This window comes from Lampris incognitus, chromosome 1 (genome assembly GCF_029633865.1).
Source record: "Lampris incognitus isolate fLamInc1 chromosome 1, fLamInc1.hap2, whole genome shotgun sequence".
NCBI lineage: Eukaryota > Metazoa > Chordata > Actinopteri > Lampriformes > Lampridae > Lampris > Lampris incognitus.
In genome coordinates, this window is record NC_079211.1 from 151,150,103 (window position 1) to 151,222,191 (window position 72,089).

Here is a 72,089-nt window from a genome sequence, read left to right on the forward strand (position 1 = left end):
CCCAACATCGTAAGTACGTTTCCGTCTTACCCGTAGTGCTATTTATCCATCTAGATCATTTTGCTGTGAGTTGCAGAGTTGTGGAGATATGGGCCGTAGAGATGTCTGCCTTCTCTCCAGTACGATGGAAGTGGATGGCACTCGGCTTGTGCTGCTCAAAGTACCAGAAAAATACGTTTGAAAAACTCAACAGCAACGTCTCTTTCCAGAAACCATGACCCGGTTACTCGAGATAACCCACACACCTTGTTGTGAGCTTCACAGAAGGTTGAATCAGTTAATCTGGACACATCATTTACTGAGAGAAGCTTTTCATCATCATCTAAGTCAGTGCATTTACATGCACAGTTAAGTGGAGCTATGATTACAGCTCCATTAGGCCATGTAACTGGACTACTGTCGCTGTCCCAGTATACAACAACCAGGGGAGACTCGATGTATTGACAGAAGTATGTCCGACCCTGGTAAGGTAGGTGGCAATATGCCCCCTTTCAGCTGGTTGCTATTGGACTATTAGACCGCCGCGGGAACTATGGCTCATGCACAGAACGCCTAGGCCAGTTTGGGGCCGATTGAAAATGGGCCGTACCCATTAACTAGAGTTACAATGGGCATGTGTACTATTCACAGAGGGTTGGGGAATAGTTGCAATCACAACATTGTAAGATGGTGACAGATGTACTATTAGCACCCCCCCCCCCGGTTCAGGGATGGTCATTCCCTCTTCACATAGATGGCCTCTTTGACTCCCCATTCAAACCAGCGTTCCTCCCTATCAAGTATGGTCACATCCTCGTCCCTGAAAGAGTGGCCACTGGTCTGGAGATGGTGTAGACTGTGGAGTCCTTGTCTGTAGATGGTGTAGACTGTGGAGTCCTGGCCTGTAGATGGTGTAGACTGTGGAGTCCTGGTCTGTAGATGGTGTAGACTGTGGAGTCCTGGCCTGTAGATGGTGTAGACTGTGGAGTCCTTGTCTGTAGATGGTGTAGACTGTGGAGTCCTGGCCTGTAGATGGTGTAGACTGTGGAGTCCTGGTCTGTAGATGGTGTAGACTGTGGAGTGTTGGCCTGTAGATGGTGTAGACTGTGGAGTCCTGGCCTGTAGATGGGTGTAGACTGTGGAGTCCTTGTCTGTAGATGGTGTAGACTGTGGAGTCCTGGCCTGTAGATGGTGTAGACTGTGGAGTCCTGGTCTGTAGATGGTGTAGACTGTGGAGTCCTGGTCTGACGTGTTAGCTCTCCTGTGTCCTCTTGGCCAGAGTCTGTTTGGTTTCCCCGATGTTCAAGTCACAGCAATCCTCATGGCACTTAACAGCGTACACTATATTGCTCTGTTGGTGCCGGAGGACCCGATGTTTGGGGTGGACCAACTTCTGGCGCAGTGTGTTTTGGGCTTTGAAAGGAACTGAGATGTTGTGTTTGGAAAATAAGCGTCTCAACTGTTCCAAAACTCCTGCCACATACGAATCACCACTGGTTTACGCTTAGGCAGCTGTTGCCCTTCTCCTCTCTTCGATTGGCTGGTGCACTGTTTGGGCGTCTCGTCTTGAATAGTACAACACATGGCCATTGAAACTCTAGTTAATGTTATTGTTGTTTTCGGTCGTTATGGTGCTGTGTTGTTTATAAGGGTGGGGACACCTGCAGCCACTGTATTGTTCATAAGGGTGGAGACACCTGCAGCCACTGTATTGTTCATAAGGGTGGGGCACCTGCAGTCACTGTATTGTTCATAAGGGTGGGGCACCTGCAGTCACTGTATTGTTCATAAGGGTGGGGCACCTGCAGCCACTGTATTGTTTATAAGGGTGGGGACACCTGCAGTCACTGTATTGTTTATAAGGGTGGGGACACCTGCAGTCACTGTATTGTTTATAAGGGTGGGGACACCTGCAGTCACTGTATTGTTCATAAGGGTGGAGACACCTGCAGCCACTGTATTGTTTATAAGGGTGGGGACACCTGCAGTCACTGTATTGTTTATAAGGGTGGGGACACCTGCAGTCACTGTATTGTTTATAAGGGTGGGGACACCTGCAGTCACTGTATTGTTTATAAGGGTGGGGACACCTGCAGTCACTGTATTGTTTATAAGGGTGGGGACACCTGCAGTCACTGTATTGTTTATAAGGGTGGGGACACCTGCAGTCACTGTATTGTTTATAAGGGTGGGGACACCTGCAGTCACTGTATTGTTTATAAGGGTGGGGACACCTGCAGTCACTGTATTGTTTATAAGGGTGGGGATACCTGCAGTCACTGTATTGTTTATAAGGGTGGGGACACCTGCAGTCACTGTATTGTTTATAAGGGTGGGGACACCTGCAGTCACTGTATTGTTTATAAGGGTGGGGACACCTGCAGTCACTGTATTGTTTATAAGGGTGGGGACACCTGCAGCCACTGTATTGTTTATAAGGGTGGGGCACCTGCAGTCACTGTATTGTTTATAAGGGTGGGGACACCTGCAGCCACTGTATTGTTTATAAGGGTGGGACACCTGCAGTCACTGTATTGTTCATAAGGGTGGGGACACCTGCAGCCACTGTATTGTTTATAAGGGTGGGGACACCTGCAGCCACTGTATTGTTTATAAGGGTGGGGTACCTGCAGTCACTGTATTGTTTATAAGGGTGGGGCACCTGCAGCCACTGTATTGTTTATAAGGGTGGGGACACCTGCAGTCACTGTATTGTTCATAAGGGTGGGGACACCTGCAGTCACTGTATTGTTTATAAGGGTGGGGACACCTGCAGCCACTGTATTGTTTATAAGGGTGGGGCACCTGCAGCCACTGTATTGTTTATAAGGGTGGGGACACCTGCAGCCACTGTATTGTTTATAAGGGTGGGGATACCTGCAGCCACTGTATTGTTTATAAGTGTGGGGCACCTGCAGTCACTGTATTGTTTATAAGGGTGGGGATACCTGCAGCCACTGTATTGTTTATAAGGGTGGGTACACCTGCAGTCAGTTGAGACTGAAGAGGTCACGTAGATGCTGATGAAACGTTTCTCTCAGTAAACGTTGTGTCCAGATGAACTGATTCAACCTTCTGTGATTTTCCTACCTGGATTATTGAGCATGCATGAAGTCATGTTGTGAGAAGTTTTTCTTAGATCGAACTACACCCACATGAAACTGCTCACAACAAGGTGTGTGGACTATCTCAAGTAATCGGGTCATGATTTCTGGAAAGAGACGATGCTGTTGAGTTTTCCAATTTTTTTTTTTTTTTTGCCGCTTTGAGCAACACCAGCCAAGTGCCATCCAGTTCCATCGTACTGGAGAGAAGGCAGACATCTCCACGGCCCATATCTCCACAACTCTGCAACTCACAACAAAACGATCTAGATGGATAAACAGCACTACAGGTAAGAGGAAAAACGTGTACTTTTGATTTTGGGGTGAACTGTCCCTTTAACGTGCCCAGAAAGCCCATACCTGCATCATGGGTTGCAAACATGTTTGAGGAATCAATGAAACAACAGGTAAAAGTGACTTTTTTATTTGTGCATATGGCAAGATGAGATAGTGCAAGCCTCCTCTACTGTCATCTGATACCCCCCACCCCTCCCCAAACACACACACACACACACACACACACACACACACACTCCTTCCACCCCACTGAGCTCACAAATAGAACTCTTGGCTAGCCTTCATGGCAGTGGCAATGAAAGGAATTTTGCCGGTAATAAGCACCCCAACACACTTCGTCCCCTGCCTGACACACACACACACGCATACAGACACTCACACACACAGAGCTCCATTTTGCTGTTCACCAGGAGGGAACTGAGGACCACAGCCCAACATGACGGACCAGTCGGCATTCGACACAGATGTATGGACCCTTACCCGCTTTGTCATGGAGACCGGTCGCAAGGCCAAGGGGGCGACCGGTGAGCTGACCCAGCTCATCAACTCCATGCTGACCGCCATCAAAGCCATCTCCTCCGCCGTGCGCAAGGCGGGCCTGGCCCATCTGTAAGTACAGCAGAACTGTAGCTGGTACAGAGGAGCTTCTAGTCTTTGTCCAAGTACTAATGTGTGCGTTAAATGTCATGTACGTTTGTTTGTTGTATGTAGTTGTACTTTTGTACCCATGTGTCAGTGTATGGATGTGTATATGTACATTTGTATGGCGGTAAACTTGTATTTTAATGTACAGGCTGTGGTAACAGATTTCCTCAGAGGAACACTAAAGAATCTGTCCACCTTGCGTATTGTAACTGTAATATTTGGGCTGTTTTGAGCCATAACATGGCTAGCTAATATCGGCAGGAGTCGCTGAATGGCACTGACTGAAACTAAGTGAAACGACTCATAACCCGTAACCCCTCATGACCCCTCCCACACACACCACACTCACACATTCTTGTACTTCTATGTTTGTGAGGACCCTTCACTGACTACATTTCAAGTTCAAGTACTTTATTTGTCACATGCACAGAAATACAAGGTAAAACATGCAGTGAAATGAAGAGGGGTGCTCCGTCTGTCATTGTGTGAAGACATGGAGCTAGATAAAAGACAAAAGATCAGTCCATTTTTTCCTCTTTTTTTTAAGTCAAAATAAACAATCAATTTAAAAAAAACTAGCTGTCTCAAGTATGTGAAAGGTCATATATGTTGAGCATTCTTATGGCCTGTAGATAGAAGCTTCTCTTTAGACTCTCTGTTTAGGCCCTAAGACTACAGACTAGTCTTACTCTTATTTATGTCCTAGCCCTTGACTTTGACCTCAACCATCCGAACTACATGTCCAACCTTAATCTAAACCCAAGTCCTCACCCTAAAATAGACCCTTAAAGAAGTGAGGACCAGCCAAAATGTCTCCACTTTGCAAACAGCCCCCCCTCTAATGGTTAAAAACTCAAATTAGTCCTCATAAAGATAGAAGCACAAGAGCACACGCACACATTTTTTTCCTCACCCTGAAAGACCTGCCTTGGATCCAGTGGTCACAGTGAGTGCATTCAAAAATAGCAGACGTCAACAAACATGCTTCCATTTTGAAAAGGCCTCCGGTTGATATCAGTTCGCTGTGACTGCCGTGGTAACCTGTGAGGAGTGAATGAGAGACCAGTCTTTAAACCACAAATAAAACACTCAGCCAGCCCCGCTTCAAACACTACAGCAACCCCCTACTCATATCTACTCAACATATAATGATCCTTTTTGGGGGGGGATTTTTCCACCCTTTTCTCCCCAGTTGTACTTGGTCAATTACCCCACTCTTCCGAGCCGTCCCGGTCTCTGCTCCACCTCCTCTGCTGATCCGGGGAGGGCTGCAGACTACCACATGCCTCCTCCCATACATGTGGAGTCACCAGCCGCTTCTTTTCACCTGACAGTGAGGAGTTTCACCGGGGGGACGTAGCGCGTGAGAGGATCACGCTATTCCCCCCAGTTCCCCCTCCCCCCTGAACAGGCACCCCGACCGAGCAGAGGAGGCGCTAGTGCAGCGACCAGGACACGTACCCACATCTGGCTTCCCACCCACAGACACAGCCAATTATGTCTGTAGGGACAACTGACCAAGCCGGAGGTAACACCGGGATTCAAACCGGCGATTCCCGTGTTGCTATACCCCTTTACTCTGATAGATGAGAAGCAGAGTTTCTCTTACATCTATGTGCGATCAAAGTTGTGTTTGGTGATAGTATAGCCTATTATTTGAATCTTATTAGAACCTATGGCAGTCAAATAATGGTAACTAGTAATGGAGGGACTGTTTGGAAGGTGCAGCTGGTGGGTATTAAAGTGTTTTGTGTCCCTTTTAGGGTCCTAACATGATGCATACAGTAACATTAAAAAAACATGTGACATAACAACATAACTGTCTTCAGCCATCATCAGACTGAACTGAACTGACTTGAATATAAACTTGATAATAATGACAATAATGTTCCCGATTTCACAGACCACATCTTAGAATTAAGGCAGCCGTGTAGTTTTACGGTGAAAAATAATTTAGTCAAAAAAACACAAACTCAAAACAATGACGTACGCAGAATTCACCTGCGATTGACCGCAGTGTAAAATTAGTTTAGTAAAGAGACGAGATAGTGGACGGTGAGTCTGTAGGCCTCAGGGATATCTCCTCATAACCACACGTCTATGGACCTGAAGCTAACTGTCCTGAAGATCTAAGGCTTGCTGTCCCTTCATGTTTGCAAGAACCAAAGACAGGAAAGCTAAAACTAAACAGAAAATCAGGAACAAAACTTTAAAATGAAATATCTGACTTCAGCAGGCTCCTATTTAAGAAGAAAGGTGCATCTGTTATTTCACATTTTTGCGTGAGGTAAAAAATGCTGCTTCATGTTTGAACTGCCTGTAAGCCTCGCAGTGTCCTTTGGTTTATTTCACGTACTAACGTGCGTTACAATAGCATTCTCGGAAAAAAATGAAAGCATGCGTAACCCTTTTCAATGTCATAGGGAGACAAAGGTGATTTTATCTCATGCACATTTTTTAAATTACTCAGTAAAAATTGTGCAACCCTTTCATTTGTTAGTCAAAGAAACCTTAGCTCTCAATCAGAGAATGAACAATAGGCTCTTTGTTGGAAAACTGACATGGGAAAGCAGCCAATAATACCAAGAATCTATTTTGTGTGCACTGGGGACAGAAAGCATCCATGCTGTACTTATTTTTGCAGAGCCAGCGGAGTATTGTGAAGTTTTGGAGAACCTTAAACTTTTATCCGCAAGACAGTTTTTAGGAAGGCTGTTCTATTGGAGTCAGTAGGTTTCAGATTTGTAGTCAAATGTCGGTTGAAAGCTATGACGTGTTTACAGATTAGCTCGTATGACAGAGAAAAAGATTTCACTAAAACAGAATAGGGCCTAAGATGGATCCCTGTGGTATGAAATACTTGACTTGGGCCAACATGCAGGCTGAATCTACTAAACTGAGTAGATTGTCTGGTGCAGAAGAGAGCGATTTGAGAACTGTTATCAGAGACACTTCAGGGAAAAACTCAAAGTCACAAATAAAGACAAAATAAAGTATTACGTTTATTCCTAAAACTAACAGGCAAACAGTGTCCTGATGCAAAAATAAGGCAAACGTAGCGAAATTTCAAGAAAAGATGCATTTTTATGGCATGCGTAGATAGATAGATAGATAGATAGATAGATAGATAGATAGATAGATAGATAGATAGATAGATAGATAGATAGATAGATAGATAGATAGATAGATAGATAGATAGATAGATAGATGTAGGAAACGCTATATATATTGTATATATAAATATGTGTGTGTGATTACTGTGTTTGTAGCAAAAATAGTTGTAGATTATCATTACCCATTTTCATGCCACTCACTGTCATCCCATCATAGGTAATCTCTCCCTCCTCAGCCCTGAAGGTGTGTCTTGCTGGGTCATTGTGTTTAGTGGTCTGGTTGCCTTGCCTACAAAAAAGACATGACTTTGTGTTAAATAGATGATGTGTAAAACTGCAGGATGAACGCTGATACATGTAGCTGTAAATTCCCCAAACCAGCACATGCAAAAAAAGAACTTATAATGTATGATTTAGAAAGCAAAATTGGGAATGTGCAATCTATTTCATGAATTCGAGGTTTATTCAACATTCTTTGAGCTTGTGTGTTATTCATTTTGTGATTATTTTCATGGTAGTGAGAAGGGAAATGTGTGAGCATACACCTGTATGCAGGTGTAATAGAGTATGAGGGACTATTCATCACAGTTCTGTGACCTTGTGGCTGAACCCAGCCACTGTCTGGTGAAAACAATTCTCTTCCCAATTCTTCTGCTGGCATCTAGATGGATTATACTCTGGCACACAACCCGAAAACCAGCAAGGCAACAGCCACACAATGACACTGGTAGAATAACTGGCTGTTTAAATTCATATTTAGGGAACATGTAACGGATCAAATTTGACAGCTTGGTGCATATTATAACAACGTTAGACACAAACTGACTCTGAAACATTACTGGTCAGTTTGCAACCATGTCTTGCCAGTATAGAACAGTGTTGAGTTTTGTTATGAAGATCATTCATGAAAAATGTTTACATTAAAGTAGGAGGTCATCAGTAGAAACAGTCTTGCAGTCTTTGCTCATGAATGTGCAGGCTATGTACTTCTCCTTGTGCAACAACATACAACAGATCCCTCAACTATTTAATTTTAACGAAACTATTCACTAAAAGAAAATAAACAGCAAGAATGACGCTGGCATTTGACATCAACAGACATACAAAGCTGGAACATGTGAGTGTTTGTCGGAGGAACGAGGTTATAAGGGGAACGTGTATATGTTTCCTTTTGCAGCTGATATGGTAACGCCACAAAAGCAGATCCATGATGCATTTCAAATCCCAAACGTAACCTGTAAACTGAGATGTCATCCTCATGTTTGTCTCTTCTCTTCTTCTTCTGGCGTCTTTAAAAGGATAGTTCGGTTTGCGGGGTTTTTATTGTCTTACATAGAGTCAGACACATTTCTGGATACCATTTTTATATCTGTGTTTGCAGTTTGACGGTACGTTGGACAGTGACTTTAGCCTAGCTTAGCTCAATTGCTGGGTGTTTACCAGGATCATTGGCGGCTCGACTTAAAAGAAGGGAATACACCTCACAATCGTCAATACTTGTTACTCGTTAGCCTAGCATTAGCAATTTCTCTTAATCATAAATACATGAAAGATCCTAAAAAAGAGATTATAGCTCTGAACTGGATTTTTTGGGGTTTTTTGTAACGTGCATGTCCGACTACTTCCAGCATAGAAGAAAACGGATGCAAACGTCACTGCAGTATGGATCAAGCTACCCCAGGAACAAGCAGCAATGTTGCATTTTGATTTGATTCTTTACCAACTTCAGATATTTACCTTCTGCGGCAAGGGGACATTTTACCTCTTCACCTCTGCTTATCCAGAGTGTGCTGAGTGCATAGTCTTTTTCAGAGGGGAGCTATTTTGTATTCATAAAGTCACATACAGATCCCATTCAACCACAGTCGGAGCAGTTTATGGTGATGTAACCTTGCACAAGGGCACTTCGACAGCAGCTGGTTAGAGAAGCTCTAGTGTGACTTATTGAATTGCCAAGCCAATAGAGGGATTTGAACTAACAACTTCACCTTCATGGGCTGGCCTCTCTGACATTTTCATTTCATGTCATTATTATTGATTCCGCTCATGGTGATGCACCGCTCCAGACAGAAACAAGCAATTCACAATCAAACACAACTCAACTTGCACGTTCCATGACTGGAAAGGAGCAGGGAGAAAAAAAATCTTATTTTACCTGCCCCTTACTCAAACATAAATACACAACAGAAGAGATGGTCTGCCAGTCTGTTACTCAACAACTAATACTTACAGCAACATGGGAAATGAAAAAGAACCAAAAAGCCATACTCAATAACTCACCACCAACTAAAAACCCGTTACCTGACAACTCCATATCGTCTAATTATTCTTTCCCTATACATTTTCTTGAACTGAAAGATATTTATACAACCCCTTAGATCGTTCCCTAAACAATTTCACAATTTGATGCCACATACTGGAATACACATCTGCTTTAAAGTAGTACGTGCATACTGATGTTTAAAATTACATTTCCTTCTGTGGTCCTCGTCCTCTGAACTAAAAGCAAATCATTTTTGTGAATTTTCTGGTAATACTCTGCTTTTTGCCCTGTACATAACTAACAATGTCTGTAACGCAGCTAAATATTTACGTTTCATAAAGCCCGACTTATTAAACAGTCCGTTAGTATGTTCTCTTGGATCCACGTTATGTGTATTTTAGTCCAAGTACGCCCAACACCACATGTACACATTTCATTTGCTCCTTTCCATGTATATGTAGAAGTATGTTTAACCCTCTGTGGTCCACCAGTAGAGGTGGATGCTATCCATGTATGTAGAAGTATGTTTAACCCTCTGTGGTCCACCAGTAGAGGTGGATGCTTTCCATGTATGTAGAAGTATGTTTAACCCTCTGTGGTCCACCAGTAGAGGTGGATGCTTTCCATGTATGTAGAAGTATGTTTAACCCTCTATGGTCCACCAGTATGGATGAATGCTTTCCATGTATGTAGAAGTATGTTTAACCCTCTATGGTCCACCAGTAGAGGTGAATGCTTTCCATGTATGTAGAAGTATGTTTAACCCTCTATGGTCCACCAGTAGAGGTGAATGCTTTCCATGTATGTAGAAGTATGTTTAACCCTCTGTGGTCCACCAGTAGAGGTGGATGCTATCCATGTATGTAGAAGTATGTTTAACCCTCTATGGTCCACCAGTATGGATGAATGCTTTCCATGTATGTAGAAGTATGTTTAACCCTCTATGGTCCACCAGTATGGATGAATGCTTTCCATGTATGTAGAAGTATGTTTAACCCTCTATGGTCCACCAGTATGGATGAATGCTTTCCATGTATGTAGAAGTATGTTTAACCCTCTATGGTCCACCAGTATGGATGAATGCTTTCCATGTATGTAGAAGTATGTTTAACCCTCTATGGTCCACCAGTATGGATGAATGCTTTCCATGTATGTAGAAGTATGTTTAACCCTCTATGGTCCACCAGTATGGATGAATGCTTTCCATGTATGTAGAAGTATGTTTAACCCTCTGTGGTCCACCAGTAGGGATGAATGCTTTCCATGTATGTAGAAGTATGTTTAACCCTCTATGGTCCACCAGTAGAGGTGGATGCTTTCCATGTATGTAGAAGTATGTTTAACCCTCTGTGCTCCACCAGTAGAGGTGGATGCTTTCCATGTATGTAGAAGTATGTTTAACCCTCTATGGTCCACCAGTAGAGGTGAATGCTTTCCATGTATGTAGAAGTATGTTTAACCCTCTGTGGTCCACCAGTAGAGGTGGATGCTTTCCATATATGTAGAAGTATGTTTAACCCTCTGTGCTCCACCAGTAGAGGTGGATGCTTTCCATGTATGTAGAAGTATGTTTAACCCTCTATGGTCCACCAGTAGAGGTGAATGCTTTCCATGTATGTAGAAGTATGTTTAACCCTCTATGGTCCACCAGTAGAGGTGAATGCTTTCCATGTATGTAGAAGTATGTTTAACCCTCTATGGTCCACCAGTATGGATGAATGCTTTCCATGTATGTAGAAGTATGTTTAACCCTCTATGGTCCACCAGTATGGATGAATGCTTTCCATGTATGTAGAAGTATGTTTAACCCTCTGTGGTCCACCAGTAGAGGTGGATGCTTTCCATGTATGTAGAAGTATGTTTAACCCTCTGTGGTCCACCAGTAGAGGTGGATGCTTTCCATGTATGTAGAAGTATGTTTAACCCTCTGTGGTCCACCAGTAGAGGTGGATGCTTTCCATGTATGTAGAAGTATGTTTAACCCTCTGTGCTCCACCAGTAGAGGTGGATGCTTTCCATGTATGTAGAAGTATGTTTAACCCTCTATGGTCCACCAGTAGAGGTGAATGCTTTCCATGTATGTAGAAGTATGTTTAACCCTCTATGGTCCACCAGTAGAGGTGAATGCTTTCCATGTATGTAGAAGTATGTTTAACCCTCTATGGTCCACCAGTATGGATGAATGCTTTCCATGTATGTAGAAGTATGTTTAACCCTCTATGGTCCACCAGTATGGATGAATGCTTTCCATGTATGTAGAAGTATGTTTAACCCTCTATGGTCCACCAGTAGAGGTGAATGCTTTCCATGTATGTAGAAGTATGTTTAACCCTCTATGGTCCACCAGTATGGATGAATGCTTTCCATGTATGTAGAAGTATGTTTAACCCTCTATGGTCCACCAGTATGGATGAATGCTTTCCATGTATGTAGAAGTATGTTTAACCCTCTATGGTCCACCAGTATGGATGAATGCTTTCCATGTATGTAGAAGTATGTTTAACCCTCTGTGGTCCACCAGTAGAGGTGGATGCTTTCCATGTATGTAGAAGTATGTTTAACCCTCTGTGCTCCACCAGTAGAGGTGGATGCTTTCCATGTATGTAGAAGTATGTTTAACCCTCTGTGGTCCACCAGTAGAGGTGAATGCTTGACTTGCCTGTCCGCTGGTTGGCAGGCAGGGTTTGGCAGGCTCAGTGAATGTGACGGGGGATGATGTGAAGAAACTGGATGTGTTGTCCAACGACCTGGTCATCAACATGATGCAGGCCTCCTACGGTACCTGCTGCATGGTGTCAGAGGAGAATAAGGAGCTCATTATCACTCCAAAGGGCAAGAGGGTAAGTGTGCAACAACCAACTTGTGGACACTGAGGGGCCCGCCCATATGACACGTTGCGATGTTACACATATACACATGGCAAAGTAAACCTCCATCCGGGCTGTGGACGCTGGTCTGGGCTTTAGTGTTTTGTCTCTTCTGTGTGGAAGAGGGACACCGGTGGGGTGTCTCAGCGTTGAGTCTATGTGACGTCACGCATCGGGCTTCCAGCAGACCGCATGGCGCCGCCTAGTGGCGTTACAACAGACATACAGAAACACTCATTACCGTATCACTAACGGTCAAGCTTTTCTAGCTGGCTCTCAGTATCGCCCCCCTTCACCGGTCATTTTCTAGACTAATCGTGAATCTAAAGGGGATTTATTCGGATAATAAATATGATCATCCTGATAACTGTAGGGCACTTTACATGACATCAGCACATATATCACGGTACCTGCTCACATGTGCAAAAATCCATGTCTAAGAATCCAGCTGAGGTTCATCACACTGAAGTGTCTGATCATGGAAAGTAGATCAAAACAACAACACGTTTTCAAATAACACTTCCTGGTTTTCCGCACCTTGTCCTGTGGAACGTGTAGGTAGCAGACTCTCGCCATTGTGAATGTCTATCATGATATGCTAATATCCATATTTCATCCCAACACGATACCACTTAAAGACAATTAATTGCCATATTGAATCATTGCTCCTCCGTGAACCTGAATAGAATGTTATTGCAGGACTGTTACCTAGATCAGTGGTTCTCAACCGTGGTCCGTGGTGTAATTGCAAGGGGTCCGTGAAAATAAAATATCTTTAAGAAAAAGATCCTATGACGTTTATAGAAATAGGATTATTTTACTCAAATGTGACTGAGACCTTTATCTACCTAAACTATAAAGGGTAACAGGACTTTTTTCTCTAATTACATCTGTTTCACAAGTGTCATTTATTGTATTTTAATAAGAGATCTCGCTCCCGTTTGCATTGTTAAAAGTTACTGCATAAGAATTCTGTTTTGTTACATATATCTGAAAGTTACTGCATAAGAATTCTGTTTTGTTACATACATCTGAAAGTTACTGAATACATATTCTGTTTTGTTACATATATCTGAAAGTTACTGCATAAGAATTCTGTTTTGTTACATATATCTGAAAGTTACTGAATACATATTCTGTTTTGTTACATATATCTGAAAGTTACTGAATACATATTCTGTTTTGTTACATATATCTGAAAGCTACTGAATACATATTCTGTTTTGTTACATATATCTGAAAGTTACTGAATACATATTCTGTTTTGTTACATATATCTGAAAGTTACTGAATACATATTCTGTTTTGTTACATATATCTGAAAGTTACTGAATACATATTCTGTTTTGTTACATATATCTGAAAGCTACTGAATACATATTCTGTTTTGTTACATATATCTGAAAGTTACTGAATACATATTCTGTTTTGTTACATATATCTGAAAGCTACTGAATACATATTCTGTTTTGTTACATATATCTGAAAGTTACTGAATACATATTCTGTTTTGTTACATATATCTGAAAGTTACTGAATATGTATTCGGCTGTGGTGAATACATATTTCAAGAAGAGGGAGGAACACAGGGTGACGTACAAGAGTGGAGGAAAGTGCACACAGGTGGACTATATCTTATGTAGAAGGTGCCATCTAAAAGGGATTGGAGACTGCAAGGTGGTGACAGGGGAGAACGTAGCTAGGCAGCATCGGATGGTGGTCTGTAGGATGACTTTAGAGACCAAGAAGAGAAAGCAAGTGAAGACACAGCCGAAGATCAAATGGTGGAAGTTGAAGAAGGAAGACTGTTGTGTGGAGTTCAGGCAGGAGTTAAGACAGGCACTGGGTGGTAGTGAAGAGTTGCCAGATGGCTGGAAAACCACTGCAGAAATAGTGAGGGAGACAGCTAGGAAGGTACTTGGTGTGTCATCAGGACAGAGGAAGGAAGACAAGGAGACTTGGTGGTGGAATGAGGAAGTACAGCAAATTATACAGAGGAAAAGGTTGGCAAAGAAGAAGTGGGATAGTCAGAGCGATGAAGAAAGTAGACAGGAGTACAAGGAGATGCAGCGTAAAGCAAAGAGAGAGGTGGCAAAGGCAAAGGAAAAGGCGTATGGTGAGTTGTATGACAGATTAGACACTAAGGAAGGAGAAAAGGACTTGTACCGATTGGCTAGACAGAGGGACCAAGCTGCAAAGGATGTGCAGCAAGTTAGGGCGATCAAGGATAGAGATGGAAATGTGCTGACAAGCGAGGAGAGTGTGCTAAGAAGGTGGAAGGAGTACTTTGAGGGGCTGATGAATGAAGAAAATGAGAGAGAGAGAAGGTTGGATGATGTAGGGATAGTGAATCAGGAAGTTCAGCGGATTAGCAAGGAGGAAGTGAGGGCTGCTATGAAGAGGATGAAGAGTGGAAAGGCAGTTGGTCCTGATGACATACCTGTGGAGGCATGGAGGTGTTTAGGAGAGATGGCAGTGGAGTTTTTAACTAGATTGTTTAACACAATCCTGGAAAGTGAGAGGATGCCAGAGGAGTGGAGAAGAAGCATACTGGTACCGATTTTCAAGAACAAGGGAGATGTGCAGAACTGTAACAACTACAGAGGTATAAAGTTGATCAGCCACAGCATGAAGATTTGGGAAAGAGTAATAGAAGCTAGGTTAAGAGGAGAGGTGATGATCAGCAGCAGCAGTATGGTTTCATGTCATTAAAGAGCACCACAGATGCGATGTTTGCTTTGAGAATGTTGATGGAGAAGTATAGAGAAGGCCAGAAAGAGTTACATTGTGTCTTTGTAGATTTAGAGAAAGCTTATGACAGAGTGCCGAGAGAGGAGGTGTGGTATTGTATGAGGAAGTCAGGAGTTGCAGAGAAGTATGTAGGAGTGGTGCAGGATATGTATGAGGGAGGTGTGACAATGGTGAGGTGTGCGGTTGGAATGACGGATGGGTTCAAGGTGGAGGTGGGATTACATCAAGGATCGGCTCTGAGCCCTTTCTTGTTTGCAATGGTGATGGACAGGTTGACGGACAAGATCAGGCAGGAATCTCCATGGACGATGATGTTCGCGGATGACATTGTGATCTGTAGCGAGAGTAGGGTGCAGGTTGAGGAGAGCCTGGAGAGGTGGAGGTATGCACTGGAGAGAAGAGGAATGAAAGTCAGTAGGAGCAAGACGGAATACCTATGCGTGAATGAGAGAGAGGACAGTGGAATGGTCATGATGCAAGGAGTGGAGGTGACAAAGACATCTGAGTTTAAATACTTGGGGTCAACTGTCCAAAGTAACGGGGAGTGCAGTAGAGAGGTGAAAAAGAGAGTGCAGGCAGGTTGGAGTGGGTGGAGAAGAGTGTCAGGAGTGATTTGCGACAGAAGGGTATCAGCAAGAGTTAAAGGGAAAGTTTACAAGATGGTTGTGAGACCAGCTATGTTATATGGTTTGGAGACAGTGGCACTGACGAAAAGACAGGAGGCGGAGCTGGAGGTGGCAGAGTTGAAGATACTAAGATTTTCACTGGGAGTAACGAAGAAGGACAGGATTAGGAACGATTATATTAGAGGGACAGCTCAGGTTGGACGGTTTGGAGACAAAGCAAGAGAGGCAAGATTGAGATGGCTTGGACATGTGTGGAGGAGAGATGCTGAGTATATTGGGAGAAGGATGCTGAATATGGAGCTGCCAGGGAAGAGGAGAAGAGGAAGGCCAAAGAGGAGGTTTATGGATGTAGTGAGGGAAGACATGCAGGTGGCTGGTGTGACAGAGGAAGACGCAGAAGACAGGAAGAAATGGAAAGGGATGATCCGCTGTGGCGACCCCTAACGGGAGCAGCCGAAAGTAGTAGTAGTAGATCTGAAAGTTACTGAATACATATTCTGTTTTGTTACATATATCTGAAAGTTACTGCATAAGAATTCTGTTTTGTTAACTATATCTAAGTTACAACTGAAAGCTCTTATTTTTGCCCCAAAGAGTGAATAAATGCTATAATGCAATTTAAAATGCAGTTTCTACTGTTTCTATCAAATTGCAACCCCCCTCCCCCAAGATCAGGTGGAGGGGTCCTCAGGGTAGATCAAAAATACGCAGGGGGTCCAGGACCCCAAAAAGGTTGAGAACCACTGACCTAGATCACCATTATTCTACTCAAGTATAAGAAAACCATTATGTAATGACGTAGTCTGTCATTACACCTGCTATTATACCTGCTATCCCCCCCATCATCATCGTTATGAATGAATACGTTTTGCTTGCGTGTGCCCTGACCCCCCCCCGCCCCCCCCCCACAGGGTAAATACGTGGTGTGTTTTGACCCCCTGGATGGCTCCAGCAACATCGACTGCTTGGCTTCTATTGGCACCATCTTCGCCATCTACAAACGGGTGAGTCTGACGTCACAGCGATGACGTCAAACTGGTTCACATTTACCACCTCGTCAGAGTCACGTACTAATGCTGACTTCCGTCCTCATTCCCGCCGGGGCCGTTCGCCATTACACCACAGGGCTCCTGAAGTGTGCAGTGGTTTCTGCTGCCACTGAAGGTGTAAGGTGCACGGAAGGACCCACGGCCTCTTTCAACCAACCTACTCAAAGCTGTTTTTACACCTTTCTGTCGCCGTCATTTTGTTTTTTCAAAAATATACAATATTTTTTGTTTTTAAATATTACAATATTTTATATATTAATATATAAATTATGTAGTTTATATATCATATATTATAAGTATTATTATATATTAATATATTTTATGTAGTTTATATATCATGTATCATATATTATATTACTTATATATTAATATATTTTATGTAGTTTATATCATTATTGTATATTAATATATTATATATAACTATATATTATTTTATATAGTAATATATTTTATATATTACTATATAAATTATGTATTAATATATATTATGTAGTTTATATATCATATATTATATGTATTATTATATATTAATATATTTTATGTAGTTTATATATCATGTATCATATATTATATTGATTATATATTAATATATTTTATGTAGTTTATATCTTTATTGTATATTAATATATTATATATAACTATATATTATTTTATATAGTAATATATTTTATATATTACTATATAAATTATGTATTAATATATATTATGTAGTTTATATATCATGTATCATATATTATATTAATTATATATTAATATATTTTATGTAGTTTATATCATTATTGTATATTAATATATTATATATAACTATATATTATTATTTATGCTAGAAATGATTTCTACGGTCACGTGTCCCTTCATTCACGGACCACCAGCAAACATTTTAATTACCTAAATTAACTACTTATCTTTGGTGTTGTTCTTTTAGATAGTATTAGTAGACGAGTATAATCTAACAGTATAACAGTATAATACCATAATCCTATAGGTAAAGTACATTATTGGTTGAGTATATTAGTATTTGTACATTATCAGTGGTATTTTGATAACACAGTATACTCATGTCATATTTTAGTATAAAAGCCTAGTACTGTCAGCATATTAGTTTAATTTGTTAGAATACTTTTAATATATGTATAATGATTATAATGCGCAAAGTGATTATAATTTATTAGTATGTTTGTATAATTTATCAGCACATTTTCGTTTTGTTAAACTGGCTGCTGCATCTGAGGATTCCTTTGGAAAAATAGTGACTCTTATTCTATTCTGATTCTATTCTAATTCTATTCATCTGGACAGAGCTAAGACATGGGAGAAACAGACATTTACAGCTGAGAGGAATTCTCTTTCCAGTTTCGTTGTTGACGTTTTAAGGCGTCTGTGGCGCCACACTGCCATGTGCTGATACGAGGGGGACGATGCATAACGTGGTGATGTAGCAGTAACGCTTCTCAGACACAAGAGGGCGCTGCAGCCCATCTGAACCACCACACGAGCAGACGGGTAAAGAGCGGTGGTATTCTGAGGTCTTGTTCACACAAGCCCTGTCACCCTGAGCCATGACAGGCCTTCAGCTGCTGCTGCTGCTGCTGACGCTTTGATGATGAAGAAACAACAGCAGCTCAGTTACACGCCGCATTATAAACACGACTCTCTGAAAGGTTCTTTTCTATAGTGGGGAAAAGAGGTCAGAATAGCCCCGTAAACATAAGTTATATACTGGACTGTATATGGTTAAATATGGCCAGAGAGCAAAACTGCTGTGGCCCGGACCCGTCCCACATCCGACACTTCATCCGGCCCACATACCGTGTGGAATGGTGGCACTTGGGTGGTCTGCTCCTGTTTTTTTAGATCTGGGCCAGAACCAAGCCACAGCAATGCTGCATGCATATGCCACATATTAGCCAAAGGTGGCCCATAATTGTTTTGTGATATTTGGGCCATATTCACCATTTACCACACGGGCCACTTCAGGGTCACATCCAGACCACATGTTGCCCAGAGCACCGCAGCTTTGCCAGAAAAGACCCATATTTGATTTGGCATATCTGGGCCATATTTACTATGATACATGTGGGCCACTTCAGGCTCACATCCATTTGGTCAGGGCCAGCAGAAGACCACCAGTGCCGCATCATTCCCTGAGGGGGCCCACATGACCACCACATCCAGATGCTGTCTGGGATTAATCAACTATAGTGTTAACTGGAAAAGGAGGATAATACATGTTTTTAATTCTCACTACTTTTTTATTTCTCACTCTAAAACTAATTTAATTTAATCATTTTGTGTTTTAATGTACAGCGAGCCACACCACTTAAAATCAGTTGGAGACGTTTGCGCCGTCTCAGCCATGAGGAATCTTTAGACAACTGTACAAACCAGGAAGTATTTCCGTTTCTGCAGGAAACCCACGAGGAAAACTGTCCCGTCCCCTCGTCATCCGCGGCACCCGTTCCTGCAGGGATGAGAGAGACCGTTATCTGGCAGGACCGTTATCTGGCTTGTGATTAAAGTGAATCAAAGTGAATGATGGCTGAATACAGGCCACACATTGCCACGGCAGGGAAAACATATTTCAAACCCCAAATTCCGTCATGCTCGGCATGAAAAGATGGCCTGTCACTTCCACAAAGGAAGCAGGCTGAGCTAACGGCTAGCCCGGCAGGCCGAGCTAACGGCTAGCCCGGCAGGCCGAGCTAACGGCTAGCCCGGCAGATCCGAGAACACCGAGGGCTGGCGGGCGGGCGGGCGGTCTGGCGGCGGCCCCGCCTGGCGTTGACTGCGATGTTTTTGGCGTCGTCGTGTGGAGTGCGGGGAGGTGTGTCGAAGGTGTCTGGCCGGGACAGCTGTGGCGCTAGATCGGCTGGGAGAGCCTGGCCTGCCACCTCCGGTGGGCCTAAGGACCACGGCCCTGCCTGGAGCTGCGCCCGAAGAGGAAACACCGAGGGCGCTCTGACAGGACGCGGACGTGGGGCAGGCTAAGCTAACTGCTAGCCCATGCGGACCGGCGGTTCCGAGTCATCCTGTCTGGCTGGCGTTATATGTTGGTTATATGCGTGTTTGTAGGTTGTTGTTTAGTTGTTATAGTTTGGAGCCATGTGTTCTTGTAGGTTTTGGATGGGTCTTCCGTCATGTGCTGCACTGGGGTGGGCTGGGGGAACGGCATGGAGTCCTGGTTCCACACCTGACACACCACCGCTGGGTCATGAGTTTCGTGTGTGTGTGTGTGTGTGTGTGTGTGTGATTTGTCCCTGTTCGTTGTGTTTCTGTGCCAGGTGACAGAGGAGGAGCCCGACGAAACAGACGCTCTCCAGCCTGGAAACCAGATCGTGTGTGCGGGTTACGCGCTGTACGGCAGCGCCACCCTGGTGGCCCTCAGCACCGGTGCTGGCCTCAACTTCTTCATGCTGGACCCCGTAAGTACCGATTCTTCTACAGAGCCGCACGGCGCATATGGGGCAACAATCCACACACAAATAGGAGGGAAGTCACACATGTCACATGACCCACCAACTCACAGGAAGGACCCACACACGTGTAAAACCCGGTCATGTCATGACTGCTGGAGCCTGTCCCAGCAGTCGTTGGGAGCCTGTCCCAGCAGTCGTTGGGCGTCAGGCGGGGAGACACCCTGGACAGGCCGCCAGCATGTGGCGCAACTCCACATGTCCTCCACAGCGGCGTCAAACGCAAACGCTGCTCAACAAACAATTCAGTCGAAGCCTCTGCTGCCACCTAGTGGATAAGACGTTTATGAACGCCAAGCAGGGCCGCAGAGTTGTGTAAGGCCCCGTACCTGCGTCAACACGTGTGTACAGCAGTTTGTGTAGGGTATGTATCGGCTCTAATTCTGCCTTTGGGCTGTTTGTTTGTTTACTGTGGCCTTCTGTGGCTTTTTTACATTCTTTATTTGTACCACTGGGGAGTTGCACTTAATTTCGTTGTACAGCTGTGCAATGACAAATAAAGGCATTCATTCATTCATTCACAGCAGCATGTGCAGCACGGTGGCCCAGTGATTAGCACGGTTGCCTCACTGCAAGAAGGTCCTGGGTTCGAACCCCAGGCCGTCCCAGATCCTTTCTGTGTGGAGTTTGTATGTTCTCTCTGTGTCTGCGTGGGTTTTCTCCCACCATCAAAAGACATGCATGTTAGGGTTAATACTCCTGCCTGTGCCCCTGAGCAAGGCAATGGAAAGAAGAACTGGAGTTGGTCCCCGGGTGCTGCAGCTGCCCCCTGCTGCTACACAACAGGAAGGTTACATTAGACAACACATTCACTGTAAGAATCCATCCATTCAGTATCCAAGCCGCTTATGCAAATTCGGGTCGCGGGATGCTGGAGCCTCTCCCAGCAGTCACTGGGCGGCAGGCGGGGAGACACCCTGGACAGGCCACCAGTCCATCACAGGGCCAACACACACACACACACACACACACACACGCACACACATATTCACACCTACGGACGATAAGGGCAATAAGAAATATCAAAAAGTACATTTGTTTGCAAGTAAATATTTAGGATTCACATCAACACAACTCAGCTCAGTTCAGCTCAGCTCAGCTTAGTTCAGCTCAGTTCAGTTCAGTTCCATCCTGCCACATGCGGGAATGATTGACAGGATAATATGAGTTTACCCAAAGAAAGTAAGCTATGGGGCAATAAAGCCACAAAAGCATAAAAGTGCAACACACAGAGACAACACAGAAAGGACAACAATGTCTTGTGTTGAATAACAGACAGGACAAGAAAAGCAACCAATGAACAGAGAAAAGCAACATCTAATGAGTTTTACTGGCCGAGTAAATGTGCATACAAGGAATTCAACTTGGTTGTTGAGAATAAACATAAAAAGTGAGTAAGTAGGCAGGAAGGGAAAAAAACAAAAAAAATAGGTCATCAACAGAAACAATTCAGCTCTCAATACAGTTTTCACATTTCAGAAAAGACGAAGATATTTCACGTTAAGGTGACATGGAAAAAGTTAAACGACACATATTCTATAGTGCTTCTCTTGTCTGAAGACACAAAGTGCTTCACAGTGAAACAACCGCATCACGTTACAGTATGGACGACCCCAGTGGGACTCAGACCCCCAACGTTTTGGTAGAAACGTTGTGCCATACTCAAAGGTAGAGAGAAAGCCACTTTATTTTGTCTTTGTATTCTTACAACAGGGCAGCACGGTGGTGCAGTGGTTAGTGCGGTCACCTCCCAGCAAGAAGGTCCTGGGTTCGAGCCCCGGGGTAGTCCAACCTTGGGGGTCGTCCCGGGTCGTCCTCTGTGTGGAGTTTGCATGTTCTCCCCATGTCTGCGTGAGTTTCCTCCGGGGGCTCCGGTTTCCTCCCACAGTTCGAACACATGTAGGTCAGGTGGATCAGCCGTACTAAATTGTCCCTAGGTATGAATGTGTGTGTGTGTGTGTGTGTGTGTGTGTGTGTGTGTGTGTGTGTGTGTGTGTGTGTGTGTGTGTGTGTGTGTGTGTGTTGGCTCTGTGATGGCCTGGTGGCCTGTCCAGGGTGTCTCCCCCCCTGCTGCCCAATGGCTGCTGGGATAGGCTCCAGCATCCCTGCGACCCTGAGAGCAGGAGAAGCGGTTCGGATAATGGATGAATTAACAGTAAAAATGAACACAGTTGAAAGACCAAGTGAAGTGAACCATGTTGCCTTGGCTTTGGTTTGCCTCCTGGCGCTGCAAGGAAAAACACGGCTGCTTCCAAGTTGTTCACGCAACACCACCTGGAACGGTGTGATCCTAGTGAGAATGTCACACGTTAAAGGCCGGTGCACTTCCCCCCCCCCCCCCCAGGCCATCGGTGAGTTCCTCCTGACCGAGAGGCATGTGAAGATCAAGCCAAAGGGAAAGATCTACAGTCTGAACGAAGGCTACGCCAAATACTTCCACCCCTCCATCAACGAGTACCTCAAGCACAAGAAGTACCCGGAGGTAAGAGTGTGCATGCACACACACACACACACACACACACACACACACACACACCCATGCATAATAACACAAATACATACAAAATATGTGGACCTGTAAGTCAAAAGGAAGCATTAACATACAAACTAAAACGTGACATTTATAACACACACAACAAATCTACACTGACAGGCAGATCTTCACTCGCATCTAAACGAGTGTTGACGCAACGAGTCGTCGTCTCGCCACATTACTGATATGCCGTCTAGCTTTGGCAGTTTGTACTTTAGGACCCAAGCTGTTTTTGCACATTTCGTTTCGATGCTGAAAGGAGCGTGGCCCTCCGACAGGCCACGTGGTCACGTCAGCTGACGCATACTGATCAGTCATGCTGCTATTAGGACCTGGCCCTGTGCATCACGCCCGCGCCAGAGTCCTGACTCAGCATCCACTGCAGTGTGATGAATCTACCTGGGAAGGAAACTGAGAGGGGAAAAACTGCCCCCCTCCCCCCCCCCAAGCCAAACACGAGTTTGGTTTTCAGCTGAGCATGTTCGGCTGGTCGTAAAAAGAAAGAAAAACAAGGGACAAAAGTAAACCGGCAGCCGGTCAGCTGAGCAGCAGAGTTGTTGTGACACGGCTGACGGAGGAAACGGCCTCCTGGTCAGGAAGCAGGTGCTGCTGGCCTGCAGACTGATGCAGACTCAGCGCTTCTCCGTCTCGCTCGCCAACACGGCGCTCGCATTGGTCACCGGCTTCAACCTGACTGACACTCCCCGCCTCTCACATGACGGCCGCGGCGCGTGGCACCACACCGGGTTGTGAATGCAACAACTGATGACGCGTGGCTCGCTGTCAGGTGTACGCACACTAGATGACACAGGGAAAAGATGCCTCACAACCACCAGCCGAGGTCAAAGTGTCACTGAATAAGGCAGTAAAGCAGTAAGCCGGTGCACTTTTGTCTCATTATCTTCTTTTGTATTGTACCTATTACGGATGTGTAGCCCTTGGCTAACAGCTCGGACCCTTTAGTTGACTGGTTAGTGCAACCTCCCGTGGTGCGGGCGACCCAGGCTCGCTTCCCAGCTGCAGCGGCGGTTCCCGGCTGCCCCTTGAATCCGCTACATTGGTGTCAGAAGTGGGATGGTGAGACGTGAGGCCATCGGAAGCGCGTGAGGCCGCCGGTATGCTGAAGTGCGGGGACGTGCTTCCCAAAGGAGGCGGGTAGTGTAACAACCACGAATGTGTAGACTCGCTAGCCCTTGGCTAACGGGCCGGACCCTTTAGTTGACTGGTTAGCGCAGGCGCCCGTGGTGCGGGTGACCCGGGTTCACTTCCCGGCTGCAGCGGCGGTTCCCGGCTGCCCCTTGAATTCGCTACAGTATCAACGACCTGAGCTTTAGCATATGCGTTGTTCCCGTTTAGCTCAACCCCATCCTGTGTGTGTGCTGTTAAGGCAGGATGTGTAATGGGATACTGGCATGTCCCTGTAAAGCCCTTTTATACCCCAAGACTAGAAAAGCACTGTGGAAAGATATTTATTATGCCATTCATTCATTCGTTTATACCGCAGTATAAGTACTGCTGCAGTCCTTACTATGGGGAGACTTCTAAACAGCCAGGCTGTGCTCAAAGACGGTCGTTTTCCAACCGTTTGCCACAGAGATGTAAACATGCTTCTCCTTCAGCGTTAAAGGTCAGTGTGTGTTTCTACGTATTTGTGTCTGGTTGTGGCTTTACATATGGAGATTGTGTGCAGACTTCTGTGTGTGGCAGTTGTGTGACATTTTCCCCTCTTGTAGTGAACTGCAAGAGAAGAAAATGGTTGCGGAGCCGGTCTCTCTGTCATGCAGATGTGGGTTTTGGTTCTGACTAGACACCAAGCTGTGTGGTGTTCGGTGGGAATCTACACGCTCTCCCCAGACAGCATCCGGATGTGGGCCACATCGGGCAATGATGCGGCACTGATTGCCTTCTTCTGACCCTGACAAAATGGATGTCAGCCTGAAGTGGCCCACCTGTATAATAGCAAATATGGCCCAAACATCCCAAAACAAACATGGGCCACCTTTGGCAAACATGTGGCACATGCGGCATTGCTATGGCTTGGTTCTGGCCCAGATCTGGCAAACAGGAGCGGACCGCCCAAATGCCATCACTCCACGCGGTATGTGGGCCGGATAAAGTGTCGGGTGTGGGACGGGTCCGGACCACGGCTATTTTTCTTTCAGCACCCTTTAGCATGCATATTAAAGCCAGAGGGTCATCGACAGAGAGAACTTTAAATATTCGCTCAGCAAAAGCTCCAAGTGGATGCAGATTGCACTTTTGAGCATGAGATCAGGAAGGGTCTTTCTTGGTCTGGTTCCAACCCGGTCAGCTAAACTGTCCTTGTTACACTGGAAGCACACAGGCTGAAATATGGTTTGACATGAACTAGATGCCGGTCCATCTCTGGCAAGCTACCTGGTGAGTGGTTTTCCCCTACCATTAAAGTGAAACACCTGATCCTTCTTAAACTGGAACCAGGGTAAATCCGCTTCCCTTGAGACCTAGACTCATATCGAGTCTCAACAAATCTGATCTGTTTAAGCATCTCTGCAAAATGAACGTTTTGTCCCCATTAAGTAGGTTAACAACCTGATTACACACTATTCCCATAACATCCTAACAGTGTGTGTGTTTGTGTGTGTGTGTGTTCTATGCGCCAAATCAACACTGTGTGTTCCTGTTTTACTGAAGGATAATATGCCTCATTTTGTTAATCAAACGAGTTTCAAATTGCACATAATAAGAAGGTGGTGCAATAACTATATATTCAGTTCAGTTCAATTTATTGTCAGTAAAAACAATGTGCAGCCACATATGTAAAAATGAAACATATTTATATATATATATATATATATAGCGTTTTTCTCCGAAACCATCAATGGTGTTGTGAGGGTTCGACTAATGAGGAGCGGAATATCAACACGGATACAGGAAAAAAAGATTTGAATACATTGCAGTATTAAAATGTATTAAAAAAATCTTTTTTCCTGTATCCGTGTTGATTGATATATATATATATATATATATATATATACTAGAAGAACTCCGCTACAATGTAGCGGTTTGGTTATCCACCCGTCTAAATCTCCCTCCTCTTCATCTTGCCAGCTAACCGCCTTCCCCCTGCCCCTAAACCCCCCCCACTCCACTCCCTCCCCCCAAATGCTCAGAATCATCTGAAATGCCGAGAAAAGTGGTTTTTAGCCATTTTTAGAAAATGCATATTTTGCATAATTATGCATAATTATTATAATTATATTTTAATTTTCTGATATTTTTGTGGTCCTCTCTGGAACAATACCTACCACCTCCAAAAAAAATTAGGATCATAAGTGCATTTTTGCAAAAATTCATATATTTTGCATAATGCCAAAACATTTCTAAGTCCCAGAAATTTTTTTTATAGGTAAAAAAATCAAATATGCTCAGAATCATCTGAAATGCTGAGAAAAGTGGTTTTTAGCCATTTTTAGAAAAAATCATATTTTGCATAATTATGCATAATTATGCATAATTTGAATTTTCTGGGATTTTTCCCTTACTCTCTGAGACAATACCTACCACCTCCAAAAAGAATTAGGATCATAAGTGCTTTAGTTTTCGGTCCCGCTGTCTACACTAACTAACACACACACACACTAACACCACACACACACACATTACGAAAATATATGAGTATATATATATATATATGTATATATATATATATATATATATATATAAATACACAGATACAGGAAAAAAAGTGTTAATACATTGCAGTACAGGCCTGTTTCGTGCGACGTGCACTCATCAGCTGCTAATGTGGTGCATCAGAGACAGTACAAGTCTGTTTGGTGCCATAAGCAATCATTACCTGATGATGGCTTATGGCACCAAACAGACTTGTACTGTCTCATAAAGAATTTACTTGACTCACTGGATTTTATATATATATATATATATCACGAGTTGCATGCTGGAGTTGCAACTCCTGTTTTTTTGCTGACATGAGTTATTTCAGAGGTCACTGAATCTTTTTTCTTATACATGATTTACATACACATGTCCTGGTAGTTATCTCTTGCCAGCATTTCCCTTTCCCGTTCCAGTATTCTCAAAACAAAACCATTTTCTTCTTTTACTTGTTGGTTTCCTGTAGAGTCCGTGTGACCAGATTGCTCTGTTTTTGCATCTGGGGCAAGTTCAGTGTAGTATGGGCGGGTCCACCCACCCACCCACCCACCCGCACACACACACACACACACACACACACACACACACACACACCCACACACTTCCCCTATGACAAGTGAACCGTGAGTCAGATGTGAGCACATGACTCTGCATCACCATGTTTCAGTCTCAACACGCGGCTCTGCTCCGTCACACCCGCTCATATTCTGCTGCTCAGCTGTGATCAGCTCTGCTTTGTGTGTCCTCCATCTGCTCACTCTCCCCCCACACAGCCACTCTGTCACTGCACAACCATGCAACATGGTCTTTGTTTAACCAAAAAGAAGGAAAAAATGAAAAACGATACCCTCCCCCATCCCAGAAGGCAAAATTGCTGTGGCCCGGACCCGTCCCACGGCCGACACTTTCATCCGGCCCACATACAGCGTAGAATGACGGCACTTGGGCGGTCCGGTCCTGTTTGCCAGATCTGGGCCAGAACCAAGCCATAGCAATACTGCATGTGCCACATATTGGCCCATATTTGTTTTGTGATATTTGGGCCATATTCACCATTTACCACACGGGCCACTTCAGGGTCACATCCAGATCACATGTTGCCCAGAGCACCACATCTTTGCCAGAAAAGGCCCACATGTGATTTGGCATATTTGGGCCATATTTGCTATTACACATGTGGGCAACTTCAGGCTCACATCCATTTTGTCAGGGCCAGAAGAAGGCCACCAGTGCCGCATCATTGCCTGAAGTGGCCCACATCCGGATGCTATCTGGGATTGTACTTGGCCAATTACCCCACTCTTCCGAGCCGTCCCGGTCTCTGCTCCACCCCCTCTGCTGATCCGGGGAGGGCTGCAGACTACCACATGTCTCCTCCCATACATGTGGAGTCACCAGCCGCTTCTTTTCGCCTGACAGTGAGGAGTTTCCAGGGAGGTCGCAGCGTGTGGAAGGATCACACTATTCCCCCCAGTTCCCCTTCCCCTCCAAACAGGCGCCTCGACCGACCAGAGGAGGCGCTAGTGCAGCGACCAGGACACATACCCACATCTGGCTTCCCACCCGCAGACACGGCCGATTGTGTCTGTAGGGATGCCCAATCAAGCTGGAGGTAACACAGGGATTCGAACTGGCAATGTTCATGTTGGTAGGCAACGGAATAGACCAGCACACCACCCAGACACCAAAAATGGTTTTAAGAAAGACGTTCCCGTAGTGAGGAGGAAACTCCCCACAGGGGAACATTCGTCTCATAACCGGACTTACCTCAGTGTGACATGCAGAAGTCGACCCAAATGCTGCGTCACAGATTTCCCAGCAGTCCTGCTCAGCCAGGCTGCCACGGGAGCAGTGGGCCTCCTCATGAGGGTCGGCTCATGTTCAGGTCTGCTGCACCAGACCTCGGGTCCGTTCTTTACCCTGAAGACACGTTGCACACACAGCAGAATCATATGAAGCAGCATTAACCACGTGTGTCAGTGTGTTAGCATCGAACTCTGTGTGCATGTCCGCCTGTGTGTGCGTGCGTGTGTCTGTGTGTGCGCGCGCATGCATGTGTGTGTGTTTGTCTGTGTGCATGTTTCTGTGTCTGTATGTGTGTGTCTGTCTGTGAGCGTTTGTGTATGTGTGTGCATGCATGTGTGTGCGCGCGTTTGTGTGTGTGTGTGTATCTGTGCATGTCTGTGTGCGCACACGTGTGTGTGCGTTTGTGTGTCTGTGTGTGCACATGCATGTTTTTGTGTACTTGTATACTTTTCCTGAATCATTTAGATGAAAAAGCATCTCAGTAGGGTTTGAATGTTCGTTGCAGAATGTGTGTGTGTGTGTAACTGGAGTGTGCAGCGTCTTTGCACCACTTCTGATTTAAACAGTGTGTAAAACTTTACACCATCGTGTAAACCTGCCTCTGCACACGCTGCAAACACGAGCTGAGAGCAGGTGGGTGGAGTGGCTGGCAGCAGGTCTGAAGGACTCGTTTTTGTGAGTCTTCCTCCATGACCTCCATGTTCACGTTGCACTGCTTTTCTTTTGTCCAGGCTGCTGGACCTCAGCAGACCTGGCTCCTCATGACACCGGCGTCTTCCTCAGGGTGTGTTTGGTTGTTCGGTCACTTCAGATGGGAAGCACACGGTCAGCAGACTGGTTTGAAATGTGGTAATGAGTTACTGAACACGGGGCCAGGAGTGGAACTGCAGGGGTCACGAGTTGGCTGTGGCTGAGTCGGGATTATCCGCTCTTATTAAACACACGCACTGAGAGTGTCCTTTACTGTGAAACCGTCGCCTGTCGAAACGCTCTGATGGTACAGGAAGCTAAAGAACAGTGACACATGCATGACACGCCGTATGTCCACAGCTGTGTCGGCGTGAGCCTGGTGGAGACCAACCGGGTGATAATGAAACTGTAGTCTGTGTTACTGCTGCAGGTTTCACCAAAAGCAAAACAAACTGCTTTCTAGACTATTAAACAATTTAAGAAAAGCCTCCAGCTCATTCATTCCAACCTGCTTATTCAGAGTCGTGGTGGGCTGGAGCATATCCCAGCAGGTCTTGGACATGTCTCACTCACTCACTCACACCCACACCCACACCCACACACACCCACACACACACACACACACACACACACACACACACACACACACGGGGCCTGCTCATTGACACCCATTCATTGATTGACAGCCCTTCCCTAAACCTTAACCATGCAAACTACATGCCTAACCCTAACCCTAATTCTAACCTTAACCCTAAAACCAAGTAAACCAAGTCCTAACCCTAAAATAGACTCTTTTACTTGTGGGGTGCGATAAAAGGGCCCCACAAGTGAGGAGGCACCATGTTTAACTATACTTGGTCCCCAAAAGTATAGTTAAATGTGGTGTACACACACACACACACACACACACACACGGGCAGTGTAGCGTGTCCAGTTCCCCTGCCATGTGTGGAGTTCGTCTGCAGATGTTTTGTTGCAGTGCTCTTGTGTCCTCTCACAGTGCACATATGCATGACAGGAAATAAGGAGGTGAAAGCTGCCAATCAAATGAATACATACACAGAACTGAAGAACAAAGAACATCATAGAATATCTACATACGTACCTACACGCCGTGTGTTGACACAAAGTTTTCAGAAGTACTTCAAAAATACTCATTCCAGGCAGTGACCTTCCATCTGATTGTGAACGCTGCACCTGTGTCTTCTGTCTTGTAGGACGGCAGTGCGCCCTACGGGGCCAGGTACGTGGGCTCCATGGTGTCTGATATTCACCGTACCATCGCCTATGGAGGGATCTTCCTGTACCCAGCCAACGAGAAAAGCCCAAAGGGAAAGGTAACCAGTACAACACACTCACCTAGCGGGCACATCACATGACACACATATTTGGACAGGAAAACCTGAGATCCACACACATGTTGTGCATCCCTGAGATGAAAATCAATTGAAACATCGATTGAGTCAAATAAATAACACCTTATGAGAGCAGAGTCAGCCATGTGGGAACTTCATTTTAACTACAGCACGCTAAAAATCACTTTCATTGAGTTGCACGTTGATGATGACCATGTGCAAGTAAAAAGAGTTTTAGACGGGCTCCCAGGCTCAGGGGTCATAAAGCTTACTCAGCCAATAAAGAACAACATAAATTGTGGCGTCTGGGTGGCGTGGCAGTCTATTCCGTTGCCTACCAACACGGGGATCTCCGGTTCGAATCCCCGTGTTACCTCCGGCTTGGTCAGGCGTCCTCACTGACTTCCGATACAGTTTCCTGTTTGTTGCCATGTGCTGTTGACAATGGCATATTTTTCACGATGCCTTCCAGATTCACCATGGATAAATGTCAACACCACCCTCATCCTCATCGTTGTGGACGTAACTTGATATGTACAACTTTAACCTTTTCACCCGTTTGCTGGTAGGTGCAGGTGAAAGTTTGTCGACAGTTCTGTGCATGTTGTTGACATTTATCCATGGTAAATCTTGTAGGCATCATGAAAAACATGCCATTATCAACAGCACATGCCAACAAACAGGAAACTGGTATGACCGCTGCAGCAGAACCCGGGAGTCAGTGGACTACAGTTATGTAAAGAGCTGACTGGCCATGTCTGCGGGAGGGAAGCCGGATGTGGTTGCTGCACTAGCGCCTCCACCAGTCGGTCGGGGCGCCTGTTCGGGGGGGAGGGGGAAAAGGGGGGAATAGCGTGATCCTCCCACGCGCTACGTCCCCCCGGGTGAAACTCCTCACTGTCAGTTGAAAAGAAGCGGCTGGTGACTCCACATGTATGGGAGGAGGCATGTGGTAGTCTGCAGCCCTCCCCAGACCGGCAGAGGGAGTGGAGCAGAGACCGGGACAGCTCGGAAGAGTGGGCTAATTATTCGGGTACAATTGGGGAGGAAAAGGGGGGAGGAATCCAAAAAATAACGTACATTTTTGTTTCAACTGAAACTGTGGAAGTTGCTGAAAACCTTTTCTTTACAGTAGCAGCAAGTCGAAGCCGGCTGACCAGATCAGTGTTCATTTACGTTTCGGAGGTTCTGCAGAGGCTCTGATCCACAGGGTTTCATAATGACAATCACGTGCTACACGTGAACAGCAGCAAGGAAGTGCAAACTGTTTGATTTCTCAGTCTGCACAGTGTCTGGATTATCTGTTATCCTGCACAGGTGTGACTTCATATGTAGAGCAAGGCATTCACCAGCCTGACTGTGTAGCTTCAGTTTCTGTACTGTTCACTTGCAAAAAAAAACAACAACTAGCAATCCACACAACAGTGGTCTGGTCAAAAAGCACTGTGTTGCACGATGGTAGAACATAATAAATAGGAAGTACACTTGTCCAAAAGAGCCACCAAGAAACATAATAAAATGAAACTCCTCAAAACAAGGAACCAGGGATGTAAAACTTGAATCTGCGGTTTAACGTGGGGTGAAACAGCAAAAGTAAAACTTATTGAAACACACTATGCTGGCCCTTACTTTTACACTTGTTGCACTTGACTTTAAATGAAAAGTGCATGGTGAATAACAGGTATTATTATTATTCAACAATATTATTCAGAATTAGAACCCAGTTACCACATGCATACAGGAAGTTTACCTCGGCCTGAGGTGCAGTGAGTACCACGTCTAAGTCTGGTCTAACTCAACATTAACACTTAAGTTAGTCTAGCGACAGGCATGGGCGCAAGTCCATGAAAACTGGGACGGCATCCAGCGCTTCACCTGTGCCCCTGTCCACAGGGTTAGTGGCTGTGTCAGGATGGGCATCCGGTGTGAAATTTTGCCAAATCATCATGTGGATTGACAAAACCATACCGTATCAGTCCAGGCTCCATACGGGATTGGCTGAGGCCCTGGTTAACAACAGCTGCCATTGGTAGTGTGCCCTCACAGGGTACCGATGAAAGCTGTACAATCCGCTGTGGCGACCCCTGAGAAACGGGGAACAAGCTGAAAGAAGAAGATTTAAGTTAGTCTAGCTCAACACTGCGTGACATCATTAAAGACAATAGTCCTGATCTGAAGTGATGACTTGATATTTTCCTGTTCGATATGTGACTAAGCCGCCGTCTATTGTTTGGCCTATTCCTGAACAACAGGGATGGTTTTACTCACTCCTAAACTGAACTTTTTTTTTACTCTTCTAATTCTCTTCCCCAAAGCTGCGTCTGCTGTACGAATGCAACCCCATCGCCTTCCTCATTGAGCAGGCGGGAGGAGTGGCAACCACAGGGACCCAGAGGATACTGGATATCAAGCCCGAGGCCCTCCACCAGCGGGTCCCCTTTGTCGTGGGCTCCCCGGACGATGTCAACGAGTTTCTGTCTTTTGTCAAGAAGCACCAGTAATATCACTCGGACTGTTTCTCCAGTCAGGCTTCCTCACATTCAATGTTTCATTCAAGCAGGCGACATGAATCACAATCCGTTTTTATATCCCAGGATCACCTGATGCATGAGGGGGAATTTGAAATTTGAACATGCAAGACAATAACGCAAGATTTCAGAAAATGTACAATATCTTAGTAGGAAATAAAATTAAACAATAGCTATGTGTCAAGTCAAGTCAATTCTATTTGTATAGCCCAATATCAAAAATTACAAATTTGCCTCAGGGGGCTTTACAGCAACACAACATCCTGTCCTTAGACCCTCACAACAGATAAGGAACAACTCCCTAAACATATCCTCTAACAGGGAGAAAAAATAGGAAGAAAGCTCAGGGAGAGCACCAGAGGAGGATCTCTCTCCCAAGACGCACAACGTGCAATGACACAACGTCATTGCATGTGTGTTCTATGCAGTCTGCAGAAAAGCATTTGTGTGGAAAAGTAGATTAAAATTCTTGATGAAAGAAACTATTATCCAACAAGTTTGCAGATGGATCATCTTTTATCTGTTTCAGTGACATTTGCCTTATCAAATATGTTAGTCATTTAAGATCTATCAAAGAATTGTGTATTTGTCTTGTAAAACGAACATATTTTTTGAAGGAAAAGGAGTGATTAAATAAATAAATAACCTTCACAGACTTGTCTGCAAACGAGTCAATTTGCAAGCACTTAAATAAGGTTGACGAATTTTCATATTCACACCATTGCAATCAGAAGGATGCTCCAACACTGTTCATACACTGTATTTGTTGGCAGCTGCCAAACTACTGCTGAAATGCCACCACAGCCGTCTGGTTACCTGCAGCCCGTCCTCCTGAAGCCCATCCAGAGACGTCCTCCTGAAGCCCGTCCTCCTGAAGCCCGTCCTCCTGCAGCCCGTCCAGAGACGTCCTTCTGAAGCCCGTCCTCCTGAAGCCCGTCCAGAGACATCCTTCTGAAGCCCGTCCTCCTGAAGCCCGTCCAGAGATGTCCTCCTGAAGCCCATCCAGAGATGTCCTCCTGAAGCCCGTCCTCCTGAAGCCCGTCCTCCTGCAGCCCGTCCAGAGAAATCCTTCTGAAGCCCGTCCTCCTGAAGCCCGTCCAGAGATGTCCTCCTGAAGCCCATCCAGAGATGTCCTCCTGAAGCCCGTCCTCCTGAAGCCCGTCCAGAGACGTCCTTCTGAAGCCCGTCCTCCTGAAGCCCGTCCTCCTGAAGCCCGTCCAGAGATGTCCTCCTGAAGCCCGTCCTCCTGAAGCCTGTCCAGAGACGTCCTCCTGAAGCCCGTCCTCCTGAAGCCCATCCTCCTGAAGCCCGTCCTCCTGAAGCCCATCCAGAGATGTCCTCCTGAAGCCCGTCCTCCTGAAGCCTGTCCAGAGATGTCCTCCTGAAGCCCGTCCTCCTGAAGCCCGTCCAGAGACGTCCTTCTGAAGCCCGTCCTCCTGAAGCCCGTCCAGAGACGTCCTTCTGAAGCCCGTCCTCCTGAAGCCCGACTAGCCCGCTCCCTGCGTTGACAAATGGGCGGGGCTCAAACAGGCTGTCACTCTAATGTGGAGCGAGGTGTGCTCCGCCTCGGAAACGTTTCGGTGAGCTAGCAAGCAGCTAGCAGCTAGCAAGTGGCTCAAAAACAGGGTGTGGGAGAAGTTTGCCTTCAGGCGTTTCTGCCATAAAGCCTTCCAACCAAGGGCGCAGGAGAGCGTTTTATAATCGGGTGGGGGGGGGGACAACACCCTGTAGGGGGGCCGGATGCTCCCCCGGAAATAAAAAAAAAAGTTTTCGGCAAAGAAAAACCTGTTTCATGGCCATATGGTAAGGCCTCCTCCGGAAGACTGTATTGCTAATAAAGAGTATAGAACAGCGCAAGAAAGCAACATGCAACACAATATGCATTGAACCTGCCTGTGATGCACACTGTACATGCTGCACACTGTACATGCTGCACACTGTACATGCTGCATACTGTACATGCTGCACACTGTACATGCTGCACACTGTACATGCTGCATACTGTACATGCTGCACACTGTACATGCCGCATACTGTACATGCTGCACACTGTACATGCTGCATACTGTACATGCTGCACACTGTACACGCTGCATACTGTACATGCTGCACACTGTACACGCTGCACACTGTACATGCCGCACACTGTACACGCTGCATACTGTACACGCCGCATACTGTACATGCCGCATACTGTACATGCTGCATACTGTACATGCTGCATACTGTACATGCCGCACACTGCACATGCTGCATACTGTACATGCTGCATACTGTACATGCTGCACACTGTACACGCTGCATACTGTACAAGCTGCATACTGTACATGCTGCACACTGCACATGCTGCATACTGTACATGCTGCATACTGTACATGCTGCACACTGTACATGCTGCATACTGTACATGCTGCACACTGCACATGCTGCACACTGTACAAGCTGCATACTGTACATGCTGCACACTGCACATGCTGCATACTGTACATGCTGCATACTGTACATGCTGCACACTGTACATGCTGCATACTGTACAAGCTGCACACTGTACATGCTGCACACTGTACATGCTGCACACTGTACATGCTGCATACTGTACAAGCTGCACACTGTACATGCTGCACACTGCACATGCTGCATACTGTACATGCTGCATACTGTACATGCTGCACACTGTACATGCTGCATACTGTACAAGCTGCACACTGTACAAGCTGCACACTGTACATGCTGCATACTGTACATGCCGCACACTGTACATGCCGCATACTGTACATGCCGCATACTGTACATGCCGCATACTGTACATGCTGCACACTGTACATGCTGCATACTGTACATGCCGCACACTGTACATGCTGCACACTGTACATGATGCATACTGTACATGCTGCATACTGTACATGCCGCATACTGTACATGCCGCATACTGTACATGCTGCATACTGTACATGCTGCACACTGTACATGCTGCATACTGTACATGCCGCACACTGTACATGCTGCACACTGTACATGCTGCATACTGTACAAGCTGCACACTGTACAAGCTGCACACTGTACATGCCGCATACTGTACATGCCGCACACTGTACATGCCGCATACTGTACATGCTGCATACTGTACATGCTGCATACTGTACATGCTGCACAGCCTTGTAAGGTCAGGTTGTTGTACTGTATGCGACGTTTTCATTTCTCATATGAAGCTTAACTACCTAGCAAAGTTACCCAACAGCTTAGCAACACATTATGAAGTTAGCAAACTACCAAAACACAGTACTGTGAAATGAATGTACATGCTATAGAAAACACAGTACTGTGAAATGAATGTACATGCCATATAAAACACAGTACTGTGAAATGAATGTACAGGCTATATAAAACACAGTACTGTGAAATGAATGTACATGCTATATAAAACACAGTACTGTGAAATGAATGTACATGCTATAGAAAACACAGTACTGTGAAATGAATGTACATGCTATATAAAACACAGTATTAACAACAAGGGTGATGTAAGTCGTTCCGTATTAACGTTATTGTGGTGGACACGTATTGGGGACAGAATTCAACCCAGGAACTAAGGGTTAAGTCATGGTTGCCCTGGCAGGTTAACGCAGGGTTAAGTTATGGTTGTCCAGCCAGTTTTCTGATTATTCTTGCCACCTCCGCTCAGTCGAGCTGTGGTTTGGTTGCTCTCTGATTTACCGTGGATTAAAGAAAGTTGCCTACACGGCTAAAGTGTGAACCTACGGTCTTCTCCGTTACTTCGGCTCTACACTGGTGACCCCGACGTCGGTTTTCGGATAAGTTTTCTGAAACCACACACATTATGGCTACGAACGCCGTTGCAATTAAACTGCCGGAGTTTTGGGAGTCTTCCGCGGCTACATGGTTCGCGCAGGCTGAGGCACAGTTCGCTCTCAGAGACATAACAGCAGACGAGACCAGGTACTACTACGTAGTGGCAGCGCTGGGGGGCGCTACGGCTTCCAGGATAAGCGGTTTCATAACCAACCCACCGGCCGATGGTAAATACGCCGCACTTAAACATCTCCTCCTTGAAACTTTTGAACTGTCAACAACGGAGAGAGCACGTCGCCTCTTCGCAATTCAGGGCTTGGGAGATGGCAAACCATCGGAGCTAATGAGCAGGATGTTAAACCTACTGGGTCAAGAAAAGCCATGTTTCCTGTTTAGGGAGCTGTTTCTGCGCAACATGCCGCCCCACGTCCAGACTGCGCTCGCTAACTCCACCATCACTGATCCCCGTGAGCTGGCAAAGGAGGCTGACCGATTCTTCGTCGCTACACAACGTTCCTCCCATGCCGGGGTGCTGGCTCCTACCTTCACTGGCCCCCCGCCGACATCGCGGGCGTGGCCCGACGGTGGCGCCACAGCATCAGACCGCTACAAGCCCTCTGGACTCTGTATGTACCACGCTCGATTTGGTGCGAAAGCTAAACGGTGCCGTTCCCCCTGCAACTACAGGCCGACGGGAAACGAGAGGGCCAACACTCAGTAGTGGCCATGAGTGTTGGCGATACGAGCAGGCTACTCTTCATCCTCGACACCATCTCCGGTCGGCGATTTCTTTGTGACACGGGCGCACAGAGAAGCGTGCTCCCTGCTACTGACGTCGACATCATGGGCGGGGAGCGGGGCCCCCAGTTGGCGACGGCTGACGGCAGCCCTATCCACACCTACGGCGTGCGGTCTGTAGAACTGTGTTTTGGTGGACAACGTTTCACGTGGGAGTTCGTCATGGCCAATGTAACGCTTCCCCTCCTCGGAGCTGATTTTTTGTGCGCTTACGGTTTGCTAGTGGACATTCAGAACAGCCGTCTGGTCGATGCCTTAACCTTCTCCTCCTTCGCATGTACGCGGAGGGAAGCGGCCTATGCAGGTCTAGCCAACTCTCTCTCAGAGGCAGACAAGTTCACCCGCCTCCTCGCTGAGTTCCCTGACCTCACCCAGCCTACCTTCTCTGCACCCACCGCTAAGCATGGGGTGGAGCATCACATTGCTACGAAGGGGCCCCCGGTCTACGCCAGAGCCAGGCGTCTCGACCCCGCCAAACTCGCCATTGCCAAGTCTGAGTTCGAGCACCTGGAACGCATGGGGATCATCCGCCGCTCTGACAGCCCGTGGGCGTCCCCACTCCACATCGTCGCTAAGCCTGATGGAGGTTGGCGCCCATGCGGGGACTACCGCCGACTAAATGACGCCACCACGCCCGACCGCTATCCTGTCCCGCATATCCAGGACTTTTCTGCAAACCTGTCTGGCAAATGCGTCTTCTCAAAAGTCGACCTGGTCCGTGGTTATCATCAAGTTCCCGTGCACCCCTCAGACATCCCCAAGACAGCGGTGACTACCCCATTCGGCCTATTTGAATTCCTACGAATGCCATTTGGACTCAAAAACGCGGCCCAGTCCTTTCAGCGGCTGATGGATTCAGTGCTCCGTGGCCTTCCTTTCCTCTTCGTCTATTTGGACGACATACTCATCGCCAGCGCCTCCAAGGAAGAACACCTGTCCCATCTTCATGCCCTCTTCACACGCCTCAGCCAGCATGGGCTGATCGTCAACCCGGCGAAGTGCCGGTTCGGGCTGACAGCCATTGATTTCCTCGGGCATCGCATCACTGGGGACGGGGCAGTCCCCCTGCCCTCAAAGGTGGAAGCGGTGGCGGCCTTTCCGCGCCCCCAAACAGCTCGTGCGCTCAGGGAGTTCATCGGGATGGTGACATTCTACCACCGCTTCATTCCCCGAGCCGCCTTTATCATCCGGCCACTGTACGAGGCGCTGAAAGGCATGTCCCCCAACCAGGCGGTCGACTGGACAGCAGAGCGGGACCGTGCGTTCACCGAGACTAAAGCTGCGCTCTCCCAGGCTACCCTGCTAGCGCATCCTTCACCTACAGCGCCTATTTCCATAACCACGGATGCATCGGACTATGCTGTTGGTGCGGTTCACGAACAGTGGGTGGGGGGGGCTTGGCAGCCTTTGGCCTTTTTCAGTCGCCAGCTTACACCCCGAGAGCGCAAGTATAGTACTTTTGACAGGGAACTCCTCGGTCTCTGGCTCGCTGTCCGGCATTTCCGTTTCCTGCTAGAGGGCCGCAAGTTTACTGCGTACGTGGACCACAAGCCCCTCACGTTTGCCATGTCCAAGACGGCCGAGCCATGGTCCGCTCGCCAGCAGCGACAACTCTCCTACATTTCGGAATTCACTACCGACATCCAGCACGTCGCTGGTAAGTCTAACCAGGTAGCTGACTGCCTCTCTAGGGCAGTGATTGGAGCGGTCCACCTAGGCCTTGACTATGCACAGATGGCCGTTGACCAGGCCACGGACCCGAGCATCCTCCGTCTCCGGGCCTCCGACACGGGGCTCCGCCTGCAGGACGTTCCTTTCAGCGACACAGGTGCCACCCTCCTGTGTGACGTCTCCACAGGACAGCCCAGGCCCATCGTCCCGCACAGCTGGAGACGCCCCGTATTTGAAGCTGTGCACGGCCTCTCTCATCCAGGCAGTAAGCCATCCGTGCGCCTGACCTCTGCTAAGTTTGTGTGGGAGGGACTTAAGAGAGACGTGAAAGCGTGGGCCGACTCGTGTGTTGCCTGTCAGCGGGCTAAGATACACCGCCACATTAAGGCGCCCCTGGAACGCTTCGCAGTGCCGGAGAGACGATTTGACCATGTCCACGTTGACCTGGTTGGTCCCCTACCCCCCTCCCATGGGTTCACCTACCTCTTCACTGTGGTGGACAGGACTACGCGCTGGCCTGAAGCTGTTCCCCTGGCATCCACGACGTCTGCTGATGTGGCCCGGGCTTTTATTGGGTCGTGGGTCTCACGTTTCGGTACGCCTTCCGACCTTTCATCTGACCGCGGGCCACAGTTTACCTCAGAGCTATGGAGTGCTGTGGGTGAGGCTCTGGGCGTCAAGCTTCATCGCACTACCGCCTACCACCCTCAGGCGAACGGCCTATGTGAGCGCTTCCACCGGTCCATGAAGGCTGCGCTTCGGGCTACTCTCAAGGACTGCAACTGGGTCGACAAGCTCCCATGGGTCATGCTGGGCCTGCGGACCGCCCCGAAGGAAGACCTACAAGCCTCCTCTGCGGAGCTGGTGTACGGCACGCCGCTGCGAGTCCCAGGCGATTTCATGCCCAATGCAACGCGTCCCTGGTCAGCTGTGGACCAACGAGCCTCCTTGCTGGACGGGGTCAGAGCTTTCACACCCGTCCCTACCGCCCAACACGGCGCGCCGGTGTCCCAGGTGCCCCCAGGTCTGCAGTCAGCGGACTACGTGTTCATCCGTCACGACGCACACCGCCCCCCTCTGCAACCCCCTTATGACGGCCCCTTCCGCGTCCTGGAACGGGGAACTAAGCACCTGGTGGTGGATTTTGGGGGCACGGCCGAGCATGTTTCAGTGGACCGAGTTAAACCCGCACACCTGGACTTGACGCAGCCGTTGGAGTTAGCCCAACCTCCTCGTCGCGGTCGTCCCCCGGCTCCGCCTCCTCCCCCCGTGGAGGCCCGAGCTGCCTCTTCTGCTCCTCAGGCCGACCTCCACAGGCCCGCGTCAATGCCTCCCAGAGACACTCCGGCCCCTGTTATCCGGAGCCGCCGCGGACGGCCTGTTGTCCCCCCGCGCCTGCCTGACTTCGATTACTAGGGCGAATTCTGGGGGGGGCTCATGTGGTGGACACGTATTGGGGACAGAATTCAACCCAGGAACTAAGGGTTAAGTCATGGTTGCCCTGGCAGGTTAACGCAGGGTTAAGTTATGGTTGTCCAGCCAGTTTTCTGATTATTCTTGCCACCTCCGCTCAGTCGAGCTGTGGTTTGGTTGCTCTCTGATTTACCGTGGATTAAAGAAAGTTGCCTACACGGCTAAAGTGTGAACCTACGGTCTTCTCCGTTCCTTCGGCTCTACATTATAACCTTTAGAATGTATCTGCGTGACTATCACAACGTCTCTGCTAGCTAAAGTTAGCCTTCTCGCTCATTGACTAGCATTGACAGGAGTTAGCAAAACTACATTTACTTAATTAAATACACGTTTCTCCCTCAGGGTTCATCATAACCACATGTTTATCTTTTAAAATGGGTAAGTACACTTTGTCTGGGGGGATTTACAGACCTGAGAGAAATGGGGAACAGAGGAGGACTAGTCGCCGCTGCCCGCATCACGTCATCAGGCCGCTGCCCGTATATACGTCATCAGGCCGCTGCCCGTATATACGTCATCAGGCTGCGGCCTTGACAAGCCGTCAGGGCCGCTGCCACGTCACCGCCGTCACGTGTCCGCGGGCCGCCGCCAGTACCAAAGACACGGGGAGGAGGAGGGGGGTTGTTGTTGTTGTTGTTGTTAATAACTAATACTTTACATATTGTGGGACGGGAATGCGTCATGAATGCTGGGGTATACAGGGGGTATATGTCCTATATCATTGTACCGTGCAGGGATCAGGAGACACGGTGGCCAGCAGGTTGGAGCCCTTAGTCGACTGCTTAACGTTGTCGCTTGCGGAGCGGGAGGTGCGGGTTAGCGTCCCGAGCTGCACCCCAACTTCGCTGCATTATATATATGTATGCATTATATATATGTATGCATATATCTAGTAGTGGATGTTCTTGTTTATTGGGGGGGGGCTTTTTCGCCTCCCCCACACTGAGGGGGACTTGTCCCCTCCACCCCCCGGTTCCGACGCCCTTGCTTCCAACCACTTTCCTCCACCACCAAACATCCGCCATGCCGGATGTTTGGTGGTGCATGTTAAAGATGTTCAGTGACGTTAAATGTGATAACTAATTCCAGCCTGACGTTTGAGTTTTAGCGCAGAGGAGTCCGTATTCAACGCTAAACCTCTTGTCTGTTTTTGACAGACATATTCTCTCCTTTGCATCTGCACTGTTCGGATTTGCACGATGTGTCGCACAGGAGCACGTGTCACAACACGCGCATAAGCGCCCACCCTTAACCCGCTTCCGGGGTGGGAAGATGGCGGCGCGAATTCACATTTGCGGCGGCCTCAGCCAGCACCGTCCATGCAGGGGCTTAGTCTGCGTCTAAGTTTGTTGCTGGGCAGTGGTGGATCTAGAGGTTTTTTCCTGGGGTGGCAAGACTGTGTCCCAGAGGTGGCAGCTGCCACCCCTTTGCCACCCTGTAGATCCGCCCCTGTGAGGGGGGAGGGGATTCTAAATCGGCGACTTCTGTTTGAGATGAGTTTGGTGCGGGTCTCGTTGACCTTCATCATGCATGTACATAAAATATACTTTAAAAACACATTATCTGATTTATAAATGGGGTGGCAAGACTGTGTCCCAGAGGTGGCAGCTGCCACCCCCTTGCCACCCTGTAGATCCGCCCCTGTTGCTGGGAGAGCTGGTGCTGGATCGGCTGGGAGGGCCTGGTCTGCTGCGTCGTGTGGGCCCAGGGACCGCGGCCCTGCCTGGAGCTGCACCCGGGGAGGAAACACCGATGGCGGCCTGACAGGACGCGGAAGCGGGGCAGGCTAAGCTAACTGTTAGCCCATGCAGACCAGTGGTTCCCACAGTCATCCTGGCTGGTGTTCGTTCCCTTGGATTTTGTTTTGTGTGTTGTGGTTTGGTGTTAGGTTGGATATGTGTGTTCTTGTAGTCCCGGTATGTGTTGTTGTCTGTATGTTGTGCTGCTGTGGGCTGAGGGGAACAGCATGTTGTTTCACTTCATGTGCGCGAGTACATGAAGTGACACGACAAATCAAGCGTTCCTGGTTTCTGATCCTTTACATTTGTACTGTTCAGATTTGCACAATGTGCAGCATAGGAGCACATCTTACAACACACACACACACACACACACAATAACCCACTTTTAACCCTGTTACGAGAGGCCTCCGGTGGGTTTCGCCAGGCGGGATCTGGGTCAGGTCAAAGGATGTTTTGGATGTGGAAGTGGGCCACAGACGACAGCTGCTCTCTAAACTTGACCTTAAAACGACTTCGCAATGCAAAGACACCTAATCTTTTGAAAGGGACGCGGTCGCTTATCTGTTTGATACGGCACGTGTAGCAGAGTTATTTATTTATTTATTTATTTATTTATTTATTTATTTATTTTAGTCAAAAGATTTTCAAGCATCTGGAAAAAAAAAATCAAATTATCAAGTAACCCTACTGTTGTCTAAGTTCTTACATGGTCAAAATGAAATCCGTGTGTCACGGCGCCGTCTTGGCCCGGCACAAGAGATTAATTTCAATGCAAGTTAATCGAGGAGTGATTTAAAGCTACCTATTTGATAAAAGGGAGGCACAAGAGGTAAATAGTTCAAATGCTGATTACTTTAATTTTACATTTGTTATTGAAGATAACTCGGTTAGTCTATATGGCTGAAGCATGAAGGAAAGCTTCCAGGTTTACTGTGGAAGACGCAGTGTGTGAATATTCTGTTGGTGTTGGTCACTGGAGAGGAAACAAGAATAAAAGCATCTGGCGTAAAGGAGGACGAGTCAAAAAAAGAGGGTTGTAATGTGATTGTAAAGCTCCATGAGACTGAATGGTGATTTAGGGAGATCAAATCTTTTTCCACTAAACTTGATTCTTATTCAATTTCACGGAACTGAAGATGAATTATTGATTTAAATGAAACCGAGGATGCTTGCAAAATGTAAGCATGTTATTAAACAATGAACTTCCTCCACGAAAATGATAAGATATTGCAAATTTGTTTTCACATCTCTTTAAAAATGCTCAGTCACATAATCTTGGATTTCAGGCACACAGAAGTTTCTGTAAGTAGATGCCAAGATTTTGAACTGTCAGCCACAACTTTTGCTTCTGTGCATAGTTTTAAAACTATGTAGAACTGCATATCAGTTTTCATACCCCTGTTTTAAAACCGCTCATGAACACATACCTTTTGAAATGTTCAGTAATCCTTTGAGCTCCAGCCAGCAGACACCTGAAGGCCTTTGTGAGAAAGAGCACATGACTCGGTCCTGCCCTTACATGCCAGCCTGCTTTCTGAAGCTCAGCTGAAAAACAAGTCCCACTATCTGGAAAAACACTCACTGAGTCAACAAACTGATGGCTGAACACCAAAAAAGTGTGTGTGTGTGTACACACGGATCAGCCAAAACGTTAAAACCACTGGTGACGTGAATAACATTGACTTTCTTGTTACAGTGGCACCTGTCAGGGGGTGGGATATATTAGGCAGCACGTGAACAGTCAGCTCTTGAAGTTGATGTGTTGGAAGCAGGAAAAACGGGCAAGCGTAAGGATCTGAGCGACTTTGACAAGGGCCAGTTGTGATGCTGGACGACTGGGTCAGAGCATCTCCAAAACAGGTCTTGTGGGGTGTTCCTGGTATGCAGTGGTCAATACCTACCAAAAGTGGTCCTAGGAAGAACAACTGGTGAACCTGTGTCAGAGTCATGGGTGCCCAGGGGTCATTGATACACATAGGGAGTGAAGGCCGGCCCATCTGGTCTGATCCCACAGAAGAGCCACTGTAGCTCAAGTTGCTGCTATGACAAGTGTCAGAACACAGTGCGTCACAGCTTGCTGTGTATGGAGCTGTGTAGCTGCAGACCGCTCAAAGTGCCCATGAGGACCCCTGTCCACTGTAGAAAGTGCCTACAATGGGCACTTGAGCATCAGAACAGGACCATGGAGCAGTGGAAGAAGGTGGCCTGGTCTGATGAATCACATTTTCTTTACATCATGTGGACGGTGGGGTGCATGTGCATTGTGTACCCGGGGGGACAGATGGCACCAGGATGCACTGTGGGAAGAAGGCAAGCCAGCATAGGCAGTGTGATGCTCTGGGCAAAGTTCTGCTGGGAAACCTTGGGTCCGGGCATTCTCGTGGATGCTACTTTGACACCTACCACCAACCTAAACATCGTTGCAGACCAGGTACACCCCTTAATGGCAACGGTATTCCCTGATGGCAGCGGCCTCTTTCAGCAGGATAATGCTCCCTGCCGCACTGCACACGTTGTTCAGGAATGGTCTGAGGAACATCAGAAAGAGTTCAAGGTGTTGCCGTGGTCTCCATATTCCCCAGATATCCGTCTGATCGAGCATCTGTGGGATGTGCTGGAAAAACAAGTCTGATCCACGCAGGCCCCACTTCTCAATTTACAGGACTTACAGGATCTGCTGCTAACGTCTCGGTGCCAGACACCAGAGGAGACCAAGGGTCTTGTGGAGTCCATGCCTCAATGGGTCAGAGTTGTTTTGGCGGCACGAGGGGGACCTACAGGATATTGGGCAGGTGGTTTTAATGTTTTGGCTGATCGGTGCATCTATAAATACACACATGAAATGCTACTGGTGGCATTCAGCATAGCAGATGACACATTTATCTGTCTTTTCTGCCTTTGCAGAAATTTAGATCAGTGTGAAATATTTTCATGGAGCGACTCAGGCAGTAAAATCAATTTTCCGCCCCAGCATGCTCAGATGTTTATTAACCACCGTAGGACTCGCAGAAGTGATCCTTACACAATAACTGACAAACATCAACCCGGGCCGAGGGTCACGATTTAATTCTAGCACAAAAGCCCCTTTGTCACGGAGAATAGTAAAGACATTCTCAGACATTTACTCCCATGTGAAGACTGCCTCTTTTTGCTACGTTGAACTTAACTTTGGATGTTAATGTCCGTAATCCTACAAATTGAACCGAGGGTACTATATTCTGCTACACTGGGAGACAATTCAAGTCCAAACGCCAAAATAGTGTTTCACAATTTTAATTAAATCACAGTAAAAATAGAAAACGACCAAACATTTATACAATGAACACAGCAACTGTTAAGACAACACTTAACCAGCAGCATAAACATATTTACAGAGTAAAACTTCTAAACTAAAATTTCAAATTAATAAAGTGGCGTAAAAATCAGCCCAAAACAAGATGGCAGCAATTCCCTAAAAACAGTGTTTCTTGTTAAAAAACATTTCAGAATCTTCTGACAATGTCGTGCTCTGACCAGAGCCTTGTTCAGGCTGTAATACGACTGTAATACGGATATGGCCGTCTCAAGCCAAAACTATTGCAATAAAAAACACACCATGGTACTAAAAATAGGACTGCATAGGAGCTAAACTAGAGGATAGCTAGCAGCTGTTGCAATTCCACAGTGGTTCTTCTTATCTTTAGCCATGTAGATGTAGCCCTTGTCTCCCCATTTCTCACTCCAGCTGCAAAGACAGACAAACACAAAGTCAGGTCATAAGTATGGACAAAAATTACAATTTCACAAAATCTGAGACCACAGATAAGTCTCGGAAATAAAAATTCAAATACTACCGATTAATCTAATGTCTTATTACATCTGTGCTTTCTAAACTATTCCAGCAAATATCTTAAGGGGACTCTATTGAACCCCAGCACATACAGAAAAGGTAGTTGGGCATGTCATTTTGTGAAATGGGTTCAACGATGTCAAAGTGATCCCAGTTCCTAAAAGCACAGGCACACAAATTGGCTTACCTGTTCTTAACAATCCAGTACTTCTTGCCATCCACATCTTCTGCTTCGTAGCCATAACCCACCACCAGCACACCATGGTCCAACTCCTCACTGCTGCATTCCTTTTCATAGTAGATTCCTAAAACATCCACAATCCAGTTTACAGTGTATTACACTCATATAATAGATGCATAAAAATAGAAATTTTCCACATCAATATTTTATAATAGGCGTTTTATCAGATTAAAGTAAAAAAAAAAAAAATCATATAACTTCTGACTTGTGTAGGCGCCAGTTTTGTTCCGATCACAGCCCTTTTTTGAGCGAGATGGATAAATAATTCCCACCGCATTTTTCTACAAAGCACGGAACTGACCTGATTGGTAGAACTGGAAAGACTCGTGGCCAGCATCGATGGCTACAGACACAGGTCCCACAGCCGCCACGGCCTTCATCAGAGCGTGTTCCTTGCCACTGGGAACATCCACGAAGCCGGTGTCATTGGCCGAGTTGTACTTGGGGTCATAGTGGCATGGCTGGTCATCCTGAGCAGGAGGGGGAAGGAAGGAGGATGGTGAGCAGGATAACAAAAACAATTTCACCGGACAAACCACCACCAAAGAAACATGGAATTAACACTTAAATAGCTTAAGAAACTCCACTGGTCTGTCTAAATACAACACAGGCATTCAGGGTAACATGAAGAAAATACCCCTCACCCCAACATGATCACCTTGATATGTCTGTCAATTACTTAGTCATGCAAGTAATAAGATCTCACACACACACACACACACACACACACACGCACACGCACACACACCTTAAATGCACTCAACTGGACTGCTACTATAGGTTGTGAAGATGTTCCACTGTGGTAAAACATCTTCAAATCCTATGACAGCAGTCCAGTTGAATGCACTTATTTATTTATTTTAATGTTTGCAACCATTTCCCATCAGTATACTTACAGTTCCAAGGTAAGGGTAGGAGTTCTCGGAGTCCAAACCCTGGTTGTCCTTGATATACTGGAAGGCCTGGTCCATCAAGCCTCCATTGCAGCCCTCGTTGCCCTCAGGCCTGGAGCAGTCCACCAGGTTCTGTTCGCTCAGGGACACCAGCTGGCCTGTCTTCCTGAAATGTTGGCCCTCCAGGGCACCAGTGGTACTGAAGGCCCAGCAAGAGCCACACTGACCCTGGTGGAACACAACATGGACGTTATGTTAAGATAGGGGTTTTCAGTCCACATCCAAAAAAAAAAAAAAAAAAAAAACAACCCAAAAACATACTCATTGAAATAGGATTTAAATTAAGGGGGGAGAGAGGACTGAGGGAAAAAAAGTATGACTCTCACCATGGCTGTACTTTAAGATTGAATTTCAGTGTGCTTAAAAGGGAGGCTGTGCTTCTATCCAACTTGCCTTTTATCATTTTACCAGTTTTGGCTATTTTATTCATCCAATTTTATCCTTTAATTTCATTTTGTCTTATTCTGTATTTCTAGTCTAACATCTTAAGCATAATGTAAGGTATTTTGAATTGCCTTTGTGCAAAAAAAAACAAAAAACAAAACAAAAACCTTGCTTTACAAATAAACTTGCCTTTGCGTAGCCATCTCAATCTCAAGAGTGCTGCCCCCCCCCCCCAAACAACTTCTTTTTTTGGGGGGCAACATACCATGAGTCCCAGAAAGTTAAATTGGTTCATCTGGACACAAAGTTTAGTGGAAAAAATATTTCATCACTCATCTAAGTGACTTAAACTTTCTGGGATTTCTTTATCTGGATTATTGAGCACACATCAAGACATAATGCCATGATATTTGTTTAGTTCATTTCAAACTTTATAACTGTGATAAATAGTTAAAATTTTGAATCTGAAAATTAGTTTTTGCACTTCTGACCTGACCGCCAGTCTGTATCTCATCTATAAACCATGTATATGTAAATTTGTACTTTTCATTATTCTTTTGGGTTTGTTAGTCTTTTTTGTAAACCTTTCGATTTTAAATTGTTATCCCCTTGTTTAATTGTCATTTGCACCAATGGGGAGTTCAAGTCCACTTTTCGTTCTAAGTGTACCTTGATTCACAGTATGGCAATAAATTGAATGGTAGTTACATCTGATTTCTCTGCAGAGAAATATGGTGTACCCCAGGGCTCAATTCTTGGTCCTTTGCTAGTCTCCCTTTTCATTTCTCCTCTTGGCCATGTTATACGGAGCTATGGAATAAAATTTCCACTGCTATGCTGATGATACTGTATGTACCTGTCAATTCAGACAATCACTCTCATATCAGAAATCTAGAGGCATGCTTTTCTCCAATGAAAAATTAGATGTCATCTAACTTCTTACTACTTAATTCTGGGGAGAAAAAACTAAACAAAAACAGATGTTGGTTATCAATCATCTTTATGACCAAGAAACAATATCTCTTGACAATTATGCGATCTCCCAAAATTCCACAGCCAAAACTCTTAATGCTATTTTTGATCATTTCTTTTTTTAATTTCACATTAGAGCAAAACATCTTTTTCCACCTATGAAACACTGCCAAAATTCGGTCTTTTCTGTCCATGGCTGATGGCGAGATCCTAACCCATGCTTTTGTTTCATCCAGATTAGATTACTGCAATGTTCTTTTTTTCTGGCCTGCCACACGCTAACCCTAAAAACTTTCAGCTAGTTCAAAATGCTGCTGCTAGAATTGTAACTAAAACAAAAAAGTTTGACCATATCATGCCGATTTTAGCCTCCCTTCACTGGCTTTTAACCTATAAAATACTTAATGGGGCTGCCCTCTCATATTTGTCAGTTCTTATACAGCCTTATGTACCTTTTTGTGCCCTCCATTCTTAAAGTGCAGGCCTCCTCTCTGTCCCTAGAGCACTTCTCTTATTGCACCCCCTTTCTTTGGAACAGTCTCCCAGCCACCATCCAAGAATCTGACTCTGTAGACTCTTTCAAATCTAAACTGAAACCCCATCTGTTCTCATTACTTTGAACTAGTTGTCTTATTTCTTTGATAGTTTGACTTCCTTCTGCGCTTTGTCACAACTATCCTCCTTTGGGAAGGTTTCAGTCTTAATGCATTTATAACTGTAGGTCTTAGCAGTAATCTCTCGGTTTTGTCCTGCCAACGAGAATGTTCCTAAATTTTCTGAATGCATCACACCATTCTATCCTTCTGTTTGTATCTCTGAGCACTTGTGTGCCCAAGTTGTGCACCTGTCCCCCTCTCCCAGGACAATTTTTCTTGCTTTATGGACTGTCTGATAATCCATGGATCATCTCTCTCTTTCGACTGCCTGATGACTTCAGAGCCTGTTTGTGCTGCATCTTGGTTATCCTTGATCACAGTCCTACCACACAATAGGCAGGGCAGAGATTTCTCCATCTCTGCCCTGCCTATTGTGTGTGTCTATTCTCTCTTGTAGTCTCTTACAAGTTTATTACTTAGCACATTTGAATTTCCTAAATTTTATGCATTAACTGCATGTATCCTACATGACCTTGCTCCATGCAACCAATGATGTTACATTATAAGTCTGTTATTTTTGTGTATTTTGTGCATTTGACACCTACTGCATGTGTGTCTGTCTTGGTGGAAGGATCCCTGCTCTATTGCTCTTCCTGAGGTTTCGCCCATATTTTTTTGTCCCCGATATTTTTTTTTTTTGTGGATTTCTTTTCCTCATTCGGTTTTAGGGTCCAATGATAGAGGGTGTCGTGTACTGTTGTATACCGTACTGACTGTAAAGCCCTTTGGAAATGTGTTGTGAATTGGGGCTATAAAATAAATTTGACTTGAATGCATATAACACACTGTTGCTCCACCCCAGCTCAAGTTTATGGCAGACTAGTTGGACTGGTTTTAGCACACACACACACACACACACACACACACACACACACACACACACACACACACACACACACACACACACACACACACACACACACACACACACACACTAAATGCATGGTAAGTTGGGGGTGGAGAGTACAAAACTGCACTCAGGGTGTTTTCAAGTGCGTGGAGAGTTTAGATAAAAGCAAACAACCCATAAGTACCCGTGTTATCTTTCTGTTCACGAGGCAATGAGCAGAGCACCGCCTTTGCTTCTCAAAGGGCACACTACAAACATTTGTGATCCAGCTTTTTCAAAGTTGTATGGCAAGATATTCCTGAAACCATGTTCAACCTCCTTACAGTTTACATTAGCTGAAGGCTCACATAATCACAGCATAACCATGAATGTGGCCAGATTCTTTAAAAAAAATACCACCTTTGACAGAAGACTAGTTAGCATAACACACATACACTCTCTCCTTTTCCACTACGACTGACTTTCCTTCGATATTGGAGATCCTGCTGAGTCTTGCCATCATTGAGATACTCATATCTGAATATTTCAAAGGAAAGCGTGTGCTCTGTGGAAGCAGATGTGCTTGCCCAGCTGGTTTCAAACCTTATCATTTGTTTAATGGATGCTATATGGAATTTGCTGCAGCTAGATTTAAAAAGACTCGATATTTTGTTTTGGAGGAAAAAAGTCACACACGCACCCTTTCTATCCTCCAGCAACATAACACCTCGTGACTCAATCATCCTTTATGACTGTGTTCTCATCAAAACATGTTTTGCTCCTTGCAAATTTTAATCAAAGTGGCTACGCTAGGCTTCCATCCAAAGACTCGTGGACTATGTAATGCGAGGACATAGGAAGTAGGGGTACAGGTCGTTACCTGGTCTTTCACGGCGGTTACGTAGCCCTTGTCCCTCCAGTCAAGGGCACGTGGGGCCTCCAGGAAGTTGGGTTCCATGAACAGGGAGCCCTTGAACTTTCTCACTGTTGTACGTTTGAAGCCGTTCATCACCTGCCTGAATTCCTCATGGGTCTGTGGAAATGTAGGTGAATACATGACATAACAGTTACAGAAGAAAATCTCCATTACATGAGCTTCAACCAAATGTTAAAAAATTAAACGATAACAAATGCCATTTGGTAGGTGGTTTAATGCTTTCGTTAAACCATTTAATAAACGTGTACAATACATACACACACACTTCTGCACTTGGGGCTCCCAATCACCGCCTGGGTGAAAAATTAACTGTCTTGAATAATTGAAATCTATTATTGTTTGTCCATTTTAACCCCTCGTTATCTATTGCACATCTATCCATCCTGGAAGAGAGCTCCCTCAACTGATGCTCTTTCTGAAGTTTCTCCCATTTTTTCTCTCCCTGGCACCTAAACCACTTTTATCTACTGGAACATGTAATGTGACTGCAAAGCCGTCCGGGACTGAAGTGAGATTTAGGTCTATACAGATAATGTGACTTGACCCGTCAGCATCTCTCATGTTGTTGGCCTTACCATGTCACCGAAGTGGTTCATCCCCAGACGGTATGTGTGCTTGCCCATGGAATGCTCCAGGTTGTGCAATTCAATTTTCTTCAGGTTCTTCTCCCACACCATCCTCCTCCAGCCCTCCTCTTTCTACCAAACAACAGTCACCATAAATAAGAGGTGGCGCAATTTGGCACCAGCGACATATGACATTCTGGAAATGTAGTAAAATAATACATTTTATTTGTGGGCACCTTTCGGAGCACTCAAGGCCAGCTTACAGAACCCCGTAAAAAACAAGCAGCACTGTATCAGACAGCGTAAAATCAAAACAGCAGGGTAGACAATAAAAAGTTAACACAACAGATACGTATAAAATCAACATCTGCATCATCTTTTAAACTGCTCCTTATTAAGCTGAAATCTGTGACGTTTTCTCCATTAACAAGTCGTTATTTCGTCTATTTGAAACATGGTGTAAATGCAGTGATCCCTTTCTGGACAGTCAGTCTTCCAGTAGAACAGCGTTGATGTAGCTGTAGGATGTAGGAGGCAGAGAGAAACAGACCTACTGACAGGCCTTGATGCACGCTCCATAATCCAGGTAAGAAAACCAAAGAGGGTCGAATCCGTTCGTCTGGATACAACGTTCGTTGACAGATACGTTTCATGAAACATATCCGTCAATTAACGTATCCAGATGAACGGATTCAACCTTCCTTGACAGACCGGTTGACTCTGATTTTCCGGGAATACAAACCAGGTGTAGCAGCCATTGCGGCTGGTGTGCCGTCAGCTCAGTAGTAAACAATTCCCACCCTTGTAGAAATGGATGCTGGGAGCAAAGCTAACACAGACAGTGTGATGTAGTACACACTACATCCCACTGTATGGGAACACTGTTGTACAGTCACACTGGCCATCATGGACACATCGCCATCACGTATCAGTCCATTTCCCTGTTTCAGTGGGAATGTTTGCTGGGACCAAAGCCAACACAGACAGTGTGATGTAGTACACACCACATCCCACTGTATGGGAACACTGTTGTACAGTCACACTGGCCATCATGGACACATCGCCATCACGTATCAGTCCATTTCCCTGTTTCAGTGGGAATGTTTGCTGGGACCAAAGCTAACACAGACAGTGTGATGTAGTACACACCACATCCCACTGTATGGGAACACTGTTGTACAGTCACACTGGCCATCATGGACACATCGCCATCACGTATCAGTCCATTTCCCTGTTTCAGTGGGAATGTTTACCCTGCCTGGTCAAACCATCTCAACAGCCAGCAGTACAGGCAGACTGGAGCGTCTCCCACCTTGGTAAAGATGGCTGGCCGTGTTGTGGAGCCTGACTCCATGGCTGACATGGATAGAAATAACCATTTCTCACAATGGGGAGAAACTGCAGCTGTAATTCCTAATTCTCACCTCATGGTAATTTCTACTGTGCCAGTCCTTCCAGATATTCCAGTGCTCGTCCAGCTGTGGGTCCAGGGCTGGGGCCGAGAGAACAGCCCCGAGGCAGAATGGCAGTACCGCTAATGGCAACATGGTGGCGTCCTACTGAGCAGAGAGAGAGGGAGGGGGGAGAGAAGAAACAAGTTAGGATGCATTTTCACGCACTGTAGTGAAAAGTCGTCAATACTCCTAAACGTTTCCCGTTAACCTGACGTTACACACGCCAACATTCCCGACGACGGAGTGGTTTTCCCAGAAGCTCCTGCGTTACGCATGACGCAATTCCCACACGGGCCGGGCCTGCGGCGTCTCTGGCTGAAGGATATTTGGACGTGAACTCGGGTCGGACGTAACGACACCGGTACCAAAGGCACCGAAAGCAGATGAGAAGGTCCGCCGCGTGGCGGGTTTGTGGACCCCTTCCCCGGGAGCGGCAGGAATCCCGACGGGAACACGGCGTCCCGTCCGTCTCCCGAGTCACGGGACCTGCGCCAAGAGCGCCGCGGGTAAACAAGCCCGGCGCCACACCGCGGCGAGAGGGAGGCGGCGGGCCAGAGGGGAAGGAAAGTTAATGAATAGCCTCCTCTCCGACGGGGTCATGCATTATTCATTCAGTCACCAACTCGTCCCTCTCTTTTGTCCCGCACAGCCCCGCACAAGTCCCGGACAAGCCCCCCGTTAGCCCCGCACAAGCCCCCCGTTAGCCCCGCACAACCCCCCCGTTAGCCCCGCACAAGCCCCTCACAACCCCCCCGTTAGCCCCGCACAAGCCCCGCGGTCCTCGCTTTCCTCCCTCCCTCCGCACGCCAGCGGGCCACGAGCGGGCCAGGAGCCGCTGCAGCGGAGCCGTCACACGGACCGTCGCCCCGACCAAACGCTAACACGCTCGGAATCAGCTTGGGCTGGGTTCGGGGGTCCGACGGCCGAATCGCACCCCAGCAACACCCTCGCAATCCGTCTTGGACCCTTTTTCTTTTTTTCCCCAGAACCCCCGAATTTGAACATGGTGATTCTCCCCCCCCAGTAACGTTACAAAACGAGGCGTTGAGCGGACGGAGAGACTTACGGCTCGGCCCGGTTCTGGTGGAGAAGATGGCTCGTCCCCCCCGACACATACACGCTATAAAGGCTCCCGGGGGCCGTCAATAAGCGACACGGGGACTCCTCATTGGTCCGCCGCCGCGTCGGGATTTTTTTTAACCGGTGAACTCCGCCCCCTCGCGCGTGACGTCATCGCCACGTGACCACAACAAACACGTGATTATCTCCCGTCGGATGGACGGAGGGCCCAGGAGGAGGAGGAGAGGAGGAGCGGAGGAAACGTTTGTGCTTGGTCATGCAACACAAGGAGGGAGGGAGGGAGGGAGCGCTCCTTTCTGCTCCCGGCAGAAACTCTTCACCCAGCTTTGCAGCTAAAGTGCCCCCCCCCCCCAGATGAGACGGACTATCCGTTATCTGACAGTGGTGAATAAATAAAACGCACTTCTCTTTTGCAGGGCCAAACTAAAAGAAATGAAGCCTGCAACAGCGATACCCCCCACTCTGCTGCCTGGCTGTACATGCAGAGGTGCTCCACAGGCCACCGGGGGGGGGCGGGGGGGTCCTGCTGCTTTTTATCAGTCTGAACGGCTTTATGTCCTATCAGGCAGTTCTGCTGACAATGCTGTCCCACCTTCTCTAAACCCATCATGGTTTAGAACAGAATAACCTTTCTAACAAAGCAGCTTTATACGTTGGGGCCAGTTTGAAGGAGATAAACAAAGAGCGCTAATAAATAGTAAGAAATGACACGTAAATCAGTTATACTCCCTTATTAATCAAACACACCGCCATTTACGCCCCAAGTAGATGGAACGTCCTGCCTGAGGACCTGATAGAGGCCCCCACACTGGACACCCTGCCCGAGGACCTGAGAGAGGCCTCACACTGGACACCCTGCCCGAGGACCTGAGAGAGACCCCACACTGGACACCCTGCCTGAGGACCTGAGAGAGACCCCACACTGGACACCCTGCCCGAGGACCTGAGAGAGACCCCACACTGGACACCCTGCCTGAGGACCTGAGAGAGACCCCACACTGGACACCCTGACTGAGGACCTGAGAGAGGCCCCACACTGGACACCCTGCCTGAGGACCTGAGAGAGGCCCCCACACTGGACACCCTGCACGAGGACCTGAGAGAGGCCCCCACACTGGACACCCTGCCCGAGGACCTGAGAGAGGCCCCCACACTGGACACCCTGACTGAGGACCTGAGAGAGTCCCCCACACTGGACACCCTGCCCGAGGACCTGAGAGAGGCCCCCACACTGGACACCCTCCCTGAGGACCTGAGAGAGGCCCCCTACACTGGACACCCTGCCTGAGGACCTGAGAGAGGCCCCCACACTGGACACCCTGACTGAGGACCTGAGAGAGTCCCCCACACTGGACACCCTGCCCGAGGACCTGAGAGAGGCCCCACACTGGACACCCTGCCCGAGGACCTGAGAGAGTCCCCCACACTGGACACCCTGCCTGAGGACCTGAGAGAGGCCCCACACTGGACACCCTGCCCGAGGACCTGAGAGAGGCCCCACACTGGACACCCTGCCCGAGGACCTGAGAGAGGCCCCCACACTGGACACCCTGCCCGAGGACCTGAGAGAGCCCCCCACACTGGACACCCTGCCCGAGGACCTGAGAGAGGCCCCCACACTGGACACCCTGCCTGAGGACCTGAGAGAGGCCCCCACACTAGACACCCTGCCCGAGGACCTGAGAGAGGCCCCCACACTGGACACCCTGCCCGAGGACCTGAGAGAGGCCCCCACACTGGACACCCTGGCCGAGGACCTGAGAGAGGCCCCCCACACTGGACACATTTAAAAGCAGGTTAAACACCTTACTTTTTAAAACAGCCTACAGCTAAGTTGTTAGTGTGTGTGTGTGTGTGTGTGTGTGTGTGTGTGTGTGTGTGTGTGTGTGTGTGTGTGTGTGTGATATTTTCATATATTCTGCTCTGACTGTTGTTACTTTGAATCAATCAGTGTTTATGGCACGTTTATTTATTTTACCAGCTCAGTTTTAAACTTGTCTGTACTTCTATAAAACTTGTCTGTACTTCTATAAAACTTGTCTGTACTTTTTTTGGTGAGGGGGGAGATTGTGTTGTGTTATTGTGTGAAGCACTTTGTGTTACATTTGGTTGTATGAGAAGTGCTCTACAACTCGAGCCTGGATGACTGACTGGTTGAGCTATACTGCAGCGCTACTGGTTCTGGAAGTGAGTGAGCAGAATTCGCTCCGGCCGTGACACCGCGGCACAGCAGCTACGAACGCTTTGGGTCATGCTACGCCCGGCTGAAGACCGCACGCTGGACACACAATATGCAGAGCTCATGTTAACCAACACTGGTCCCGTGGACGCTGACGTCAGTTATTAGTACGCAACCTGTCAGGACACAAGGGACGTGCTGGCACAGGAAGCTTTCATCACCGTGAAGTCCTATGACTGATAATAACACGAAGGAACCGTCAGCCTGTCGTGTCTGGCCACCACCCTGCCTTGTCTCTTGCCGTTTGGCGGGTGGTGAATCTGTAACTGAAAATTCAAAATTGTGTCACACTCGTCTTGCATTAGAGGACACAAAACAGACAAACAGCCGAGACTTTGACCTTTGTACTTAAAAGGGATTTGTGTCCGGTGCCTAACGGGTTTAATACGGGTGTAAACAAGTTTGCAGGCCCGACACACAGAGCTCAGCCAGGAGTTCTAGCTTTTACGTGGACGCCTCGTGTGGAAAGGAGCGACAGAACTCAGTAGGACATTATTATTCACGGTAAAACCTGAGAGAGGATCACCACCAAACTCCAGGTCTGAAATGTCTCTGATCATCTGGCTCATAACTGAAAACTCACAAACGTCTCCCACAGATATATGAATTTGACCTGCCGCCTGTTATTTGAAACTAGTTTTGGATCAACTTTACATTACCAACCAGTTCAGCGTGATGGACCTCAGTTGAATTCTGTTTCTGCATAAATGTAAATACTGTGACGTGTGTCGATATCACGTAAAATTCCATGTCACTATCTTGATGATATCGCCCATATCGGGCGGCACTGTAAAAGCTAGTGCAGAGCAGAGTACCAGGCAGCCTGCAGCAGGGAAGCTTTGCAGGGAACATAGACGGAGTACGGAGGACGTTAGGAGACATTTTGGACGTCATGGTTCAAACAAACGTATGACTGCAAAGTCCCAGCAGCTCTGAGTCGTGAATGCAGCTTTACATGTTCTAGTTGAGTTCACAAAGGCCGACGCGGCTGCCTGCCATCATCAGACAAGATAACTTCCAAAACTGAGCGACATTCCCCCTTTAAGGACTTCCCAATGAAGTTCCAGTATTGGAGATTTCGCACCCCTTTTCTGCACCCCGCGTGAAAAGGGATGCAGAAGATTTACAAATCCCACGTTTCTAATCCCCCTCTCACATGCCTTTCCATCCACCGGCTATGAATCAAGGCCTATGTGCTCTTTTTACGTACTGGAAAACAGCTTGGTGCCAATTTGATCTCAGTCGACACGGCGTCACGTCACATGTAACAGCTAACCAAGATGTATGTTTTGACTGACAAGTCACCGAGACACACTGCAGTCTCAGCAGTCCGTCCTCTGAGTAGCGCCTGTTGCTCAATGAGCAGGGGACATGACTGGCTGGCTGACTGGCTGACTGACTGGTGTCATTCTGAGTGTCGGATGACTCTGTAAATATTCCTGCAGATGCCTGCGCAAAATTTGGACCGACAACTTCCCACATGTAATCCGGTGGCGATTACTAGATATGGTGCCATGGTCACGGAGGATTCTGGTCTCTGATTGGCTGGAGGGGTGTAAGTCAAAACCGTATAATACCCGCAGTTAAACGTAGTTCGGCTCAAGTTTGATCACTGTTCTACATTTCTATGCTGTAACCATAGCAACACACTGAACCAGTAGCAAGACCAGTGAACGCTCAATGGCCAACTTCTGCTTCATAACCTTTTACTGCTGAGTCCAAAACATTCAACAAAAACTAAGTGGATGCTTTCATTTCCCTTCTTTGGTAAGTGACCGTGGTATCCTTTCATGCACACCTGGTGGTGGATTACTCTTTACCAGGATTACCATCAGTAATCCCCCGGGATACTCCAGTTCATTAGCCTAGTCTGATTACTTCTAGTTACTTTTGGATTACACGGCCTCCAAAACCACCTTATCTGTACCCCACAGAAACCTGACACCTTCAGTTCGGACGGGGTTTTTTCTAGTTCCTTATCTACTGACGGTGTTTGGATCTGCATCATGAAACAAGTGGCCGAAAACCTTGTGACCAACCCCGAAGATTAAAAATGCATAGCCAACTGTCCACGTGTAAAGGTCCCACGTGATTATCATCTCCTCTTTCCTCGCTCTCTGTACTGTTTTCCCAGGACACCGATGTTGGTGTGGTTAACAAACAGTCTACTCCGTATTAGGACCCCCAATCTGTATGTTAAGTGTTACCTTCCCCTACACCTACCCTCATTACAGTTTTTAGAAATGGGCCAAGTCGGCATCCATAATCTAACGGTATAAACGTCTTTTTAAACATGTTTAACTCAGCCAACACACTACCACACATTTCACGTTGACAGTCAAGAGTAATCGGTGAATCATGGTCATTCTTAAAGAGAGAAGATACCGTTGTTGTTTTGGTCAAGGCCCTGACGTAGCCCGTGTGTAGTTTGGACCCCGTACGTTTGTGCACACAGCATTCCTCAGATTAGGACCTCCACGTCCAACAGCCGACAGGTTTCCTCCTGCTGACACAAGTAAACACATTCACATTGATCGACAGAAGTCTGGAAGGTCAACATCAGGAATATCCCTTTACACAACGGCTTCAGTTCAGTGGCTCGTTAGCTAACTTATAGCTACAGAAACGTCATTTTCCCAACAAAAATGTAAAGTGCTGACTTTAAACACGTCAAGACAAGTTGAACTTATAAGTGTCATATTTGCATATACATGTTACAGATCACCAGTGTGTGGTCTCCTCTGGATAACAGTACATACAATTATTCAGTGTACATTATACACTGTGTTAAGATTGCTGTGCTGCAAAATAAACCTGCATATTTCCTGTCATATCAACTGCTGAGACAGAGCATTCCTTTACGAAGACTTTGAATCATGACATCGAAAACAACAACAGCAAGCATGAAGGAACTCAGCAGAGAAGACAGACTGGCCTCCTCATGGCCAGACATACTCAGCAGAGAGGACAGAAGAGAAGACAGGCTGGCCTCCTCATGGCCAGACAGACTCAGCAGAGAGGACAGAAAGGAAGACAGGCTGGCCTCCTCATGGCCAGACAGACTCAGCAGAGAAGACAGAAGGGAAGACAGACTCAGCAGAGAAGACAGAAGGGAAGACAGACTGGCCTCCTCATGGCCAGACAGACTCAGCTGAGAGGACAGAAGGGAAGACAGACTGGCCTCCTCATGGCCAGACAGACTCAGCTGAGAGGACAGAAGGGAAGACAGGCTGGCCTCCTCATGGCCAGACAGACTCAGCAGAGAAGACAGAAGGGAAGACAGACTGGCCTCCTCATGGCCAGACATACTCAGCAGAGAGGACAGAAGGGAAGACAGACTCAGCAGAGAAGACAGAAGGGAAGACAGACTGGCCTCCTCATGGCGAGACAGACTCAGCAGAGAAGACAGAAGGGAAGACAGACTGGCCTCCTCATGGCCAGACAGACTCAGCAGAGAGGACAGAAGGGAAGACAGACTGGCCTCCTCATGGCCAGACAGACTCAGCAGAGAAGACAGAAGGGAAGACAGACTCAGCAGAGAAGACAGAAGGGAAGACAGACTGGCCTCCTCATGGCCAGACAGACTCAGCAGAGAAGACAGAAGGGAAGACAGGCTGGCCTCCTCATGGCCAGACAGACTCAGCAGAGAAGACAGAAGGGAAGACAGGCTGGCCTCCTCGTGGCCAGACAGACTCAGCAGAGAAGACAGAAGGGAAGACAGACTGGCCTCCTCATGGCCAGACAGACTCAGCAGAGAAGACAGAAGGGAAGACAGGCTGGCCTCCTCGTGGCCAGACAGACTCAGCAGAGAAGACAGAAGGGAAGACAGACTGGCCTCCTCATAGCCAGACAGACTCAGCAGAGAGGACAGAAGGGAAGACAGACTGGCCTCCTCATGGCCAGACAGACTCAGCAGAGAAGACAGAAGGGAAGACAGGCTGGCCTCCTCATGGCCAGACAGACTCAGCAGAGAGGACAGAAGGGAAGACAGACTGGCCTCCTCATGGCCAGACAGACTCAGCAGAGAGGACAGAAGGGAAGACAGGCTGGCCTCCTCATGGCCAGACAGACTCAGCAGAGAGGACAGAAGGGAAGACAGGCTGGCCTCCTCGTAGCCAGACAGACTCAGCAGAGAGGACAGAAGGGAAGACAGACAGGCCTCCTCGTGGCCAGACAGACTCAGCAGAGAAGACAGAAGGGAAGACAGACTGGCCTCCTCGTGGCCAGACAGACTCAGCAGAGAGGACAGAAGGGAAGACAGGCTGGCTTCCTCATGGCCAGACAGACTCAGCAGAGAAGACAGAAGGGAAGACAGGCTGGCCTCCTCATGGCCAGACAGACTCAGCAGAGAAGACAGAAGGGAAGACAGGCTGGCCTCCTCTTGGCCAGACAGACTCAGCAGAGAAGACAGAAGGGAAGACAGGCTGGCCTCCTCTTGGCCAGACAGACTCAGCAGAGAAGACAGAAGGGAAGACAGGCTGGCCTCCTCATCGCCAGACAGACTCAGCAGAGAAGACAGAAGGGAAGACAGGCTGGCCTCCTCATGGCCTGACAGACTCAGCAGAGAAGACAGAAGGGAAGACAGGCTGGCCTCCTCATGGCCAGACAGACTCAGCAGAGAAGACAGAAGGGAAGACAGGCTGGCCTCCTCATGGCCAGACAGACTCAGCAGAGAAGACAGAAGGGAAGACAGGCTGGCCTCCTCATGGCCAGACAGACTCAGCAGAGAAGACAGAAGGGAAGACAGGCTGGCCTCCTCATGGCCAGACAGACTCAGCAGGGAAGACAGAAGGGAAGACAGACTGGCCTCCTCGTGGCCAGACAGACTCAGCAGGGAAGACAGAAGGGAAGACAGGCTGGCCTCCTCGTGGCCAGACAGACTCAGCAGAGAGGACAGAAGGGAAGACAGACTGGCCTCCTCGTTGCCAGACAGACTCGGCAGAGAAGACAGAAGGGAAGACAGACTGGCCTCCTCGTGGCCAGACAGACTCAGCAGAGAGGACAGAAGGGAAGACAGACTGGCCTCCTCATGGCCAGACAGACTCAGCAGAGAAGACAGAAGGGAAGACAGGCTGGCCTCCTCATGGCCAGACAGACTCAGCAGGGAAGACAGAAGGGAAGACAGACTGGCCTCCTCATGGCCTGACAGACTCAGCAGGGAAGACAGAAGGGAAGACAGGCTGGCCTCCTCGTGGCCAGACAGACTCAGCAGAGAGGACAGAAGGGAAGACAGACTGGCCTCCTCGTGGCCAGACAGACTCAGCAGAGAAGACAGAAGGGAAGACAGACTGGCCTCCTCATGTCCAGACAGACTCAGCAGAGAGGACAGAAGGGAAGACAGACTGGCCTCCTCGTGGCCAGACAGACTCGGCAGAGAAGACAGAAGGGAAGACAGGCTGGCCTCCTCGTGGCCAGACAGACTCAGCAGAGAGGACAGAAGGGAAGACAGACTGGCCTCCTCATGGCCAGACAGACTCAGCAGAGAGGACAGAAGGGAAGACAGACTGGCCTCCTCGTGGCCAGACAGACTCGGCAGAGAAGACAGAAGGGAAGACAGACTGGCCTCCTCGTGGCCTGACAGACTCAGCAGAGAAGACAGAAGGGAAGACAGGCTGGCCTCCTCGTGGCCAGACAGACTCGGCAGAGAAGACAGAAGGGAAGACAGGCTGGCCTCCTCATGGCCAGACAGACTCAGCAGAGAAGACAGAAGGGAAGACAGACTGGCCTCCTCGTGGCCAGACAGACTCAGCAGAGAAGACAGAAGGGAAGACAGACTGGCCTCCTCATGGCCAGACAGACTCAGCAGAGAAGACAGAAGGGAAGACAGACTGGCCTCCTCGTGGCCAGACAGACTCAGCAGAGAAGACAGAAGGGAAGACAGGCTGGCCTCCTCATGGCCAGACAGACTCAGCAGAGAAGACAGAAGGGAAGACAGACTGGCCTCCTCATGGCCAGACAGACTCAGCAGAGAAGACAGAAGGGAAGACAGACTCAGCAGAGAAGACAGAAGGGAAGACAGGCTGGCCTCCTCATGGCCAGACAGACTCAGCAGAGAAGACAGAAGGGAAGACAGGCTGGCCTCCTCATGGCCAGACAGACTCAGCAGGGAAGACAGAAGGGAAGACAGACTGGCCTCCTCGTGGCCAGACAGACTCAGCAGAGAAGACAGAAGGGAAGACAGACTGGCCTCCTCATGTCCAGACAGACTCAGCAGAGAAGACAGAAGGGAAGACAGACTGGCCTCCTCGTGGCCAGACAGACTCAGCAGAGAAGACAGAAGGGAAGACAGACTCAGCAGAGAAGACAGAAGGGAAGACAGGCTGGCCTCCTCATGGCCAGACAGACTCAGCAGAGAAGACAGAAGGGAAGACAGACTGGCCTCCTCATGGCCAGACAGACTCAGCAGAGAAGACAGAAGGGAAGACAGACTCAGCAGAGAAGACAGAAGGGAAGACAGGCTGGCCTCCTCATGGCCAGACAGACTCAGCAGAGAAGACAGAAGGGAAGACAGGCTGGCCTCCTCATGGCCAGACAGACTCAGCAGGGAAGACAGAAGGGAAGACAGACTGGCCTCCTCGTGGCCAGACAGACTCAGCAGAGAAGACAGAAGGGAAGACAGACTGGCCTCCTCATGTCCAGACAGACTCAGCAGAGAAGACAGAAGGGAAGACAGACTGGCCTCCTCGTGGCCAGACAGACTCAGCAGAGAAGACAGAAGGGAAGACAGACTGGCCTCCTCATGGCCAGACAGACTCAGCAGAGAAGACAGAAGGGAAGACAGGCTGGCCTCCTCGTGGCCAGACAGACTCAGCAGAGAAGACAGAAGGGAAGACAGACTGGCTTCCTCATGGCCAGACAGACTCAGCAGAGAAGACAGAAGGGAAGACAGACTGGCTTCCTCATGGCCAGACAGACTCAGCAGAGAAGACAGAAGGGAAGACAGACTGGCCTCCTCGTGGCCAGACAGACTCAGCAGAGAAGACAGAAGGGAAGACAGACTGGCTTCCTCATGGCCAGACAGACTCAGCAGAGAAGACAGAAGGGAAGACAGACTGGCCTCCTCGTGGCCAGACAGACTCAGCAGAGAAGACAGAAGGGAAGACAGACTGGCCTCCTCATGGCCAGACAGACTCAGCAGAGAAGACAGAAGGGAAGACAGGCTGGCCTCCTCAAGGCCAGACAGACTCAGCAGAGAAGACAGAAGGGAAGACAGACTGGCCTCCTCGTGGCCAGACAGACTCAGCAGAGAAGACAGACTGGCCTCCTCATGGCCAGACAGACTCAGCAGAGAAGACAGACTGGCCTCCTCATGGCCAGACAGACTCAGCAGGGAAGACAGAAGGGAAGACAGGCTGGCCTCCTCGTGGCCAGACAGACTCAGCAGAGAAGACAGAAGGGAAGACAGACTGGCCTCCTCGTGGCCAGACAGACTCAGCAGAGAAGACAGAAGGGAAGACAGACTGGCCTCCTCGTGGCCAGACAGACTCGGCAGAGAGGACAGAAGGGAAGACAGACTGGCCTCCTCGTGGCCAGACAGACTCGGCAGAGAAGACAGAAGGGAAGACAGGCTGGCCTCCTCGTGGCCAGACAGACTCGGCAGAGAAGACAGAAGGGAAGACAGGCTGGCCTCCTCGTGGCCAGACAGACTCAGCAGAGAAGACAGAAGGGAAGACAGACTGGCCTCCTCATGGCCTGACAGACTCAGCAGAGAAGACAGAAGGGAAGACAGGCTGGCCTCCTCATGGCCAGACAGACTCAGCAGAGAAGACAGAAGGGAAGACAGACTGGCCTCTTCATGGCCAGACAGACTCAGCAGAGAAGACAGAAGGGGAGACAGGCTGGCCTCCTCATGGCCTGACAGACTCAGCAGAGAGGACAGAAGGGAAGACAGACTGGCCTCCTCGTGGCCAGACAGACTCAGCAGAGAGGACAGAAGGGAAGACAGACTGGCCTCCTCGTGGCCAGACAGACTCAGCAGAGAAGACAGAAGGGAAGACAGGCTGGCCTCCTCGTGGCCAGACAGACTCAGCAGAGAAGACAGAAGGGAAGACAGGCTGGCCTCCTCGTGGCCAGACAGACTCAGCAGAGAAGACAGAAGGGAAGACAGGCTGGCCTACTCATGGCCAGACAGACTCGGCAGAGAAGACAGAAGGGAAGACAGACTGGCCTCCTCATGGCCAGACAGACTCAGCAGAGAGGACAGAAGGGAAGACAGACTGGCCTCCTCATGGCCAGACAGACTCAGCAGAGAGGACAGAAGGGAAGACAGACTGGCCTCCTCATGTCCAGACATACTCAGCAGAGAGGACAGAAGGGAAGACAGACTGGCCTCCTCGTGGCCAGACAGACTCAGCAGAGAAGACAGAAGGGAAGACAGACTGGCCTCCTCATGGCCAGACAGACTCAGCAGAGGACAGAAGGGAAGACAGACTGGCCTCCTCATGGCCAGACAGACTCAGCAGAGAGGACAGAAGGGAAGACAGACTGGCCTCCTCGTGTCTCGAGACACCAGATAAGAGCCCAAGTGGGTGCTTGGCTGTTTGTTGTAGGTCATCTAGGCTCGTTATCTCAAGTGTTTGAATCAGTGAAATGCGTACTAATCGCTCTCCCTGTTTGGACATGGATGTCACCTTATCTCAGTCCAACATTGATTCATTTACCTAAATGTGTCTGTCAATCAGGAAAGAGCACTCCTAGGGTTACCCCCCCCCCAAAACAAACAAACAACAACAAACACCGTTATCCACGATCTTGGTTGTTGTGGCCTGTGTGTTTAGTGACTCATATACGGGGAAAAGGTGGGAAAAGGTGGGAAAAGGTGTATGAAGGCTCAGCACTTCCTGCTGGAGCGGCAGGCGGTGGCGTTTCTCGGGTGTTACGGTATCAGTCAATCCTGCCCATTTTGGTCAGCAGTATTTAAATCCCTGAGTGAAATGTCCAGTACAGCTCTTGATCCGCATCCTTTAACTGCCATACTTGGTGTGAGACCAGAACACTGTGGCTGGCCGTCCAACATGTCCACGCTGGTGGCCTTTGCTACAGTACTAGCTCGGCGCCTAATACTCTCAAACTGAAGAGCTCAAGACCCCCATCCCACGTCAGATGGGTCAGGGACGTTATGTCTCATCCCAAGGTGGAAAAGATCAAATGTCCCTTAAGAGGTAACAGGGACAAGTTCAAGGAAGTCTGGATGCCGTTCCCGACCGACTTTGACGCTTTAAGCAGTATAGCAGACGGGGAGGCCTCTGGACCCGAGTCAGGGACGGCCCGACTAGTACAGACTGTAAACCCAGAGACTCTTTGTGTATAGCTGAACCGTGCTGGTGATTTATTTTTCTTGAACTTTTTTTTGTTGTCTTCGATTAAGTTGTATGTAATTTCATTATTTCTATTTTTTTCTTTAATCTGGGTTTCTCCTTCAGGATCTGGGAATGTCAGGAGGGGGTGGTGGGGGGGGCTGAGTGGTTTATTGTGTTAGATTATTCAATATGTGATTTGTATATACTGTAATTGTAAATGCCAATAAACATTTTCCACAAAAAAAAATTACGGTATCAAATTTTATGGCCATTTCTTTCAAATATTTCACACAACATTACCTCCGTCCATCCATCCGTCTGGCCATCCATCCATCCATCCATCCATCCATCCATCTGGCCATCCATCCATCCATCCATCCATCCATCCATCCATCCGTCTGGCCATCCATCCATCCATCCATCCATCTGGCCATCCATCCATCCATCCATCTGGCCATCCATCCATCCATCCATCCATCTGGCCATCCATCCATCCATCCATCCATCCATCCATCCATCCATCCATCCGTCTGGCCATCCATCCATCCATCCATCCATCTGGCCATCCATCCATCCATCCATCTGGCCATCCATCCATCCGTCCATCCGTCCATCATCTGAACCGCTTATCCTGCTCTGAGGGTTGCAGGAGCCTATCGCAGCAGTCACTGGGGAGCAGGCGGGGAGACACCCTGGACAGGCTGCCAGTCCATCACACAGGACCCCCACCCACCCACCCACACACACACACACACACACACACACACACATACACATTCATCTAGGGACAATTTAGTATGGCCGAGTCACCTGACCTACATGTCTTTGAGTCACCTGACCAACATGTCTTTGAGTCACCTGACCTACAGGTCTTTGAGTCACCTGACTACATGTGTTTGGACTGTGGGAGGAAACCGGAGCCCCCGGAGGAAACCCACACAGACACGGGGAGAAAACATGCAAACTCCACACAGAGGACGACCCGGGACGACCCCCAAGGTGGTTGGACTACCCCGGGGCTCGAACCCAGGACCTTCTTGCTGTGAGGCGACCGCGCTAACCTCTGCACCACCGTGCCGCAAGAAGAAGAAGAAGAAGAAGAAGAAGAAGAAGAAGAAGAAGAAGAAGAAGAAGAAGAAGAAGAAGAAGAAGAAGAAGAAGGAGGGTAAAATGGCTTCTACAGTAGCTTGCTGGATCATTAAATGGCCTCCATAGCAAAGCCACGTGTTTAGGTTGGCTTCGTGCAGGTTGCTGTACCGTGAACGGGGGCAGCAGCCGCAGCCATCTTCACACTCAGACCAACAGGGGGCGCCGGCGGACATGCGATGTGAACACGGGTTTGATCCCGGCTACACATTGCACCCCACCGTGGGCCGGCAGCACTGCAGAGGCCCTCAGAAAACAGATAACCGCCAAGTTTTGATTTATTCCTCATCTCCGTCGACGCCGGTCAGTTCGGGCCGATGTTGTGTTTGGCAGCTGCGTCACTTCCTGTGCGCGAGGGAACGACGCATCACGCGCAGAAGCGTTGCGCGACGCGGCTTTAAGAAACCAAAATGAATTTCAAGTCTTAAACGTTTCCTGTAACACGCAAGTCGCACAAGGTTAGAGCAGAGTCGACAAGACGAGAGTAAAGCTTCATACTTGCTCTGGTCTCATGTGGGAAGAAGCTTTACTCTGGGAAAATACTGTGGCGAATTCGGGGGACAACGCAACCGGTGCGGGCGACACGGGTTCGCGTCCCGGCCGCGGCAGTTCCTGTGGCTGCGGCCGCTAGCGGGCTGACGGGGCTGACGCTTTAGTGTATTAGATGTAACGTTACCTTGTGTGGTGGAGAAATTGTGGTGAATCCCGACCGATACAGCTCTGCCTAGACCGAGAAGACAGCATTGCGCCCCCAGTGGCCGGAAGACGGGATTGCGGCCCCAGTGGCAACTAATACGTGTCCACATACACGTATTTCGCTCTCGCAAAAACGTGTCCTCTGACACTTACGTATTGTGATGTAGTGTTGGGCGTCCCGGCCGCGGCACTTCCTGTGGTTGCCCCCCCCCCCGAATTCGCTACAATATGATATTGTGTGCAAGAGACCAGGGGAGTAGGGCCAGGAGTATCGGAGGTGGGTCCAAACTCTTCTACCATGGTGTGAATGGGAGGAGAAATGGGGTGGGGGTAATTCTGAAGGAAGAGTATGTCAAGAGTGTGCTGGAGGTGAAGAGAGTGTCAGACAGAGTGACGAGTATGAAGCTGGAAATTGAAGGTGTATTGCTGAATGTCATCAGCACATATGCCCCACAAGTTGGGTGTGAGATGGATGAAAAAGAAGAATTCTGGAGTGAGTTGGATGACGTGGTGGAGAGGGTACCCAAGGAGGAGAGAGTGGCGATTGGAGTGGACTTCAATGGACATGTTGGTGAAGGGAACAGAGATGATGATGAGTAGGTATTGTAGCGAATTCGGGGGGCAACCACAGGAACTGCCACGGCCGGGACGCGAACTCGTATCGCCCGCACCGCGGGAGACATCGCCGACTGCTCGACTAAAGGGTCAGACCCGTTAGCCAGCGACCAACGTGTCTAGTTATCCATGCACGTTACAGTAGGGTGTCAAGGAGAGAAATGTGGAAGGACAGATGGTGGTGAATTTTGTGAAAAGGATGGAAATGGCTGTGGTGAATACATATTTCAAGAAGAGGGAGGAACACAGGGTGATGTACAAGAGTGGAGGAAAGTGCACACAGGTGGACTATATCTTATGTAGAAGGCGCCATCTAAAAGGGATTGGAGACTGCAAGGTGGTGACAGGGGAGAACGTAGCTAGGCAGCATCGGATGGTGGTCTGTAGGATGACTTTGGAGACCAAGAAGAGGAAGCGAGTGAAGACACAGCCGAAGATCAAATGGTGGAAGTTGAAGAAGGAAGACTGTTGTGTGGAGTTCAGGCAGGAGGTAAGACAGGCACTGGGTGGTAGTGAAGAGTTGCCAGATGGCTGGAAAACCACTGCAGAAATAGTGAGGGAGACAGCTAGGAAGGTACTTGGTGTGTCATCAGGACAGAGGAAGGAAGACAAGGAGACCTGGTGGTGGAATGAGGAAGTACAGCAAATTATACAGAGGAAAAGGTTGGCAAAGAAGAAGTGGGATAGTCAGAGAGATGAAGAAAGTAGACAGGAGTACAAGGAGATGCAGCGTAAAGCAAAGAGAGAGGTGGCAAAGGCAAAGGAAAAGGCGTATGGTGAGTTGTATGACAGGTTAGACACTAAGGAAGGAGAAAAGGACTTGTACCGATTGGCTAGACAGAGGGACCGAGCTGGGAAGGATGTGCAGCAAGTTAGGGCGATCAAGGATAGAGATGGAAATGTGCTGACAAGCGAGGAGAGTGTGCTGAGAAGGTGGAAGGAGTACTCTGAGGGGCTGATGAATGAAGAAAATGAGAGAGAGAAGGTTGGATGATGTGGGGATAGTGAATCAGGAAGTGTGGTGGATTAGCAAGGAGGAAGTGAGGGCAGCTATGAAGAGGATGAAGAATGGAAAGGCAGTTGGTCCTGATGACATACCTGTGGAGGCATGGAGGTGTTTAGGAGAGATGGCAGTGGAGTTTTTAACTAGATTGTTTAACACAATCTTGGAAAGTGAGAGGATGCCTGAGGAGTGGAGAAGAAGCATACTGGTACCGATTTTCAAGAACAAGGGTGATGTGCAGAACTGTAACAACTACAGAGGTATAAAGTTGATCAGCCACAGCATGAAGATATGGGAAAGAGTAATAGAAGCTAGGTTAAGAGGAGAGGTGGTGATCAGCAGCAGCAGTATGGTTTCATGCCACGAAAGAGCACCACAGATGTGATGTTTGCTTTGAGAATGTTGATGGAGAAGTATAGAGAAGGCCAGAAAGAGTTACATTGTGTCTTTGTAGATTTAGAGAAAGCATATGACAGGGTGCCAAGAGAGGAGGTGTGGTGTTGTATGAGGAAGTCGGGAGTAGCAGAGAAGTATGTAGGAGTGGTGCAGGATATGTATGAGGGAAGTGTGACAGTGGTGAGGTGTGTGGTTGGAATGACGGATGGGTTCAAGGTGGAGGTGGGATAACATCAAGGATCGGCTCAGAGCCCTTTCTTGTTTGCAATGGTGATGGACAGGTTGACGGAGGAGATCAGGCAGGAGTCTCCATGGATGATGATGTTTGCGGATGACATTGTAATCTGTAGCGAGAGTAGGGTGCAGGTGTAGGAGAGCCTGGAGAGGTGGAGGTATGCACTGGAGAGAAGAGGAATGAAAGTCAGTAGGAGCAAGACGGAATACCTATGCGTGAATGAGAGGGAGGACAGTGGAATGGTGAGGATGCAAGGAGTGGAGGTGATGAAGGTGGATGAGTTTAAATACTTGGGGTCAACTGTCCAAAGTAACGGGGAGAGCAGGAGAGAGGTGAAGAAGAGAGTGCAGGCAGGGTGGAGTGGGTGGAGAAGAGTGTCAGGAGTGATGTGTGACAGAAGGGTACCAGCAAGAGTTAAAGGGAAGGTTTACAAGATGGTAGTGAGACCAGCTATGTTGTATGGTTTGGAGACAGTGGCCCTGATGAAAAGACAGGAGGAGGAGCTGGAGGTGGCAGAGATGAAGATGATAAGATTTTCACTGGGAGTGATGAAGAAGGACAGGATTAGGAACGAGTCTATTAGAGGGACAGCTCAGGTTGGATGGTTTGGAGACAAAGCAAGAGAGGCGAGATTGAGATGGTTTGGACATGTGTGGAGGAGAGATGCTGGGTATACTGGGAGAAGGATGCTGAATATGGAGCTGCCAGGGAAGAGGAGAAGAGAAAGGCCAAAGAGGAGGTTTATGGATGTGGTGAGGGAGGACATGCAGGTGGCTGGTGTGACAGAGGAAGATACAGAGGACAGGAAGAGATGGAAACGGATGATCCGCTGTGGCGCCGCCTAACGGGAGCAGCCAAAAGTAGTAGTAGTAGTAGTAGTAGTAGTAGTAGTAGTAGTAGTAGTAGTGGTGGTGGTAGTATACTCTGATGTGCCTCTGCAAACCCTGACAAAACCCTTACAAAAAATAGTATACTTGAAGTTTATTTGATTAAGTAAACTTCAAGCAAAGTTCCAGTACATGTACTAGTAGTATACTTGTAAGTGTACTTAAGTATATTTTGTTTAGTATATCTCTGATAAGTACTTAGTGAGAATCAGAATCAGAATACTTTATTCATCCCGAGAGGAAATTGGGTTCTATTACAGACACTCACATTCTAATAACTAAAACCTAACAAGATACAAGATATGCAAATAGAAACAGAAACAAACAGAAATAAAAGATAAATAAGAAATAGAAATGAGAACAAAATATATCAACAAGCATGGTGCACATAACACCCTATCTATACTGCACTACCGCAGCACACAACAAGCAGCCCAAACAAAACTCAACAGGGTCAGTCCAGTGACCATTAACTCAGAGTGTCAGACAGCCTGAGTCTGAGGGAGGAGTTGTAAAGTTTGATGGCCACAGGCAGGAATGACCTCCTGTGGCGCTCTGTGGTGCTTTTCGGCAGAATGAGTCTCTTACTAAAAGTACTCCTGTGCCCAACCAGCATGGAGTGGAGTGGGTGGGAGACATTGTCCATGATGGCACGTAATTTCAACAACGTCCTCCTCTCAGAAACCACCGCCAGAGAATCCAGTTCCTCCCCCACAACGTCACCGGCCTTGCGGATCAGCTTATTGAGCCTGTTTGCATCCGCTACCCTCAACCTGCTGCCCCAACACACAGAAGCAAACGGGACAGCCACCACAGACTCACACCACATCCTGAGCATTGTCTGGCAGATGTTGAAGGACCTCAGCTTCCTCAAAAACTAGAGACGGCTCTGTCCCTTCTTGTAGAGGGCATCAGTGTTCTTAGCCCAGTCCAGTTTATTGTCTATATACACCCCCAGGTACCTGTAGTATTCCACAGTGTCCACACTGACCCCCTGGATGGAGACAAGGGTCACTGGTGTCATGTCTCTCCTCAGGTCAACAACCAGCTCCTTTGTCTTAGTCACCTTGAGCTGCAGATTGTTCTGCTTACACCACGTGACAAGGTTTCCCACCACAGCCCTGTACTCAGCCTCCTCCCCCTTCCTGATGCATCCGACTACAGCAGAGTCATCAGAGAACTTCTGAAGATGGGAGGACTCTGTGTGGTAGTTGAAGTCCGTGGTGTCGAGGGTGAAAAGGAAGGGAGACTGGACTGTCCCCTGCGGAGCCCCAGTGTTGCTGACCACTCTGTCTGACACACAGTGTTGCAAGCACACATACTGTGGTCTACCAGTAAGGTAGTCAACAATCCAGGACACAAGGGGGGCATCTACCTGCATTGCTGTCAGCTTCTGACCCAGTAGAGCTGGCCAGATGGTGTTGAAGGCACTGGAAAAGGCA

The 72,089-nt window shown here is 47.8% G+C and overlaps 2 protein-coding genes across 3 annotated transcripts; one reads left to right on the forward strand and one right to left on the reverse strand.

Annotated features, from left to right (window-relative positions):
* Window positions 1-3,710: 3,710 nt before the first annotated feature.
* fbp2 (fructose-1,6-bisphosphatase 2) lies at window positions 3,711-33,391 on the forward strand. Its single transcript, XM_056280877.1, has 7 exons — window positions 3,711-3,989; window positions 12,079-12,241; window positions 16,557-16,649; window positions 19,976-20,116; window positions 22,512-22,649; window positions 30,071-30,190; window positions 32,524-33,391. The coding sequence occupies exons 1-7, from the start codon at window positions 3,817-3,819 to the stop codon at window positions 32,707-32,709; spliced, it is 1,014 nt and encodes a 337-aa protein (XP_056136852.1). The 5' UTR covers window positions 3,711-3,816; the 3' UTR covers window positions 32,710-33,391.
* A 12,096-nt stretch (window positions 33,392-45,487) lies between these two features.
* On the reverse strand, window positions 45,488-54,216 carry ctsla (cathepsin La). Of its 2 annotated transcripts, none has more exons than XM_056278070.1 (8): window positions 54,118-54,216; window positions 53,022-53,156; window positions 51,607-51,729; window positions 50,975-51,127; window positions 47,197-47,421; window positions 46,602-46,770; window positions 46,247-46,364; window positions 45,488-45,954 (listed from the first exon to the last, which is right to left on the reverse strand). In XM_056278070.1, the coding sequence occupies exons 2-8, from the start codon at window positions 53,142-53,144 to the stop codon at window positions 45,855-45,857; spliced, it is 1,011 nt and encodes a 336-aa protein (XP_056134045.1). In that variant the 5' UTR covers window positions 53,145-53,156; window positions 54,118-54,216; the 3' UTR covers window positions 45,488-45,854. The 2 variants fall into 2 exon arrangements, with proteins under 2 accessions (XP_056134045.1, XP_056133982.1); XM_056278007.1 differs by having other exon boundaries at window positions 53,022-53,153; window positions 54,118-54,209.
* Between the last annotated feature and the right edge of the window lie 17,873 nt (window positions 54,217-72,089).

Excerpts from the sequence above, each read along its gene's own strand:
- fbp2 (XM_056280877.1), top strand. The coding sequence starts at position 3,817 with ATGACGGACCAGTCGGCATTCGACACAGATGTATGGACCCTTACCCGC. Across the intron at positions 3,990-12,078 it reads AAGGCGGGCCTGGCCCATCT|GCAGGGTTTGGCAGGCTCAG; the intron begins GTAAGTACAGCA and ends GCTGGTTGGCAG. Across the intron at positions 16,650-19,975 it reads TCTTCGCCATCTACAAACGG|GTGACAGAGGAGGAGCCCGA; the intron begins GTGAGTCTGACG and ends TTTCTGTGCCAG.
- ctsla (XM_056278070.1), bottom strand. The coding sequence starts at position 53,144 with ATGTTGCCATTAGCGGTACTGCCATTCTGCCTCGGGGCTGTTCTCTCG. Across the intron at positions 47,422-50,974 it reads TAACCGCCGTGAAAGACCAG|GGTCAGTGTGGCTCTTGCTG; the intron begins GTAACGACCTGT and ends GTGTTCCACCAG. Across the intron at positions 46,771-47,196 it reads CCTACCCTTACCTTGGAACT|GATGACCAGCCATGCCACTA; the intron begins GTAAGTATACTG and ends CCTCCTGCTCAG.